Consider the following 72,089-nt stretch of genomic DNA (forward strand, 5'->3'; position numbering starts at 1 on the left):
CTACAGTCTGTTCAGGCTATACGGGGAATCTTATTCTTTGTATCCCGCGTGGGGAGCGGTAGCGGAGCGGAGCGGTTTGCGCGCCGCGCTATGAACCTGGCGAGCCAAATTCGATTCCCGCTCACGGCAAACACCAGTGACGATTATCTGAGCAGTTCCTGGGGCTCCCCTAGGTCGACTCAGTCTCAAATGAGTACCTGGTGCGGTGTGCAAACATCAAGTGGGAAGATCGCACCACCGATGCGAGTTGTCCTCCTCCAAGCTGACACCACCAGCATTGAAGCAATACTTCTAATCATTCGAGATTTGAAGTTTTCGTGACTGCAAGGATCCATAGTCTTTGGTTCTTTCGGTAAAGTCACGTAGGTGAAAATGAAAACAAAAATAACTCAATTAAATCACGACGTTTCGGAGGCAACTACAAGCTTCCGTCATCAGGTGGAACAACCACAGCAAAAGAAATAGAATTACAGTAATTGACTTTACCGAAATAACCAAAGAGTACACCTCTAAATTTTTATTTCAAGCTTTCGTGACTACAGGGATTCATATTCTTGGTTCTTTCGGTAAAGTCACAAAGAAGGGAAATAATAAAATAACAAAAAATATAAAACAAAAAATCTCAATCATCATCAGGTGTGAATTCTTTTTGTTTTATATTTATATTATTTTATTATTTCCCTTCTACGTAACTTTACCGAAAGAACCAAGAATATAGTACACTTCTAATCAACCAACTCCGATGGACCGGGCACTTGCATCCGCATGCCTGAGAACCGCCTTCCCCGCCAGATCCTTCTCTCCCAGCTCTCCGATAGTCAGCGGACAAGGAGGGGGGGGGCACAAAGGAAGCGGTTCAAGAACACCCTCAAGTCCCCCATGATGCGCCGATAAAACCAGCCTTCAAGACTGGGAGGAGGAGGAGCAGCAGTAGGCAGGCTGCCCGCCGACTCGGGCGGCGGCCGCTGCATCCTCCAGGCCACGGCCCCCCTTGTAGACTCGCAACGTGTCGATGCCCCCAACAGAGAGAAAGGAAACGAACCCTGCACTGCGGAGCCCGCTGCCATCTGGGATCAGCGCGTGGCGCCCTCAATAATAATAATAGTTCCATTTGTAACGCGCGCAAATTTGCAGACGTAGTGGCCGCAACTCAGAGGCGCGGAGCCAAGCTCAGAGTCGCTCGAAAGCATGATTGTAGAGGTGCGCTTTTAAGTCTCTCTTGAAGGAGGCGATTGAGGTGATGCTGCGAATGTGCAGAGGGATATCGTTCCAGACTGTTGGGGCTGCCACCGAGAAGCGGCGCATAGACACGATGACCATCCTGGATCTTGGTATCAAGAGGAGGTCGTGAGTCGCGCTGCGCAGGCATCTACCGTGTGCTGAGCTGCAAGTTGTCAATAATGAAGAGAGGTACGGCGGGCAGGCAGATGTGAAGGCATTGTGGCCAATGCCCAATGATCTGCGGATCCAGCATCGGACTCCTCAGCCAGCTCAAGAGCCACCACGAAGCCTGAGGGACCGTTCATCGTCTAACCCCGAGGGACTGCCGACGACGACGTGAACATCGCCGCCAAGGGAGACAAAGGCGGCCGGGCGTGGCGCTGGCCACCCACCCCGTCATGCGCCGTATTCGCCTTGCTAACGGCACTTGCCCCAACAGTCTATTAAGGCAATACGGGGCGGGGGGATCTTTGTCTTTGTGTTTCGCGTGACGTCGAGGGAGCGCTCTTCGTTTCAATTGGCGTGCTCGCGCAATGATCGGGCACGACTGGCGTGTCCACTTGCTATTTGAACGGAAGAGCTGATTGGAAAACGGGTGACGGGTCTCGTGTTTGTCTGGAGTGTTGCCAATCCTTGCCACACGGAGAGTTACGGCGTTAAGGGGGTTTGTAAGGAGGAGGAAGAACAAACGGAGGAGGTGGAAGAGGTTGAGGTGGGGGTAGAGTAGCAGGACGCTCGCGACGAGAACGTCGAGGAGGAAGGAGTGATATTTAAGGACTCGAGGAAGAGGAATCAAGATACGGGATGTTTGGAGGAGGAGTGAAGGTTGAGATGTAGGAGGAGCTCGGCCGAGGTGAAGGAGGAGGTGGAGCAGGTGGAGGAGGTGAAAGTGTAGCAGGTGAAGGAGGATGTGAAGGAGGAGGTGAAGGAGGAGGAGGATGTGAAGGAGGATGTGAAGGATGTGAAGGAGGAGGAGGTGGAGGTGAAGGAGGAGGATGTGAAGGAGGAGGTGAAGGATGTGAAGGATGTGAAGGATGTGAAGGAGGGGGTGAAGGATGTGAAGCAGGATGTGAAGGATGTGAAGGATGTGAAGGAGGAGGATGTGAAGGATGTGAAGGATGTGAAGGAGGATGTGAAGGATGTGAAGCAGGATGTGAAGGAGGAGGACGTGAAGGATGTGAAGCAGGATGTGAAGGAGGAGGAGGAGGTGGAGGTGTGTGCTTGAGTCGTGGTTGGGGCACGGCAAGAACGCGGCCGCTCCCTGGCTCCGCCCGCCCGCCCGGCCGGTCGAGCCGCGTGCCTCCTCCCTCGCCTCGTGCCACGGTCGCTAACGCCAGGTGCGCTCAAGCGACCCAACAGTCCGGGTCAACACGAACTTTCAAGCTCCATTTCCCATGTACCACACGCGCAATGTGCCGTGCGTGTTAAGCCTGAGTTGTCGTCTTTGGGCGATAGCACGACTTGTTGCCGAACTTGAGAGCATCTATTTGTTGATCGGTTTATTTTTTATTTTTAAAGGAGTAAAATACATGAATAAATGTAATTCTTTACACAAACAGGCGGCGAATGTTGAGTGATTTGTGATGAATGCGTGGCCAATGTGGGCGTGGTTGTCTGCGTGTGTGTATGTGAGAGTGAGTGGGAACGTGTGTGTGTGTGTGTGGGTACGTGTGTGTGTGGGTACGTGTGTGTGTACGTGTGTGTGTACGCGTGTGTGTGTGGGTACGTGTGTGTGTGTGTGGGTACGTGTGTGTGGGTACGTGTGTGTATGTGAGAGTGAGTGGGAACGTGTGTGTGTGGGTACGTGTGTGTGTGTGTACGTGTGTGTGTGTGGGTACGTGTGTGTGTGTACGCGTGTGTGTGTGGGTACGTGTGTGTGTGGGGAGCGGTAGTGTAGCAGTTAGCGCGCTGCGCTATGAACCTGGCGACCCGGGTTCGATTCCCGCTCACGGCCAACACCAGTGACGATTATCTGAACCGGTCCTGGGCCTCCCCTAGGTCGACTCAGCCTTAAATGAGTACCTGGTGCGGTGTGTAAACATCGCCACTGGGGAGACAAAGGCGGTCGGGCGTAGTGCTGGCCACCCACCCCCTCGTGTACCGTTCAGCCTTCATAGGTGCTCGCTAACAGCACTTGCCCCTACAGTCTATTAAGCTATACGGGGGATATTTGTGTGTGTGTACGCGTGTGTCTGTGGGTACGCGTGTGTGTGTGGGTACGTGTGTGTGGGTACGTGTTTGTGTGAGTACGTGTGTGTGTGTGTGGGTACGTGTGAGGGGCGGTGGCGCTGCGGTTAGCGCGCTGCACGACCAACCCGGCCACCCGAGTTCGATTCCCGCTCACGGACAACACCAGTGACGATTATCTGAACCGGCCCTGGGCCTCCCCTACGTCGACTCAGCCTCAAATGAGTACCTTGGCCGGTGTGTAAACCTCGCCGCTAGGGAGGCAAAGGCGGCCGGCCGTGGTGCTGGTCACCCACCCCTTCGTGTGTCGTTACCGGCCTTCGCAATGCGTCAGCCACGACACCACAGTTCAAGCCCCAGACATCGTCCCCTCTCACTCCACCGTCACCCGTCCTGCTCCCACCCCTCCTCTCTCCCCGTCTGGTGGGGGGGGGGGGTGTCCTGAGCTCCCCTCCCTCCCCTCTCTCTCTCTCTCTAGAGGGTGGAGTTGGAATGAGGAGTCGCACCCCGTTGCCTTCCTTGGCAGTGCCTCCACGCCCTCCACCGTGCAGGTACAGCGCACGCGCACCGAGTGAGGCCCGTGAACTCGGCGTTCCCAGGCCGGTGGACCGATAGATCCCAGGCCGGTGAATTTGGCGTTCCCAGGCCGGTGGACCGGTAGATCCCAGGCCGGTGAATTCGGCGTTCCCAGGCCGGTGGACCGATAGATCCCAGGCCCGTGAATTCGGCGTTCCCAGGCCCGTGGACCGGTAGATCCCAGGCCGGTGAATTCGGCGTTCCCAGGCCGGTGGACCGATAGATCCCAGGCCCGGTGCTTGCCCCAACCCCCCCCCCCCCTCCTTCTAAATCAAACGCCGCCGTTGGCGGGGGCCCCTCTCTCGATGGCTGACCGCGAGGAGCTCGGTCGACAGTACGCGGAGGGACGGCGCCACCGCCTCTCGTCCGTGTGCCCCAGCCCGATTGGCTCGGGGCAATTCCCGGGCATCGGTTTCCCCCCCGGGGTAGCTGCCCCCCGTAAGGGCCGCTCGCTTCGCCGCCTGTGCTGCTGCTGCCTGCCCGCGCGGCGTGCCCCGGGAGGCGAGGGCGACTACACGGCACCGCTCAGCTCCGGGAAGAATCAGCACGCCGCCGCCGCGGAGGAGGAGGCCGAGGAGGAGACCGAGCTGCGTGAGTGTCGAGGGATGCTCGTCGAGACGAGTCGTTCACACGCACGCTCGCTCATGCGTTCGCTCGTGCGCTCGCTAGCTCACGCGTTCTGTGCAGTGCACGGCTTCGTCATAATTCACCCAATGTCTTCATTCGCGAAGTCAAGACAGTCGCTTAGCGTCAGACAATCAAGTGCTTCGTCGTTCGTTCAGTAAATCTTATAGTTAGCAAATAAGTCGGTCGATCGCGTAGTTACTGATTCATTCACTCAGCGGCGTAGTCCTTCATTCCATCACATGGTTACTCAGTCATTCAGGCTTTCACTTTGTCACTCATTCAGTCAGTACGTCGCGTAATTAATCGGTTAGTTACTTAATCAATCGTGCAGTCATCCCGTCACTTGGTCATTCCGTCACTTGGTCATTCATTCAGACAGTCTATCACATTCAGCGAATGACTCATTTTGTCATTGCATCGCCCACTCTATTGCATACTGCTCTCGCTCGAACAGGGACTTACTCATTCACGCACTCCATCATTAGGTCAATAAATACATCACCCCATTCAAGTCTCACACACCCACTCACTCTGATTTCATCACTTCTTCATTCATTTATTCACTCACTCAATAGATCTATGCATCTCTCACTCCCCCTCATTAATTTATTGCATCGCTCACCCACCCATTCCATAATTTAATTACTCATTTATTCCATCATTTCATCGCTCACCGATGTAATCACTCACCAACTCACATTTTCGTTGCAAAACTGACTCACTCAATACATTATTTATTTACCCCATCGCTAATTCAGTCACTGGATTACTGTATAACGCACTCATTGCGTCATTCACTCGCTGACATGCTCCATAATTTCTATCACTCAAACACTCACTCGCCCATTCATCACCCTCGTTGTCCTTCCCCCGCACTTCCGATCAAACACGGTTGGCTACGCACGGCGCGAAAGAAGTTCAACATACATACATCACTCACTCACTGCATCACTCCGTCCTTCACTAATTCGATCACTGCATCACCCGCTCACTCACTCGATCCGGCCATCCATCTACATAGACAATCCATCACTCACTGCGCCATCCACCTCAGCGCCACGACATCTCGTATCCCCATCCACGCCTCTCCCTATCCCTTCCTTCACCAGTGAATCCCCCACCCGTCCCAGCCCGCATCCCTTCACGAGCACCTGACAGCTTCACTGGCGCTGCGCCACCAACGGAGACGAAAGACCGGGTTCTACAAACACTTTGCCCAAGGGGCTTGTGCTGTTTTCTCTCTCTCTCTCGCTGTCAAGCATATCGTAAACGCGCTGTCAGTTACAAGCCACGACACGAAGCAGTTTGCAATACTGCAAATACATCAATAAAAACCCTCGCAGCTCAGCAGTGCACCAGCTTGTGTGCATGTGTATTCGGGGAGCGGTGTGGGTGAGCGGTGGTGCAGCGGTTAGCGCGCTGCGCTACGAACCCGGCTACCAGAGTTCGATTCCGAACACAAGTGACGATTATCTGAACCGCTCAGGGGCTTCTTGGAGGTCGACTCAGACTCGAATGAATACCTGGTGTGATGTGTAAACATCGCCACGAGGGAGACAAAATGCGGCCTGGTCGTGGTGCTGGCCACCCACCCCCTTGCGTGCCGTGCTGGCTGTCATAGGTGCTGGTGGACTAAACTTGTCCCAACAGTCTGTTAAAGGCGATACGGGGGGGGGGGGTCTTTGTATTTGTGTGTGTGTCAGAGAACAGGCAGTAGATGGTCACCTTTATAGCCGCGTGTCCCCCGAAACTCGAGGGGCAAACTGCTCCGTTGTTAGCCTCTGATCTCCTGCATACCTTGCCAGGTTTTGCGTGTGAGTCAAAGTTGTCATTCGTCGATGTAAGTACATTTTGAGGGCATACGGCTAGGGCAGGGGTCGGTGGCTCTTGAGGCGCGTTGCGGCTCTTTAAAGACTGCTTCGTGACGCGTCATTCACGTGCTGAGCGGCTCTTGAAATGGTTTGTTATCGAATTCAAAAGTAACGGCCCTTCTTGTTATTCTGGTTGTCGACTCCTGGGTTAGAGGATGTAATAAACACAATGTATCTCTGAGATGTCGTGAAACAGCAAACGACCACTCGTTTGCGATGTCGCATTCAGTGCTATAGAGGGATATGAAATGAACGTCAGTGGAATACACAATAAGTTCACTCTCCAATGAGAGTTTACCTTACTTGCAAAACAGTCGATCGATTTACATTATTTTTTAAACTGACTTCAGACCAGATTAAGAGATCATGGCTAGCCAATTACAATACAGTTAAGACACATTCAAATAATTTTGACATGCTGGAATTACCACTGTCCCATGAAGTGCTAAAATATACAACACAAATTAAAACAAACATGTAATTCACGTATGAACACTTAAATCTGGTTACCATCTTGCAGGCATATTCTAAAACCAACCCTTTTAAACATATCGATAGAAAAAGGTTCGTGTTTGACGTTACAATACTGGACGGTAAGTCATTCCTTCTCTCGTATTTAGAGAAAGACTTAACTCCCGCGTGTATTCTCATCGTGACCTCCCCCACGCATGTCCCCGTGTGACACCACATGCATCCCCTTGTGAACTCCCCACGTGTATCCTCACCGTGACCTCCCCCTACCTCCCCACGGGACCTCAGTGGGCGAGCGCCTGGTCGTGTTGCGCGTGGAGAGCGCGGGGAAGGAGGAGGCGGCGGTCGAGCACCGCACCGGCGGCTTCGCGCAGGCGCAGCTCGTGCTGCGGCGCGGGGCCCCGTTCCGCCTGCGCCTCAAGCTGAGCCGCGCCGTGCAGCGACACCGCGACTCCATCGTCCTCGAGTTCAGCACCGGTAGGTGGACAGCGACGGGGCGTGGCCAGCGGGGGTAAAGTTCAGCACCGGTTGCGTGGACAGCATCTGGGCGCGGTGCGTGGGGGTTTTAGAGTTCAGCACCGGTTGGTGGACAGCGACGGGGCGCTGTGGGTGGCGAGGAGGGGGTGGTGGAATTCAGAACTGGTGAGTGGACAGCGACGGAACGCGGCGGGTTGGAGTGGAGTGGGGGAGTGATGGTGGGAAGTTATGTTGGAATCATTATATGATAGAGGTAATGGGCGAAAGCTCTGATGAGGGTGGTAATGGTCTGTCGTATACCAAGGTGAAATTAGAAACGTTATCGATGTGTGGATATCGAGGTTATTAAGCCATTCAGTGGCCTCACTGGAGGCGAAACGGGCAGTGTGGGATCAGCTGATTCATGGTCTGGCTCCGGTGGCCGCAGCAGTCACATTTCGGACTCTTTATTCATTTTCCATTGATGAAGGATGTTTTGGATGGTGATAGAATAACGGTAATGATGCTGGGGAATGAGATGATAAGGCGTTCATGGGGGTGATAATGATGAAGTTGATAGGATGATGGGGGTGGTGATGCTGGTGGATCATGGAGGTGATTGTGGGAATGATCGAGGTGTTATGGGGTTAATTACCGCATGCAGTAAATTGAGTGAGGTTGGAATGATGATGGGGGTGAACATATTTTGAGGATGATAGGGATAATTGTGATAAAATGATTGGAATTATGTTAATGGTGATGATGTTGGTGACAAGGATGATGATTACGCTGTTGCTAATACTGATGAGTATTATGACGCTGCTGCTGACGACTAGTAAGTTGCTACTGATGCTGATGATGCGGAAGCTCCTACTGATGATAATCACGACGCTGCGGATTCAGACGACGCCGCTCACGAACAATAACGGCACTCACCACACGAATGCAGAAGATTCTACTGGCGGTGGTGGTGGTGGTGGGTAGCGACGATGCTGATTCTGCTGATGATGCTGCTGATGATGCTGATGATGATGATGCTGCTATGCTGATGATACTGATGATGCTGATGATACTGATGATGCTGATGCTGCTGATGATGCTCATGATGCTGATGATGCCGATGCTGCTGATGCTGATGATTATAACCCCCCTCTCTGTGGCCGTACCCCCCCTCCACTCACTCCTCATCCTACCACGCAGGTCTGTCCCCGCAGCTACGCAAGGGGACACTGATCCAGGTCCCCTTGCGCTGGGAGCTGCCGCCCGAGCAGCAGGACGACGCGGGAGCCCAGCGGGACGGAGGCGCGGGAGGCCAGGGCCAGGAGGGTGGGGGCCAGGGGGGTGGGGGGGAGGAGGGGGGCGGGTGGAGCGCCGTGGTGGAGCGCGAGGAGGAGCGCGCGCTGTACGTGCTCGTGCGCTCGTGCCCGCGCTCCGTGGTGGCGCGGTACGAGGTGGCAGCGTGCGCACACAGCGACACCACGGCGGCGGAGGAGAAGGTGCGCTCCAAGCGAGAGCCACTCAGCGTCTACATCCTCTTCAACCCGTGGTGCCGCGGTGAGGCAGTGGGGCGGTGACGTGGGGTGGGGAGGTGGGGCCGAGGAGGAGGGGGAATGTGTGTGGGGGTGTGTGTGTGGGGTGTGTGTGGGGGGGGTGTGTGGGGGGGGTGTGGGGGGGGGTGTGTGTGTGGGGGGGGTGTGTGGGGGGGGTGTGTGGGGGGTGTGTGTGTGGGGGGGTGTGTGGGGGGGTGTGTGTGTGGGGGGGTGTGTGTGGGGGTGTGTGTGTGGGGGGGGGTGTGTGTGGGGGTGGTGTGTGGGGGGGGTGTGTGTGGGGGGGGGTGTGTGGGGGTGTGTGTGTGGGGGGGTGTGTGGGGGGTGTGTGTGTGGGGGTGTGTGTGGGGGGGGTGTGTGTGGGGGTGTGTGTGGGGGTGTGTGTGGGGGTGTGTGTGTGGGGGGGTGTGTGTGTGGGGGGGTGTGTGGGGGGTGTGTGTGTGGGGGGGGGTGTGGGGGGGTGGGTGGGGGTCAACAACTATGAAAGAGCTATTGAGGAGGCACGGGGATGACGAGGGCGGGTGGAGGAGTGGGGACAGGTGAGGGGAGGGAGGGGGAATGTGCAGGAGTGAGGACGGGGAGGAGGAGGAGGAGGAGCAGGGTGAGGGGGAGTGAGGGCGGGAGGAGAAAGGAGGAATGTAGAGAATTGGGGAAGAGTGAAGGAAGATGAAATTGATGATGATGCTGATGACAGTTAAAGAGAAGGGGCAAGAAAGAGTGGGGCGTAGGAGGAGGGTTAAGGCAGAGCATGGAGGGTGGAACGATGGTGGAGATCCAATGCGGATGGCGGTGATGTCCGAGCGGATGACGATGCTGATGCTGCCACCGCCGCTGCGTAGAGGACACGGTGTACATGGAGAGCGAGGAGGAGAGGCAGGAGTACGTGCTGCGGGAGACGGGGCTCATCTACTACGGCAACAAGGAGCAGATCAGCGCGAGGCCCTGGGTCTTCGGACAGGTCTTTCTCGCCATCATCATCATCAGCCACCACCGCCACCATTGTCACCACAACACACCGTTATCATCATCAGTGTTATCCATCGAGCGCCACGGTGGTGAGATGTTAACTACTTCGCCTGATATACAGGAAACCGTGGGTTCGATCCCGATGCTGACGCCTGTATATTTGGAGTTTGTGTGTCCTCCCCGTGGTCGCGTCGATTGTTCTCCTTCGGGGTTTACCTCTACATTTAGAAACTTGCGATTCGAGTACGTGGCTGCTATATATATCAACAAAATAAGCCACTTCTTTTGGGCTATCATTTGTGGCGAGGTCGCTTCTGAAAAAATACCTCAGTGGGTCTAACCTCGTGAAATAAAAAATAGTTTTTGTTTTGTTTTATACTTCACTATCATCACCAACTTTTTCATCGTCCACCTCCCCCTCCTCCTCCCAACCGCCCCTCCCCCCACCTCGCCCCCTCTCCTCCTCTCCCTCCTTCATCCTCCTCCTCAGTTCGGCAAGGACATGCTTGACACGTGCCTGCACCTGCTGGACCGCGCCAACATGCCGCTGTACGGACGCAACGACCCCGTGAATGTGGCGCGCGTCGTGTGTGGCATCGTGAGTAGAGACACGAGACTCACGCCCCCCCTCCTCGCTTTCCCCCCAACGTCTGAACACCTCAATAAGCCCCCCCCCCCCCCCCCACAGTCTACGGGGACCCCCAACAGCCATTGTTGTCCTGAAACTACGCCCGCCGCCTTCGTAACAGGCGCTGACCGGCGCCGTCAAGTACACCCCCAGGGAGTCCAGCATCCAGCAGTGGATTGACAAAGCGGACCGGCACATGTGCGCGTCGATTGCACATCCTCCATCACGCCGCATATGCAGGATGCGCGCCGCGAGACCATACTTCACCGCGCTGGTCACAATTGGTGAAGGGGCGGAGCCGAGGACTGGGTCAAATAAATCCCACGGCGCTGATGTTTGTGAGCCCTGCCTGGGAATCGAACTCGAGAATGTTTTGGTTCGTAGTTCAGTGCTCGAGACCCTTCTCGGGTGCCAATACTGAGTCGGAGCTCCCTAATGCACACGCGTGGAGAAAGTAGCTGTCAGCAAGCACCTATTAAGTCCCGACGTGGCACGCGGTGCGGTTGTGTGGCCAGGAATGACGCCCCAGCCGCCTTTGTCTCCCCAACCATCGATGTATGTGCTGCCCTCTACACACTAGGTGCCCACTTCAGACCGAGTCGACCCAGAGGAGACTCGGATCGCGGCGCTCGTAGCGCGGTGCGCCACCATCTCTCACTTGGCTCACAAAGCGCGCGCTCGCTGCAGGTCAACTCGCAGGATGACAGCGGGGTGCTGGAGGGGAACTGGTCCGGGGACTACACGGAGGGCACCTCGCCGGCCGCGTGGACCGGCAGCGTCGAGATCCTGCAGGGCTACCACAAGGGAGCGCGCCCCGCGCCCGTGCGCTTCGGCCAGTGCTGGGTCTTCTCCGGGGTCACCACCACCGGTGTGGAAGCAGCCGTGCCTCGCCGCACCACGCCGCACCACCACGCCACACCACGCCACACCGCACCACACCGCACCTCGCCCCACCTGGCCTCGCCAAGCTCAACCACAACCGCGCCGCACTGCATCGCACCACGATCCACCGCGCCGTTAGGACATTAAACTCCACCCCGCGTCACGCGGCACCTAAACGACATCGCAACCTCCAGCGCCGTGACCCGCGCTGCACCGCTCCGCCCATGTCCACCACCGCCGCCCTGCCCGCCCTAAACCACTGTCCACCCCGCCTTGCCCCTGCCCACCCGTGTCCTGTCCACCCGTGCCCCGCCCGCCCGCCCGCCCGCGCCGTGCCCACAGTGATGCGCTGCCTGGGCATCCCGTGTCGCAGCGTCACCAACTTCTGCTCGGCGCACGACACGGACGTGAGCCTCACGACCGACGTCTACGTGGACGAGAAGATGAAGCCGATAGACGACCTCAACACGGACTCCATCTGGTACACGCATACCGACTGCCTGTCAGCAGATGTCTTTGCCTGTTGGATTGTATGTCTCGTCCCCGTGTCTGTCTTTCGAGTTGGTTGTCTGTCTGTGCGCTCGTTGTGTTGTCTGCGTATCGAATTGTCTCTTTATGTCTCCAACTGATCCTTGTAGATTTAGAATTAATAATAGTAATGCAATTTATAACGCGCGCAAACTTGCTGACGTAATGGCCACAACTCAGAGGCGCGGAGCCAAGCTCAGAGTCGCTCGAAAGCGTGGTTATAGAGGTGAGTTTTTAAGTGTCTCTTGAAAGAGGCGATTGAGGTGATGCTGCGAATGTGCAGAGGGGTAGCGTTCCAGACTGTTGGGGCTGCCACCGACGTGACCATCCTGGATCTTGGTATCAAGAGGAGGTCGTGAGTCGCGCTGCGCAGGCTTCTGCCGTGTGCTGAGCTGCAAGTTGTCAATAATGAAGAAAGGTAGGGCGGGCAGGCAGATGTGAAGGCATGGCGGCAGAGGCTGGCGATCTTGTAATTGACCCGACTGGCGATGAAGCAACTGTTACTGCTCCTGTAACAGCTGCTGAAAGTGTTGGTGCTGCTTTTACATTTGATGCTACTGCTGCTGATGGTGATGCTAATACTGTTGCTACTGCTGATACTGCAGCTGATGATGATGATGTTGGTGCTGCTACTGATGATGCTGATGATGCTGATGCGTCCTCGTTTTACAGGAACTTCCACGTGTGGAACGAGTGCTGGATGGCCCGGCCTGACCTCCCGATGGGATACGGGGGGTGGCAGGTGATCGACACGACCCCCCAGGAGACCAGTCTAGGTGAGCCCCCCACAACAACCAACAAAGCCCCCCTCAACCCCACCCCGTCCCACCCCCATCTCTCACCCCCTCCCACGTGGCCCTAAATCCTCCCGTGACCCCCACAGTTGCCCCCACGTGGGCAATCATAAGGGGGGCGTTTTGCCAGTTCTGAACATCCACGTGCACTGGACTGATACCTGCACCGGCCCTGGATACTTGCCACGTTGGCTGGCGTGGTGAAGTATGTACACCATACACGCACTGATTAACCAATCATTGCCACGAGTACGTTGGCACATTTTTAGTCTAACAGCTGCGAAGAGTGAACCACTCGCTCCATATACAGTACAGATTCATCCTGAACTACTCCCCTCACTCCCCGCACCCCCCTCCTTGCTCCCCTCGCTCCCCCCCCTCCTCTCCCTCCCCACACCCCCCTCCTCTCCCTCCCCTCCCCGCACCCCCCCTTCTTCCCCCTCCCCACACACCCCTCCCCTCCCTCCCCTCCCTGCACCCCCCTCCTCTCCCTCCCCCTCCTTCCCCTCCACTCACCCCCCCTCCTCTCCCTCCCCTCACCCCCTCCTCTCCCTCCCCGCACCCCCTCCTCCCTCCCCGCTCACCCCCGTCCTCTCCCTCCCCGCACCCCCCTCCTCCCCCTCCCCTCCCCGCACCCCCCTCCTCCCCCTCCCCTCCCCTCCCCGCACCCCCCTCCTCCCCCTCCCCTCCCCGCACCCCCCTCCTCCCCCTCCCCTCCCCTCCCCGCACCCCCCTCCTCCCCCTCCCCTCCCCGCACCCCCCTCCTCCCCCTCCCCTCCCCGCACCCCCCTCCCCGCATCCCCCCTCCTTCCCTCCCCTCACCCCCCTCCTCCCCCTCCCCGCGTGGTTCCCAGGGTTCTACCGGTGTGGCCCCGCGTCCGTGAACGCGGTGCGGGATGGGCAGGTGCAGCACAAGTATGACGCTCCCTTCGTGTTCGCAGAGGTAACGGGGCTCGTGCCCTTTAGTTTTATTTATATTCGCATTTCAAACACATTCCCGTGTTTTATTTCCCCAATGTGGTCCACGCTGCGGGTATCGGCAGAAAGCGGGGGGAGGGGTCGGGGAAGGGGAGATCAGTTCGGAAATCAGGCAGAGCAGTTCGACCAGGGCGTCATGTCGAACTCAACATGTTTTCCTGGTCGCTGGTAGGTAGACTGAAGCCACAGGGATACTAGATGTGGTATGCCGGGTGCGGAACATATTTAAGCGTTGACCAGTTGGCGAGACGTTCAATACCTCGTCGGATATGCAGTTGGTACTGGGTTCGATCCTGACCCTGACGCTTGTATATTTGCAGTGTGCATGTCCTCCCGGTGGTCGTGTGTATTTTTCTCCGGGCTCTCCAGGTTTTCCCCTCCACGTTTAGAATCAACATTCATGCGTTCAGAGTATTTGTTTGCTATACATTTCCACGTGATAAGTCACTTCCTTGAGCGATGATTTATGGCCAGGTCACTTCTGAAAAAATATATATATCGCTCGGTGGACCTTACCTGGTCAAATAAATAAAAACAATAGCTTCTTTTAATTTAGGTGGCACGTGACTAGCAGCCGTGGCGAGGCGTGTAACAGAAGGCTGCACGTGAGGTGCAAATGAATCCCCCAGCGGTTAGAGAACGATCCGCGGAAGCGGTTATCACAGATCTACATCCGAGAACCCTTCATCTGACCCCTGGTCCACGTAGTTTGTTCGGTGGCGGTGGAGGGGGGCGGTGAAGGGGGGGAGTGGGTATAGCACTTTCCTAACTACCCGCTCTTCCGCGTAGAGTAATCCTCGTCGAATGGCAGTAGTCGCGTTCTGGTGTGGTGTCGATTGACAGGTGAACAGCGACCGCGTGTACTGGATGAGGCAGCCTGGAGGGGAGTTTTCCGTGCTCAGCGTGGACAAGCAGGCGGTGGGGCACTGCATCAGCACCAAGGCCGTGGGCTCGGACCAGCGAGAAGACATCACCGGCCTCTACAAACACCCCGAGGGTGCGCCCCTCCCCCCCCCCCAAACTCATCACGGAACAACCTCGTCATCGTCAATCAATCGTCATCAATCACCATTGTCATTCAGGAATTCGTCATCATCATTATCATCATCCGGTCGTCATCATTATCATCTATTCATCACTCGATTATCACCACCGACGTGGAACCATCGCTCATAATTGTAATGTAAACGTCACTCAATCATCATTACCACCTTTAGCATTATTAAAGCAATCGTCATTATCAGTCATCACTCATCACACTCAATCGTCTTCATCCAATCATCACCATTAACCTCGTTGAGTCTATCATAACCATCATCAATATCGATCATCAATCATCAGTAAATAATTATCCAAACCTTCCTTTGCTCAATCACCGTCATTATCATTGCCCAGGCCCTATACGATGATCTTCAATCAAGATACGTATTTTTTACATCATTGGTCATGGTTAATCTACTGCTAGATGAAGACCTCCTGCACCTTCCACCATCTTCCGATACAACAACCCGCCCAGCATCTGCACGCGAGCCGATTTAAATCCTTTGGCAGCCTATAAAGTTTTGCTGGTTTTGATGCCCTTGGTTTTATCAGGTATTGCTCTTCCTTGGGAATAGGTAGGTAGCTACCTTACATTTAAACGAGATCCTACCAATACCTTGGAACATAGGACTACTGCCATCATTGCCAAGTCATCAAATCTCAAGGATTGAGCAATGCCTGCTCAAACAAAGGGTGTCATAACCATCAAGACGCCTCGCGCTGCCAAAGATTCACAATCCTGAATGTCCCATTAAGACCCATAGTTAGTACAATGGGCTCTGCCACGTACAAATTAGCACAATACGTAACAAAACAAATACAGCCCTACATCGGCAGGACATCTTCTTCATTAAAAACTCAGGACATCTTGTAAATATAATTAAAGATATTAAGCTTAACCCTATTGATATTCAGGTAAGTGTTGATGTGACTTCTCTGTTCACGAGGGTTCCGGTGAATGAGTCGATTAAATTACTCGCTACTCTGGTAACTAACACAGCTATTGCCAAATATATCCTACGACAAGCTGAGCACTATCGAAATAACACCTGTTGCTTGTGGAAATGTTATTTCTATAAACAAAAGAAAGGAGCAGCAAAGGGCTCTCATTTGTCTCCTGCGATGGCGAATTTGTACATGGAAGACTTTGAATCAAACGAAATAGCTTTAGGCGCACGAGAACCATCTGATTGGTTAAGATATGTGGGTGACACGTTGGTGGTTTGGCCACACGGCAAAGATACACTTAATACATTTCTAAATCATCTCAACTCGCTAAACCCGTCCATCCAGTTCACCATGCAAGTGGAGGTTGATATAAATCTGCCATTTCTGGATATTCTGCTCGGGCACGGCCGAAACGGTAAAATAACAACACGGCGTTTACCAAAAAAGAAAACTCACACTGACGCCGATCTCAATGCAGAGTAACACCATCACATCGCACCGAAATCCTCTCTCATCAAGACGCTCATACATCGGTCTAATAAAGTGTCAGACGGTGAGGAGTGAAATGAAACATTCTAGATTTTAAGCTTTCGTGACTGCAAGGATTCATACTCTTAGGTTTTTTCGGTAAAGTCACGTAGGTAAAAAGTTAAATTAAAATTAATAAAAGAAATAATAGAAATAAAATTAAATAATAAATCACGACGTTTCGGAGGCAACACAAGTCTCCGTCATCAGGTGGGACTGTCACAGCTAGATTTACTGTATCAAGTGAGGCAAAAAAATTCAAGATACAAGTTCATAAATACAAGTTAAGAGGGGAGGAGGGGGGAGGAGCTTATCTGAGTGTGGTAGCCAAGGGATGGAACGTATTGGGGGGGGGGCAGGGCTAAAAGAGAACAACAGGTCACATGCTAAAGGTGCACATGATGCTAGAAGAGAACGACAATGCACATGTTGTTTTACCCAGTGTTGGTGGCCATCCAAATACAAAAAAGGAGAGTACTGTTAAACGCTGGGGATGTTAACACTCGGTAAAGTAGAATAGTACCTGTCAAATAAGATGGTCCAAAAATGTGTAGTTACATCTTTTTTGCATGGTTAATAACATCTTTACAATGATTACTCAGTTTGTACCCATCATCACGGTTGAAATTATGTCTGTGTTTGTATATCTGGATGGCTTCATGTACAAACCTTTGATGGTAGCCAGAGGGTTTGCAGAGCACCTTGGTGAGAGCCCACAGCGTTGTAACAATGATCAGCAAAGAACGCTGTGGGCTCTCATGACCAAGGTGCTCTGCAAACCCTCTGGCTACCTCTTCTTGGTTCTTTCGGTAAAGTCACGTAGAAGGGAAGTAATAAAATAATAAAAATAAAACATAATAAAATAATTCTCACGACGTTTCGGCCACAACGCAAGCAGCCATCCTCAGGTGAAGAATGAAACGCCACCAAGCTTGGAGCGTATATTTAAGCTGGGTTGGAGGGGGGTGGAAGAAGAGCGCCTTGACAAAATAATTTGTTTGTGTTACCTTAGAGTCGCGGAATCTCTTCAGAAAGGTGAGAGACTCAATTAGCTGAGCCTTCTTATCCCGGAGCTTGTTGAAGGATCTCAAAGTTACGTGGAAACCCTCCCCGTAGAGGCGGTTAAATTTCGATTTAAAGCTTTCGTGACTGCAGGGATTCATCTTCTTGGTTCTTTCGGTAAAGTCACGTAGAAGGGAAGTAATGAAATAATAAAAATAAAACATAATAAAATAATTCTCACGACGTTTCGGCCACAACGCAAGCAGCCGTCCTCACACCACCAAGCTTGGAGCGTATATTTAAGCTGGGTTGGAGGGGGGGGAGGTGGGAAGAAGAGCGCCTTGACAAAATAATTTGTTGGTATTACCTTAGAGTCACGGCTACCATCAAAGGTCTGTACACGAAGCCATCCAGATATACAAACACAGACATAATTTCAACTGTGATGATGGGTACAAACTGAGAAATCATTGGAAAGATGTTATTAACTATGCAAAAAAGATTTAACTACACATTTTTGGACCATCTTATTTGACAGGTACTATTCTACTTTAACGAGTGTTAACATCCCCAGCGTTTAACAGCACTCTCCTTTTTTGTATTTGGATGGCCACCAACACTGGGTAAAACAACATGTGCATTGTCGTTCTCCTCTAGCATCATGTGCACCTTTAGCATGTGACCTGTTGTTCTCTTTTAGCCCCGCCCCCCCCCAATACGTTCCATTCATTGCCTACCACACTCAGATAAGCTCCTCCCCCCCTCCTCCCCCCCCCCTTAACTTGTATTTATGAGGAACAAGTATCTTGAAATTTTTTGCCTCACTTGATACAGTAAATCTAGCTGTGACGGTCCCACCTGATGACGGAGACTTGTGTTGCCTCCGAAACGTCGTGATTTATTATTTTATTTATATTATTACTTTTATTACTTTTATTTTAATTTTTTACCTATGTGACTTTACAGAAAAAACCTAAGAGATGAAACATGTTAAAGAAGCGCTGCAATTGAACGGTTACAATTGTAATAACGCTCTGGAGACGGCTTGTGGAATCAGTCCTTTTATTTACTTTCCTCAGTTCACAAGCACTCCCCGTTGCTGGCAGGCAACGGGAACTGGGCAGACAGATCGCAAGAGACGCACCGCCACGTGGCACTCGGAGCCCCGCTCGCGCGTGACCCCTCTCTCTCTTCGTTCCTTGTCTGACCACGTGTCCCTCGGCTCTTCCCTTATTTAATGCCTGGGTCACGTGGTACGCTCCAGCCAATCCTTAATAGCCTGCGCTGAATGTTCCAGATTCCTCCATCAACTCCTGGGACCACGCCCCTGACTTGTCTTCCCATTGGCTGAAGCCAAGAGCAGCAGAACCAATCATCCTAGCTGACATCTCTCGATCACGCCAGGGCCATGCTCCCAGGCTCTCCCCCCATTGGCTGTAGAGCAGGACCGGCAGAGCCAATCACCACGTGAGCCGGACATAGGCTCTCATTACACAATGATCGGCAGGGCACTGAATGTCAACACCACATCAAACAGCATAAGCGTTGCAACAGGTCGGCAATTAAAACTATTAAACTACCGTACATTGCGAGGGGGTAACTGATAAACGAGCCAGATTTCTGGAAAAAACAAACTTCCGAGTGAGATTTGGCATGGTACACAAAGTCACGTAGGTAAAAATAAATAATAAATAAAAATAATAGAAATAATTATAGAAATAAAATAATAAATCACGACGTTTCGGGCGCAACACACGTCGTGATTTATTATATTATTTCTATTATTATTTCTTTATTATTATTTATTTTCATTATTTATTTTTACCTACGTGACTTTACTGAAAAAACCTAAGAGTATGAATCCTTGCAGTCACGAAAGCTTCAAATCTAGAATGGTACGCAAAATACAAAAATCTATATTTGGTACTAAAGATGGGTTAGCGAAGCAATCAACCGAAGGTGTGTACTGTATTCATTGCGCCTTTGACAAATGCCGTGTTGGTCAGACGGACGAATGATCAGTAGGAGACTAAAAGAACACCAAATAAATATTAAATACTCCCAAATACAACTGTCGGCAGTGGCAGAACACACGTGCCAACAAGGACATTCAATCGATTTAGACAATGTTGAAGTTCTGTGCAAAACTAGTTACGACTGGCCAAGACTAATTAGATAATCTATCGAAACTGAATACACATTTACTTTAACCGTTCCGACAGCTCCAGGCTTAGTGCTGCTTGTAAGCTAATTACCAAGTAATGCTACACTGTTTAACTGCATGCCTATATAGGTCAACATATGTCGATGATTATTAACTGTGAGCAGACGATGAGAGCTACTGCGATTGTTTGCAACCCAAAACAGCAGCATGTACATGTGTAGTGCTCGAACCGACACGACAGCTTCTTGCCTTTCCTCGTTACTTTATTCCACGTATTTCGATCAAGACTCCTCCATCCAACATCGCTCAACGTTCCTCCCGCTAACACCTATCCACCATTCTCCTCCGCGCTCTCGGCTCGCTCGCTGCGTTCCTCCGGCCTCACTCGCTCCCCTTCACTCCTCCGTCGACTCTCCTCTCCACTCTCTCCGCCACAGTTCGACTGCTCTTTATCAGATCCACCGTCCCACTCCGTCGTAGCTACATCAGCTTCTCTTCCCACACTCCAGCCGCTTCCTACTCGCTTCGTCGTCTCACTGCTACTCTACGCTTCTCCACTGCTACCCTACGCTTCCCTACTGCTACCCTACGCTTCTCCACTGCTACCCTACGCTTCTCCACTGCTACCCTACGCTTCTCCACTGCTACCCTACGCTTCTCCACTGCTACCCTACGCTTCTCCACTGCTACCCTACGCTTCTCCACTGCTACCCTACGCTTCTCCATTGCTACCCTACGCTTCTCCACTGCTACCCTACGCTTCTCCACTGCTACCCTACACTTCTCCACTGCTACCCTACACTTCTCCACTGCTACCCTACACTTCTCCACTGCTACCCTACACTTCTCCACTGCTACCCTACACTTCTCCACTGCTACCCTACACTTCTCCACTGCTACTCTACACTTCTCCACTGCTACCCTACACTTCTCCATTGCTACCCTACACTGCTATTAGCTCTGCTGCTTCGACTCCTCCATCCTCTGTCTCCTCCCAGGCGCGAACTCCCATCTCCTCCAAAAACCCCTGTCTTTATCCCCGAGCCAATTAATCTCCAATTAATCAGGGGCATCCCCTGCGACGCCACTCGCCCCCCTGCCACTTGGCATGTTTTTCCAGACAATGCGGTGCCACTCCGCGACAATAACACCCTCTCGGCCAATCAGCGCCCTGCGTCCTTAATTACTCTCTGCCACCTGCTACCATCTTCAGACAGCGCGGGCCCCACATCCCGACAACAACAACGACCAACCAATCAGCGCCCCGTGTCCTTATTTGCTCCCACTGTACGCCGCTTGCGTTCACACCGACCTCCGCGCGTGACGCGTACTTTCAGGCACTACACATGCATAATGTGCATGCACAATGTGTTGATTACCATATGAATAACCCAACCGGTAATGGGTATCCATGGTGATGTATAAGCATGCATTAACCCCCTCCCCCTCTCTGGCCTTCGTGCCTGATTGTCTCACAAGTGACGACGGCACATTTATCTGTTCAAGTCGGGCTGCCGCCTGATGATGCTGGTTGTAATTACTGGCGAAACGTCGTACTTGAATTGCTATTGTTGTGGTGGATTTACTGTCCCAACACAACCGGTGTGCTGAATTAGTAACGAATTGGCGTCGTTTGCTTATGTGGCAAACCTTACTAATTGGCTGTGTCGGGTGGTGGTGGGTTTAACGACACATTTATGAATTTTGACTTAAAGCTTTCGTGACTGCAAGAATTCATGTTCTTGGGTCTTTCGGTAATGTCACGTAGATAGGTTGAAAGAAAATAGCCAAAAAAACTACGACGTTTCGATCACAACACAAGCGATCGTCGATTGCTTGAGTTGTGATCGTCTGACGATTGCTGTGACTTTGTAGTCCGAACAGGGCACGGGGTGACCACTAAGGTCTGAATTGGTCTGTAACAAAGCAGGGCACTGATCAGGGGTTGACAGCACCACTGCCAACAACAACAACAGCAGCGGCACTCATCAACCCATCCCCCCCCTACTCCGGCATGGCTCGTCCCGCCAGGCTCCAAGGAGGAGCGCGTTGCGGTGGAGACCGCGTGCTCGCAGGGCTCCAAGCCGAACGTCTACAAGGCCCCGGGCACCGCGCAGGACGTCCGCCTCCTGGTGAAGCCGCCCGCCGACGAGGTGGCGCTGGGCCGCGACTTCGTGGTGACGCTCCATCTGGCCAACCTCGACGCCGGCGAGGGGCGCACCGTGGCGCTGTTCTGCGCCGCGCACACCATGCACTACACGGGCGTGCTGCGTGGCCGCGTCAAGCAGCACTCCTGGGAGCTGCAGCTCGCGCCCGGGGAGGGTGAGCGAGCATGCGCACGCACGGGCCATCGATCGGGCACGCGCACGCACGGGCCATCGATCAGGCACGCGCACGCACGGGCCATCGATCGGGCACGCACACGCACGGGCCATCGATCGGGCACGCGCACGCACGGGCCATCGATCGGGCACCTCCGTGGGATGGCCCCTGTGATTTTCGAGTCAAGGGGAAGGCCGCACGGAGAGGGAACTGCGATCGTAACTCCCCGGCGCTCTCTGTGTTGCGCAGAGTGCACCCTGAGCCTGCCCGTGAGCGCGAGCGAGTACCTGGAGTCGCTGGTGGACCAGTGCGCGATGCTCTTCACGGTGACGGGGCGCGTGGGAGAGACCGGGCAGACGCTCGCCACGCAGAGGAGCTTCCGCGTCAACTTCCCCGCGCTCGACGTCACGGTCCGATCCACGCACACTCAGTGTCACACTCACTCAGTGGCACACTCAGTGTCACACTCACTCAGTGGCACTCTCACTCAGTGGCACACTCACTCACTGCCACACTCACTCACTACCACACTCACTCACTGCCACACTCACTCAGTGGCACACTCACTCAGTGGCACACTCACTCACTGCCACACTCACTCAGTGGCACACTCACTCAGTGGCACACTCACTCACTGCCACACTCACTCACTACCACACTCACTCACTGCCACACTCACTCAGTGGCACACTCAGTGCCACATTCACTCAGTGCCACACTCACTCACTGCCACGCTCACTCAGTGGCACACTCTGCCACACTCAGTGGCACGCTCACTCAGTGGCACACTCACTCAGTGACACACTTACACTGCCACACTCACTCAGTGCCACACTCACTCACTGCCACACTCACTCAATGTCACACTCACTCAGTGGCACACTTACTCTGCCACACTCACTCAGTGGCACACTCACTCAGTGTCACACTCTGCCACACTCGCTCAGTGGCCACACTCAGTGTCACACTCACTCAGTGGCACACTCACTCAGTGGCACACTCAGTGGCACACTCACTCACTGCCACACTCACTCACTGCCACACTCACTCAATGTCACACTCACTCAGTGTCACACTCACTCAGTGGCACACTTACTCTGCCACACTCACTCAGTGGCACACTCTCTCAGTGGCCACACTCAGTGGCACACTCAGTGGCCACACTCACTGCCACGCTCACGCAGTGGCACACACTGCCACATTCAGGGGCACACCTACACTGCTACACTCAGTGGTACACTCACTCAGTGAGACACTCAGTGGCACACTCAGTGGTACAAAACAAAGACAAATATCCCCCGTATAGCCTGAACTTGGTTCTTAAAATACCTGAATTGACCTTGGGGATGCCCAGGACCAGACCAGAAATTCAACTAAAGTTGGTCATGAGCAGGAATCGGACTTGGGTTGCTGGTTTCCTAGCACAGTGCACTAACACTCCACGTCATCAGCTAATCATTACGCACACTGGCACACTGACACACACTCAATGACACACACTCACTGACACACACACACTAACACACACTCAGTGTCACACACACTGACACACTAACACACACTCAGTGTCGCACGCACACTGGCACACTGACACACACTCAATGACACACTCGCTGGCGCACTCACACTGACACGCCAACGCACACTCAGGAGGGGGGCGGTAGTGTAACGGTTAGCGCTACGCTGCGCTACGAAGTCGGCAACCCGAGCTCAATTCCCGCTCGCGGCCAACACCAGTGGCGACTATCTGAAACGGTTCTGGGCTTCCCCTAGGTCAACTGAGTCTCAAACGAGTACCTGGTGCGGTGTGTAAACATCACCACTGGGGAGACAAAGGCGGCCGGGCGTGGTGTTGACCACCCACCCCCTCGTGTGCCGCATTGGCCTTCATAGGTGCTCGCTAAGAGCACTTGTCCCGACAGTCTGTTAAGGCTATACGGTGGGAACTTTGTCTTTGTCAGCGGCACACTCTCTTACACTCACTTACACTCATAACTGGTACACTCATACCGATGATGACCGCGATGATTGCGACGATGATGATGATGATGCTGACGGAGCGATCAATGTGCCGACGTCACCAGGTGGACGACCGGGACGCGGTGCGCGTTGGGAGCAAAGCGCTGGTGAAGGTCTCCTTCACGAACCCCCTGCCGCAGCCGCTGCGCGCCGTCACGCTGCGCCTCGAGGCCGCGGGGCTGCTGGAGCCCACGCTCATCCAGCACGGGTACCCACCATCACGACCGCCATCACCACCACCATCACCACCACCATCATCATTATCATCACCACTATCACTGCCACCATCACCACCACCATCATCACCGCCACCACGATCAGCATCACCACCATCATCATCACCACCATCATCATCATCACCACCACCATCATCATCATCACCACCGCCACCACCATCATCACCGCCACCACCATCATCATCACCACCACCATCACTACCGCCATCACCACCACCATCACCATCATCACCGCCACCACCATCATCACCATCACCACCATCACCTCAACCACCATCATCACCGCCACCACCATCATCACCACCATCACTACCGCCACCATCACCTCCATCACCGCCACCATCACCGCTATCATCACCACTATCACAACCACCATCATCATCATTACCATCACCACCATCATCACCACCACCATCACCAATATCACCTTCACCACTATCACCACCACCAACGTGTCATCGTCGTTAGAGACCTCCATCACTGTCACCATTATCATCACCACCTTCACCCAGCACTGACTTCCCAAAGGGTCTTCCGATACACCTTGTCAACGGTGTTGATCTTGATGAGATCTCCTCTCTGCCCCCCCCCCCGTTCCCCCCCCCCCCCGCTCGCCCCCCCAGAGATGTGCCCGGGGGGGGCTCCGTGTACCGCACCGTGGCGGTGTTGCCGCGGGTGGCGGGGGTCGTCACCATCCTCGCCACCCTCGACTCTCACCAACTCATCACGGTGCACGGGGAACTCGAGCTGCTGGTCAAGGCGTGACGCTCGTGCACACGCCCGCCTGCTCGAACAGACGCACGAGGAATGACGGACACGTGCTCGTGTTCCTGGCACGTCCGTGATAGTACGAGTATGCGTGCCCGCGTATGTGCACGCACACTCCTGTACACACACATGCCCGCATAAGTACACACATACACACGAGACTGAGTTCAACGTTTGCCTCGACAGCTTGTTGAGGCTATCTATGGGCGGGGGAGGGATCCTTTGATTGAATGCAAAACACGAATGGCACGCTCACTCGTTGTGCGCGCGCTCGCTCGTTGTGCGCGCGCTCACTCGTGCGCGCGCGCTCACTCGTTGTGCGCGCGCTCACTCGTTGTGCGCGCGCTCACTCGTGCGCGCGCTCTTACGCGTATGCGAGCTCGTGGAGGACACGTGCCCGTAAGCGCGCCCGTCGTGTGAGTAGGACACGCGCTTGCACGTGCACAGCACTCGAATACACACTGAGGCTAATATGTACACCACGTGCTTGACAACACGCACGTGGTCGGAGAAGCAAGCCTACTCGTGTGTGCCTACACTGTGTGGCTTAAAAAGAAAACAACCGGCGACGTTTCGGGCATTCGACCTTCTTCTAAGCACACTATATATGTGTGCGTACTCGTACACACACACACACTGCACACACACACAACTGCACACACACACGTCGACAGACGCACGCACACCTATCGTATACGCACACGTCCTCGGATTCACACGGATACACAATCAGGCATGTAGACACGCCCGCTCATAAGTGGAAGTATAGGTGTAGGGTAAACGAGGCATTGAACCGAGTTCTCGATACGAGGGGGAAAATAATTCGGTGCCAACGCGCGATGAAGGAAGCGGAGACGGGGAGGCGATTGGGAAACGTTAACACCGAGAGACGGAGAGAGGAGCAATGTGCATTAGAGATCGACTTATTCAGTGGGCTTGGGGAGGAGGCATCGTGTCGAGATGGGACGATGGCAAGTGGAGGAGACTGGTCACGGAATGGCAGCCAAAGTAGGACGACCACCTCAGAGATGGAGCCACGAGATCGGTTCGCGTGAATGAGCGGCGAGACGGATTGTGGGTGACGTCGCGGGACTTTAGGGGCTTGCGTCGGTGTTGGTGAGGCGTTCATCCAGCAGTGGATAGAGCAGGGGTCGGCAACCGAAATAACAAGAAGAGATGTTTTTTTCTTCTTCGAATTCGCTAAAAACAACTCGATATTTCAAAAGCCGCAATGCACTGCGTGGTGAATACGTGATGTTGGTGGTGTCTCCTGAATCGACAACTGTCACGAATGATCGTCCTTAAAGAGCCGCAAAGCTGCCGGCCCCTGGGATAGACCGTGGATGATGATGCGCTCTCGTATCCAAAGACAAAGATCCCCGTATAGCCTCAACAGACTGTTGGGGCAAGTGCTGTTAGTGAGCACCTATGAAAGCCGGGACGGCACACGAGGGGGTGGGATGGTCAGCACCACGCCCAGCCGCCTTCGTCTCCCAAATGACGATGTTTACACACCGCACCAAGTACTCATTTGAGGCTGAGTCGACCTAGGGGAGGCCCAGGACCTATTCAGATCATCGTCACTGATGTTGGCCGTGAGCGGTAATCGAACTCGGGTCTCGAGTTCATAACGCAGCGCACTAACCACTACAACACCGCTCTCCGCCAATGACATACACCCACCGTACACATGCAAATATATGCACACACGTTCCTATCCAAACACACACACGTGTATATTCGATTCGTACGGTTGGCTACTTACGGGTGCGAAAGAAGTTCATGATAGATACACGTGCGTCCCGATACACGTTGAGTGGTAGCCGCACGCTGATACCCTCTGCCCGTCCCGCGTCCACAGGTTTATATGGGTTTCATATATTTCGTCATGTATTTTCATACCTTAGAATGTTTGCAATAATATTCTCTTATTAAAACTGCCACGGCATAACCGAACGTGTGTTTGTATTTACTTTTGTGTGTGTGTGGCGATTGGTTCTGTAGCGGTTAGTGCCCTGCGCTACGAAGCCGGCGACCCGAGTTCGATAAACTCTCACGGCCAACACCGGTGACGATTATCTGAATCGGTCCTGGGCCTACCCTAGGTCGACTCAGCCTCAAATGAGTATTCGGTGTGGTGTTTAAAACATCGCCACTCGGGAGACAAATGTGGCCGTGCGTGGTTTTGGCCACGTGTACCGTGCCGGCCTTCATAGATGCTCAATTACAGCACTTGCCCCAACAATCTGTCATAGGCTACAGAGGGGATCTTTATCTTTGTAGTGGAGAGCGGTGGCGCAGTGGTTAGCGCACTCAACTCTAAATCAGTACCTGATTGCGGTGTGTAAACACCATCACTGGGGAGACAAAGGCGGCCGGCCTTGGTGTTGGCCATATCACGCGCTGCACGTGGGGGGCGCGTGAGACCGCGCCTAACGCACTAATCTGTATCGCGGTCTTCACTATTGTTCAAGCTGTCGTCACGCCAGGGTGAGTCAGAGTCACATCGCGCAACGAAAACCGTGCGACCGCCGGCCCAATCCACTCACGCCGCCCGCGCGGGCACACGGGCCAGCAGCGAGATCCCAGCGCTGTCAGGGATAATCGTTCACATTTATCCCAATTAGCCCCGACGTCTCATCACGGCCAAACGGAACACCGATTACAGAAGCATTCCAACACAAACGCGAGCTGGCTCTTATCTTGTGGCTACACGCCTCGGCTGGGATAGAATTCACTGTCGACGAATTTCCCCGAAGTCTCCTCAATCAGCCGCCACAACAGTCGGGGTCATCGGAAAGGGGGGAGGTGGTCCCGGCCATCTTATCAATAGATAGAAATTGGGTGCAATGAGTCTCTCTCTTCCTTCCCTCTGCCTTCTGGGAGTACCGCCCATCCCCCGCGCAATGGGCAGTAACCCCACCTCGAACCCTTACCCGCCCCGCAGTCAAAGGCTAAGTGTTAATTAGAGGTCCTCGTTGCAATTACCTGGGTGCGCCTCCCCCCCACCCCCATCCCAACGCCACTCACCCAATCCCCGCTAAGCGCTGCTGTAATCAGCAGTGATTGCCGCCCTCGCCGCGGGCGGGGGTCGTGGCCTTTTAAAGGGAAACGCGGGAGGGAAGCTGCAGCGGTATCTCTCTCTCTGCGGCCCAGCGCAGCGATGCCTCGCGATACAGGTGAGGGTCTGAGGGTCAAGGTGAGGGTCTGAGGGTCAAGGTGAAGGTATGAGGGTCAAGGTGAGAGTCTGAGGGTCAAGGTGAGGGTCTGAGGGTCAAGGTGAGAGTCTGAGAGTCAAGGTGAGAGTCTGAGGGTCAAGGTGAGAGTCTGAGGATCAAGGTGAGGGTCTGAGGGACAAGGTGAGAGTCTGTGGGTTAAGTTGGGTATGTGAGATCAAGTGAGGGTCTGGGGTCAAGGTGAGAGTCTGAGGGTCAAGGTGAGGGTCTGAGGGTCAAGGTGAGAGTCTGTGGGTCAAGGTGAGGGTCTGAGGGTCAAGGTGATAGTCTGTGGGTCAAGGTGAGGGTCTGAGGGTCAAGGTGAGAGTCTGTAGGTCAAGGTGAGGGTCTGAGGGTCAAGGTGAGAGTCTGTGGGTCCAGGTGAGGTTCTGGGGTAAAGGTCGAGTGTTGTAGCTTGTGACCACCCTGCGTGTATCCTCACCGTGACCTCCCCCCACCTCCCCACGGGACCTCAGTGGGCGAGCGCCTGGTCGTGTTGCGCGTGGAGAGCGCGGGGAATGAGGAGGCGGCGCGCGAGCACCGCACCGGCGGCTTCGCGCAGGCGCAGCTCGTGCTGCGGCGCGGGGCCCCGTTCCGCCTGCGCCTCAAGCTGAGCCGCGCCGTGCAGCGACACCGCGACTCCATCGTCCTCGAGTTCAGCACCGGTAGGTGGACAGCGACGGGGCGTGGCCAGTGGAGGTATGGTCGTTTTTACTAATTTTCAGAGGGGGGCCACTTTCGCCCATAAGAAATCAGTATGATGGCTGCCACACATTTGGAACCAATGGGTTTGAGAGCACGATGGGGTGTTTTCACATGAGTGTATTGCCCGTGGCCGCACGACGTCAGGGGTCGCACTAAAGGTCACCAGGGGCCACCAGTGGCCTGCGGGCCTTGCAATGAAGAACGCTGAGATAGGAGGTGGAGTTCAGCACCAGTCAATGGACAACAACAGGGCGCGGCGGGCGGGGAGAAGGGCAGAGCCCTGGGTGGGGAGTGGAGTGACGGTGCGAGGTTACGATGGCGTCGTGATGCAGGGGGGATTCTAGAGGCGAGGAGAGGATGTGGGGGTGTTAATGATGGAGACATGACGCGTATGATAGGATAATGATGTTGTCGGTTGCGTGGGTGATTATGGGGAAGATGATGCTGATGATGTTGGAGGTGACGGGAGGATGTGATGATGGTTTTGGGTATGATGGATGAATAATGCTCATCTGTGAGGCTGAGTCGACCTAGGAGAGGCCCAGGACCCGGTTACATATTCTGATGTCGACAGTGAGCGGAAGTAGTAGTGTAGTGCGCGAACCACTATGCCACCGCTACCCCCCCCCCCCCCCCCCCCCATTTACACACCCACACGCACGCACGCAGAGAGTGCAGGACCTCCCGTCTCCGTGCCCGTGGGACCGCGGCTTAGCGAGGAGACGTGGAGCGCGACCCTGGGCGAGGAGACCTCGGGAGGGGGCCAAGGGGTCGAGATCGAGGTCACGGTGCAGTCTCCTCCGCACTGCCCCGTCGGCCAGTACCGGCTCGCGGTGGCGGTGAGCCCCGCCGGGGGCTTGCCGGTACGCACGGCGCCCGGGGTCTGTCCCGACCTCATCATCCTCTTCAACCCGTGGTGCAGAGGTGGGAGCTCCTGCGTCTTGACCAAGAATAGATTAGAATCGATACTCATAAGTACAATATTTAACAGCGTGAGACATCAGTGGTCAATAGTCAATGGATGGGGGAGGGCCAATTGCCGAGACAGGTACCTGGGTGGTCTTCACGAGTCCGGAGAGCAAAGGGAAGAGACGATTTCAGTGCAGGTGGTGGAAGCCTGCAAGGGGAGATCTGTGTGTCTCTGTATGGGACTGTCTGTGTGTGTCTATTATTCTCTGTGTGCGTCTTTGGATCTCTGCGTCAGTCTATGAGTGTATGTGTCTATGGGTCTGTGTGTTAGTCCGCGTGTTCCCGTGTGGGTCCGTGAGTGTCTGTGTGAGCGTGGTGTAGGAGCGGTGGTGTAGCAGTTAGCGCGCTGCGCTATGAACCTGGCGAACCGAGTTAGATTCCCGCTCACGGCCAACACCAGTGACGATTATTTGAACCGGTCCTGGGCCTCCCCTAGGTCGACTCAGCCTCAAATGAGTACCGGGTGTGGTGTGTAGCAAACATCGCCACTAGGGAGACAAAGGCGGTCGGGCGTGGTGCTGGCCACCCAACCCCCTCGTGTACCGTTCTGGCCTTCATAGGTGCTCGCTAACAGCACTTGCCCCTACAGTCTGTTAAGGCTACATGGGGGATCTTTGTCCTTGTTTGTATCTGTATGGGACTGCAAATCTGTCTGTGTGTGTCTGTGTGGGTCTGTGTGTGTCTGTGTGGGTCTATGCGTGAGTCTATGGGTCTTTGTATGAGCAGATGGTAGGAGACTGTCATTGAATATCGTGGAGGTCGCTGCGTGGCTCTGCTGTGCAGTGGCTGCGGGAACCGGTGGAGGGTGGAACACGTTGGCATTGAACTTTCTGTGGTGGCATCAACGGACGTTGTCCGTGATGACATCTTGACAATCAATCAAATCAATATTCTTCTTTCGCACGGCTGACGGAGATGCAGAGCAACAACGACAAATCCACACTCAGGCAGTTCAAGCCCGGATAGCTGCGTCAGGGGGAGTGGACCATCGTCCCAGGGGCCTGCCTGGCGCGTCTAATTGGCCCTGAAGCAGGCCCGCTGGCCTGGCTCGTGTTGTCATTGTCCTGTCACGTGATTCCTCACGTGACAAGAGTGGACCGCGTGACGGCTGCCATCAATCAAATCATTCGGCATGCTCGATCATCAACAGCCGATCAATAACGTTGCAGCTCTTGTCGATATTACAAAGCGGACCGAGTGACCGGACGTTTGGCGTGCTCGGGACCCCCCCCCCCCCCCCCCCCCCAGGAGACGCCGTCTTCATGGAGCCCGAGGAACACAGAACGGAGTTTGTTCTGAACGAGACGGGTCGACTGTTCTACGGAACCGCGCAGCAGATCGGGACCCGCGCGTGGAACTATGGGCAGGTACGTGTAACCAGCGTGGCACGCGTGTGTGCAGTCTGTATATACTGTCCCATGTTACCTGTGTGGACAGTCATGGGCACACCTTGACGCGTGCACTCAATGGCAGCCGTGACATTTCCAAAGTGAGCCCTGACACACACTCCGACTCGAACGCTAACTTCAGCCATAACTGATTAAGTGGTACCCCTACTACTTACTCTAACACTTGCTCTAACACTTGCTCTAATACACACCCTAACCCGATCATTAACACAGTTTACAGCCTTAACTCTTCTAGCCCCGATCACACCCCTACTACAAACACACCCCATGTCTAACACACAACTTACTACTTACACTAACACACAACTTACTACTTACACTAACACACAACTTACTACTTACTCTAACACACCCCTACCCCTAACCCAACCCGCGGCCCGCAGTTTGCGAGCGGGGTGCTGGACGCGAGCCTGCACCTGCTGACCTCCATGGCCTGGGGGCAGCGTGGAGACGCCGTGGACGTGGTGCGAACCGTGTCCGCGCTGGTAAGAAGATCGACTCAACACAAAGAAACAGACCCCCCCCCCCCCCCCCACTCTTTGTTTCCTCACTGCTGATGTTCACACACTGCTGCGTCAGATACTCGATTCAGGCTGAGTCGACCGGTTCAGATACTCGCCACTGTTACTGGTCGTGAGTGGGAATCGAACTCAGGTCTCCGGGTTTGTAGCGCGGTGCGCTAACCAGTACAATACCGCTCCCCATTAGAGACAAAGACAAAGATCCCCCGTATAGCCTTAACAGACTATAGCGGCAAGTGCTGTTAGCGAGCACCTATGAAGGCCGGAACGGTACACGAGAGGGTGGGTGGCCAGCACCACGCCCGACCGCCTTTGTCTCTCCAGTGACGATGTTTACACACCGCACCAGGTACTCATTTGAGGCTGAGTCGATCTAAGTAAGGCCCAGGACCGGTTCAGACAATCGTCACTGGTGTTGGCCGTGAGCGGAAATCGAACCCGGGTCGCCGGGTTCACAGCGCAGTGTAGCGCTAACCGCTGCACCACCGCTCCCCACACATTAGAGACGCACACAGAGACCCACGCATACGCAGAGAGAAAGAGAGGCCAAGGCGCTTGCTGTGATGGCCGAATATCGTTTTGGGGATTGTTTCGAAGTGAGCAGTGGAGAGAACGCACAGGAGGCAAGAGACTGCCTCACCAACCGAGCGGCCATAGGCAGTAAATAGACAGAGACACGGGCGGCCCACGTGGACACCGCGGATCGTAAGTCGCGGGTCGTCCCCGACCTACGGCAAGTTGGCTCCGAACTCACCCTTGAAGTGTTTCAGCTGTGCCTCCGCCCCCTCCCCCACCACTTCCACCCCCCCCCCCCCGCGAAGGTGAACGCGAATGACGAGAGCGGGGTCCTGGAGGGGAACTGGTCCGAGCGTAACGACTACTCCGGGGGGACCGCCCCCGCTGCCTGGACGGGTAGCCCTGACATCCTGAGAGAGCATCACCGGTCGGGTCGACCGGTCAAGTACGGCCAATGCTGGGTGTTCGCCGCCGTCACTACCACGGGTGCGGGGAGGGGCGAAGTCGTCTTGCGGATTTGACTTGTGGATTGACAAATGCAGAGACGAAAAGAAAGCGCGTGGATGAATGGGCGTACGTTTGTATAGCAAATGAATGGACCACTGAAAATTTGTTTTTATCATACTCTTTGGTTCTTTCGGTTAAGTCACAGAGGTATAAAATAAACTACGTGACTTTACCGAAATAACCAAAGAGTTTGGATTCCTGCAGTCACGAAAGCTTTAAATCAACATTTGTAATCAATCACCTTACACATGACCTGTGTGTGTTTCTTACGCGTGATCTATATGCATTTTACGCACGATCTCTGCCCTGTATATCCCCCCCCCCCCCTCATAATCTCTGTATGTTTATGTATGATCTGTACGTGCGCATGTAATATCAAGCAATATCTCTGTCGGTTTTCCGGATGTACGTATTTCACGCATGTCCCGTGTGTGTCTTCTTCCGCGAAGTGTTGCGCGCCCTGGGAATCCCGTGTCGCACCGTCACCAACTTCTCCTCGGCGCACGACACGGACGGGAACCTCGTCACGGACATCTTCCTCGACGAGAAGATGCGGCCAGACCGGAGCCAGACCAAGGACTCCATCTGGTGAGGGGCAGCCCCCTGCCCCACGTGCTGGAGCTCCATGCACTCTCTGCACCGTGACCTCCTGCACTGTGACCTTCTGCACCACGACTCCCTGCACCGTGACTCCCTCTCCCATGCAGACCGGCTCCCTGCTGAACACACTCTATGACCCCATATATGGCCACACAAACATAGCGATACACCGTATGGCCTTTAACAGACCGCTGGGGCAAGTGCTATTAGCGAGCACCTATGAAGGCATACAAGGCACATGAGAGAGGATGGGTGGTCGGCACCACCCTCGACCACCTTTGTCTCCCTAGTTGCGATGTTTACACATCGCACCAGATACGCATTTAAGGCTGAGTCGACCTCGGGAGATTCAGGACTGGCTTAGTTAATCGTCACTGGTGTTGGTGGCCGTAAGGGAGAATCGAGCTCGGGTCGTCGAATTCGTCATCGTACAGTGCACTAAACCCCCTCGCTCACAGACAGGACTCCAACTCATCCGCCTCGCGCACCTGTGCCAGGAACTTCCACTCGTGGAGCGACGCGTGGATGAAGCGACCCGACCTCCCGTCGGGATACGATGGCTGGCAGGTGGTGGACGGCACCCCGCAGGAAGCGAGCGCAGGTAACGCTCACCTGAGCGTCGCGAGGCGTGCCTCGCAGGTGGTATCACGTGGGACGATGGGTGGGGTGAAGGGACGATGATTGATGATTTTCGTGCTCATGTTACTTTTAAACGCAACGTGCGCGTGCGTCTGCGCCATGGCTCCTTGCACGGATCCGCTCCTCTATAGGGACCTCCCCACTGCCACGCTCGAGCTGATCGCGGCGGTGTATTTGACCATACTTCACCACGCTGGTCGGAGCGGGGTTGGTTGCAGGCGTGGCGGCGCAGGATTCAGCGCAAGGGTTCGTGTTGCAGCACTGCCCCTTTGCTGACCACGTGGCCCTTGCCAGATTGGCTCAGCGAGTGCGCAATCGGCGCGCCGTGTGGCAGCGTCCCCGGTTTGCCACGTGCAGCTCTCGTAGACGATGACAACAAACACGCACCCTGCTCTACGGAGCCTGACAGCGGTCATGATGATGGCGGTGGTGGTTCGCGTGGTACTTCCTATCAACCTAAAAACTTTTCATTTTTTTATATTACCAGGTAAGGCCCACTGAGATATATAGCTATAATTCAGATGCGACCTAGCCATCACAAACTATATCTCAACAAAGTGGCCTATCATATGTTAATGTGTTACAGGCAAATATTTTAAACGCATGTTGATTATAAATGTGGAGGGCAAAACCTGAGGACCTGGAGAAAAATCTACGCGACCATGAAGATAGACACGCAAACTCCAAATATGCAGGCGTCAGGGTCAGGATCGAGCCCACGACCTCCTGTATACCAGGCAAGGTAATTAACATCTCGCCACCATGGCACCCCCCCCCCCACTCCTTGTCTCTATGTGCCCCCCTCCCCGCCCCACCACCCCTACACTCCCACCACCACCCAGGTGTTTTCCGCTGCGGCCCGGCTCCCGTGGTGGCCGTGAAGAAAGGAGACATCAACTTGAAATACGACACCGCCTTTGTGTTCGCGGAGGTCAGCAAAGCTGCTGGACACTGTGATCTCCCATCACCGCGTGATCGCACCTTTCAAGCAGTCCCAACCATGAACCGAAACCCAGCCCGCAACCTAACTCTAACCCTGAACCCAACTATAATACCAACCCTAGCCCTAATAAAAACCGAATCCCAATCTTGACCCCTAACTCTATACATTAATCGATACAATCCTTCCCTAACCATCTGAATCCCAAGCCTGACACAAACAGTCTGACAGCTCACCTGTTCACCTGACCGACTACCCACGTGGTCACCTGCTCACGTGCTCACCTGTTCGCCCAATCGCCTCACCTACTCAACTATTCAGCCGTTAGCCCATTCACCTGCTAAAACGCTCACCTGCTCACCTACTCATCGTGTAACCTGATCACCTGCTCACCTACTCATCGTGTAACCTGCTCACCTGCTCACCTACTTATATGCTCATCTGCATATCCAATCGTCTGCTCATACACTCACCCGCTCACCTGCGCACAGGTGAACAGCGACCGCGTGTTCTGGAAGAGGCGTGCGGGCGGGGAACGGGAGCGGATCTCCGTGGAGACCGACAGCATCGGCCAGAAGATCAGCACCAAGGCTCCGGGCAGCGACGCGCGCCTCGACATCACAGCCGAATACAAACCCCCTGAGGGTAACCGCGAGCTCGGGCAGCAGGGGGGCAGCGGCTATGGGGCCCGGGGTCAGACGGCGTAGTGACAGAGGCAATCGTAGTAACAATGTCAACTTATAGTAGTAGGTTTTTACCCTTTAAACTGGTACAAAAACTGACACCTTTATACAAGGCATCATGTTTGCAATAACCACAACACAAGCAGTCAAAATGCAAACAAAAGCAACACAACTCTGATAATGATAATGATATGCACTGTCCTTGAAGTTGATTGGTCCACACCCGAGACAGCTTTTCTTAGAGCCTAGTCTCCATTGGCGTTGGACCAGATGACGCCAAAAGGCGTACAACTCAAAAACAGCGGTCTGTCAATTAGTAACGCGCCACGCGCCTCCGCACTGCATTCGCTCGCTCTCGTAAAGAGAGAGGACGACTCAGAGGCACCAGCAGGAGGAACGACAGACGAGCGAGAAGGTAGCCAAATGATGAATTCGCGCTACCAACAATTTCTCAAGCTCTGCGGTCCTCTATACATTAGAATGTTATCGGGCAATTAATGAGTATTTACACGTTGGAGAAAGCCGGAGCGCCCGGACAAAATCCACGACGTGCGAGGGGGAACACTGTATCCCACGAAGACGAAACAGATGGAGCCCACGTGTTTGCTGTTGTGCCGCTTTCTCCTGGCGAGCTAGGATACGACACCACGGCGTCCACGGGAAGGGAGTTTCACAAGATCTGTGTGTGATCCACCAACCCTTCGTTGCCTCTACAGTGGCTGCAGTACACACCACGTGCACAGACGCCACCGGCCGGTAGGGTCAGTGGGCAGATGGTCAGGGGCCAATGAGCAAGGGGGAGGATAGAGAAGGGCAGCGGCGAGTGGGTTAGTGGCGCGGAATGTTCGAGGGATGAAAATGTTGACTGATTTTTATTGAATACAACTAGAACAATTTACAAGTATGCGTTGATCGATATGATGTTGATTATAATGTTTAACGATAATTATATTGAAATTAGGATATGCAGGAGATAGTGATGATAATGCTAATGTCTTTACGAATGGTGATGGTAGGGAACTATCAATCTGGTGATGGCTGGGGAAGTTGATTACGATGCTGCGACTATTGCTGTAGCTGCTGAAATAATAATGATGCTGCATCTGCTGCTAACGATGACGATGCCCCTCGTCCACCCACCTTCGTCCACCCCCGCAGGCTCCGAGGAGGAGCGCCGCGTGGTGGCGCACGCACTCAGCCTGCTGAAGCGCGCGGGTGCGGAGAGGGGACCCCGCGAGGTGGAGACAGGAGGGGCAGGGTCCCCCCAGGGGGACAACGTGAGCGGCGCAGGTGGTCCTGGCGGGGTCGAGAGGGGAAGAGACGCAGCTGATATCGGCGGGGCTCTGGATGAACGCTCCTTTTTAAACCCCGATGGACACTTCATTGCATCCCTTGGCGGGGACCCTATTGGGCCCCCGGTGGGCGGGGAGCCACGACCCCCCGAGGTGACGCTGGCGGTGCGGGTTCTGGAGGAGACCGCGCTGGGCCGGGAGTTAACGGCCGAGGTGCGCGTGGCGAGTGCGAGCGCGCGACCCCGCGTGCACGTGTGCGTGCGCGTGCGGGGCCACGGGGCCACGTACACGGGCGCCAACCTGGGCGGGTTCGAAGAGGAGGAGACTCTGCTGGAGCTGGGACCCCACGAGGGTGAGACGGAGGGAGGGAGAGAAGAAGGATGATTATACGAGTATTGTATTTGTGTGCATGCGTGTATATGAACGGCAGTCTAGCGATTAGCGCTCTGTGCTACGAAACCCGGGGACCCAAGTTCTATTCCCGATCAGGACCCACATCAGTGATGATTTTCTGAACCGGTCCTGTGCCTCGTCCCCTAGGTCGACGCAGCCTCAAATGAGTAGCTGGTGCGGTGTGTATACATCGCCACTGGAGGGACAAAGGCAGTCGGGCGTGGTGCTGGCTACCCACCACCTAGTGTACTGTCCCGGCCTTCATAGATGCTCGCTAACAGCACTTGCCCCAACAGTCTTATTTGAAGGCTCTACGGGGGGACCTTTGTCTTTGTTGTCTGGCACAGAGCGGCGCGTGCTGGTGCGCGTGCCCGCGAGCGAGTACCTGCACCTGGCCGTGGACCATTTCGCGCTCGTGCTGGTGGCGTGCGCGCGCGTGCTCGACACGGGCGTCGAGGTCGCGCGCGTGCACGTGGCCCGCGTGCGCTCCCCGCGCCTACGCGTGCACGTGAGTGGCACACTACAGCAACATTAACAACAACAACAATAACAACAACAGCAGCAACAACTATATTTCTCAAAATAGATTTTGGGAATCATAAATCCTCCTCCACCAGACACGGTGGTGCTATGGTACAATGGTAGATGGTGGTGTGTTTATAATGGCATGATAATGGTGTGATGTGAGATGATGCTGTGATGTTAGATGTATGTTGAACTTATTTCGCACCGTACGTAGACAAGGGCTAATCGGAGGTGTGTTTGCAATGGCATGATGGGATAATGACGGTGTGATTATGATCATGGTGTGATAATGGTGCGGTGGTAGATGATGGTGTAACAATGATGCTGTGATATCCCCCCACAGGTGCCCGAGGGGGCCCACGTGGGTCGCGATCTCATCTCCGAGCTCTGCTTCACGAACCCCGTGGCGCGCGTCCTGCACCGCGTGCGCGTGCGTGTCGAGGGAGCCGGCGTGCACGCGCCGGGCACCATCCTCGTCGGGTATGGCGCAATCGTCACAAGTTCACGATCATAAGAAGATCAAATATATCATAGAAGGTGTTTCGGGCAACGGCCCTTCTTCATAGCACACGTGTTATCGATTGAACCAAACACATGTGCTATGAAGAGGGATCATCGCCCGAAACGTCCGTTATTATATTATTTTCCTTTTAAGACCAGGATGTTATTACGTGCGTATGCAACATTGTAAACGCAATCTCACAGTACTGTCCATGTGTTTAGTGACGATTATACCTGATGCTCACGCTGCTGCTGCTGCTGATGATGACACGTGCCCGTATGTCTTTCTTGACGATAGTGTAGCGGTGAGCGTGATTCGTTATGCACCCGCGACCCAGTTCTGGGCCTCCCCTAGGTCGATTCAGCCTCAAATGATTATCTGGTGCGGTGTGTGCAAGCTTCAGCACTGGGGGTACTATAGGCGGTCAGACGTGCTGCTGCCCACAGCACCCGCTCATGTGCCTGTCCCGCCCTTAATAGGTGCTCGCAGTACTTGCCCCAACAGTTTGCTGTAGGCTATACAGGGGACATTTATCTTTGTGTGTCTGTCTCGGCGCAGGGACGTGGAGGGGCACGGCCGCGTGCGCATGCGCGTGCCCGTGGTTCCCAAGCGCCCCGGGGAGCTCACGCTGATCGCGAGCCTCGACTGCACGGAGCTTCCGCAGGTGCACGGGGGAGCCACCTTCCAGTGCGAGCCCTGAGACTTCAGCATCACCACCATCATCAACATCATGAGTCAACCACCATCATCAGCATCAAGAGTGGTACCACCATGATCGTGATCGAGTGAACTATCATGAACGTGTTCATCATCATCAAGGTCGCACTCATTACACACAAAGTGTTTGCCACAAATATATCACAAATTCCTTGCTGATCTCGTCAAGGAGCGTAAACCATCACGAGAACTCCACTCATCCTCGCAGTGGCTTTTGGATAGCCATCAAACAAAGACGGTCACTGCATCGCGCACTTTCAGATGCGCTTGTGTGGCCGTCTGGAGCACTCTTTCTTCCGATATCAGGAAGCCGCTGAAGCTATGCACTGTTAAATGTAGATTGAACACTCATTTATTTAGAAATGTGTTTTGTGTTTAGTTTGTTGTCCTTCCCCGCACCTCCGACTAGCGCGGTTGGCTACGCACGGTGCGAAAGAAGTTCAACGTACATGTCAATCACCACGATCGTGTTCATCGTCATAAGATGATCATTATCAGAATCATCAAATCGAATGGGGACCAGAAATCGTGACGGGGTGTGGGGGGTGGAAGAATAACCATTACAGAGCTGAGTCCCGTCAGCTCAACGTGACAGACTTCAGGAGCGATAGACGAGAACGCTACCGCGTGACGTCACTGGACTGCGGGTACTAATGAAGAAGGGGAATGACGTCGTTGATGTCACCTGTAGAAGTTGGACTCATTCAGAGACAGTATTCGTGATTAACAATCCCAGATCTTCGTGGCCAGTGACGTTTACGTAGCCACGCGCATCGCCATCGCTTCCTTCCTTCTTCCAATTCCCGCAGTTGTTGCAGACGACACTGCACCTTCGAGGTCTTTCGATGGTAACAGTCTGGCTCAAGGTCTTCCCAATTGAACTTATTTTATATAGATTTATATAGCGGCTTATTCCAAAGTGCTTTACAACAATTATAACATAAGATGATGGGCTATTAAAGGGGGTGGTGTAGTTATGGTGATAGGACAGGTGTGAGTGGTGAAGGAGGGGTAGCTATAGGGGTGAATATAGGGGTTGGGGTCGTGATAGTGCGAGTGATAGGGGTAGTAATATGGGTTGGAGTAATGTTAGGGGTAGTGATATGGGTTGGGGTAGTGATAGGAGTTGGGGTAGTGATAGGGGTAGTGATAGGGGTAGTGATAGGGGTGGTGATAGGGGTTGGAGTAATGATAGGGGTAGTGATAGGGGCAGTTATAGGGGTAGTGATAGGGGTTGGGGTAATGATAGGGGTAGTGATAGGGTTTGGGGTAATGATAGTGGTAGTGATAGGGGCTGGGGTAGTGATAGGGGGGTGGGGGCTGGAAGTAGCAGCAGGATGGACTCGGGCAGAGGTCGTCATCCAACATAACAAGAAGATTTATTTTTTATTCGGAAAACAACCCCCTCCCTTCTCAATATTTTAAGAGCTGCAATGCACGTCAATACGAGAGGGTGGGTCCTAAATAAATAAACAACGTTATAAAGCTGTCCATAAATAGGCACATGCGGCTCCAGAGCCGCAGGTTGCCAAGCCCTGGTGTCGGGAGAAGAGATGGGTTGTAGGGGAGGAGCAGAAGCAGGTCAGTGAGGATGATTGCTTCATGATCGCCCAACTTCTGGGTGCCACTCCAATGCCCGGCTCGGTAAATTGCCCTCATCTTCCACCTGTGTCCCGCCCGTCTCAACCTCCTCCTACTCCTGATCCTTCCCACAACATTTTGCTGCCACGTGCTATTCCATTCCTTCAAGTTGCTTACCCTATTCTCCTCCACTCTACGCACGTGTCCCATCCGCCACAGCATCAACGCCCCTTCACAGTTACCACTTGTAATAGAGATGACGGCACATTTTAAATCGCTAAGCATTAAAGCGACAGTAATTGAAGCTGTAAACAATTAATGTAATTATTTTCTCTGACGCTGGCCCCACCCATCACGGTAAGTCACGAACAACTCCAAGCAGCAGAAAAAACATTATGTTCCATGCAATTATGTTCCATGCAATTATAATCGATTATCTTCATGATAGGCGAGCGGTGGCAGAGCAGTTCGCGTGCTGCGCTACTAAACGTGCCGAGCTAAGCAGGCGGTCGCGGCGACAAAAAACCCCCGTGTAGCCTTTAACAGATTGTTGGTGCAAGTCCGGTTAGTGAGCACCTTTGAACGCCCACACAGTGCACGAGGGGTGGTGTGGCCAACAGCCACGCTCGGCCGCCTTTGTCTCCCCAGTGCTGGTGTTTCCACATCACACCGGGTACTCCTTTAAGGCTGAGACAACCTGAGCGCAGTGCCATTGCTGTTGCAGTAATTTACCTCCGTTCAGTTTGTCGCACCTTCTCCATGCGCTAATGCCCCCTCGCCGCTCAATTGCTGTGCACGAAGAGTCCGCACTAGAGAGGGGCGAGAGACCAAGTGCGGGCACCTTGGGAGATTTTTTTTTGTACCCAATCAGTGCGAGGGGCTGGGCTGATGTCAAATCCATTCAACTGAGGCCTTCTACTTTTCATTATAAAGGTTCGACTGAAATGAACCTGGCAGGATGCGCGCAACTTATTCGGAATGCGATGGATTTACTAAATATATCAACAGGAGTCTAACTTCGTTAGAAGACTCATGTGGGTTTTTGAACCCGTCAGTGCAGACTATTGCATGCTATCCCCTCTTAAATCCTTGGGGGTTTCCTCTGAGCACGTCAGAAATATGCGTTTGGAGTATTTAGCTGCAATACATTTGCACATCAACTTCGTTGGGTTATCATTTGTGGCCAGGTCGCGTCGCTGAAAGCTACATAGCTCAGTGGGCCTTGCCTGGTCTAACTTAGTTTAATCGGATGTGCAGACACATTCCTGAACCGGCAAAGCAGACCAGAGCAGAAAGAGTCTTGATGGTCGATGGAATATTACTGAACATATATTAGTTATAAAAGTATTAATTATTTTTCGTCCTTTGACACAAGACCTCATGTCATTCACATGAGTTTAGTGACATAGCGCTGACTGTTGGACAGCAGCAGCAACTGCAGGTGGGCCCTTAGCACACACGCCGCTGAACATATACGCGGGTGTGCCAGCACGGCGGAGGAACTGGGGCAAGGGTCATGGTAGACCTCGTGTGGAAGCTCCTGGAACCCTATAGAGGGTTCGAGAAGGGAGGCGCGGCTAGGGCGGAGCCAAGCCGCGCCGAGGGGAATAAAAGCAGCGGAGAGCTGGAGCTCCGGACTGCCGCTTCTGGGAGTGGACTCGTCTCGTCGTCGCTGTCGTCGTCACCGCCCTGGTCGCTGCCCCCTTCGCCCGATCATTGCGCGGCCGGACAGTAGTTGACTCTCCCTGTCCACGCTGTCGGTACAACGTGGACAGGCTCGTGTCTGGGACGGGGCGTGCGGCAGCGGAGTCGTGTGTGGGAGAGAGAGGGGGGCCCGAGTGGTGGCGTGAGGTCGGCAACAATAAAAGGGCAGAGCGGTGCCTCATGTGACCACCTCGTCTCCAGCTGACTGTGTGTGCGACGCACGCCACCTGCATACACAGACGACACTACATGAGTATACTTCACCACGTATGTTGAACTTCTTTTGCACCGTACGTAATCAACCGCGCTAATCAAAGACCGTTTAATGCATCACTCATCATTGTCACCATCACCGCCACCACTCACCAGCAGCAAAGATGGCAACATCACTATCATCAGCAGCAACGTACTTTTTTTAAGATTAAGCAGTGAAATATATCCGTATAAACACATTGATCGTGTCACTTAATTATTTATTTCCCCTGTAAAAAAATGTATGTACACAGTACTTGAAAAATTCAATACTTTTCTTTGAACCTCATGGCAGGACCCCGGGGTCCCATACGCCCCCAGCTCTCGCATAAACTGCGTTGTGACGTCATTTCATGTCTGTTGAAGGCCAACAATACGGCAACCTGTTCCTCTCGGTGAGCGCGACACAATGCGCTAATTAAAGTTTCAAAGTTTTGTTTCTTCTGCGCATTCGTCCTCGCTGCTGCACTTGGACGACATTACAACAGAATGATCTGCGCCAGGTGGGTCGCGGCGTTTATGTGCGGGGTGGGACAGAGTCGCAATATTCTTTTTTATTAATTATGATTTCTACTTCCGTTTATTCGGGACCCCGGGGTCCTGCCATAAGGTTCATGTGGCCGCATTAACAAGTCGCTTGCATTAAAATTGCACTTGTGAGCAGCACATCACGATGAGTCCCACACTGCTGGTGTGGCAGAGACCCCATGCTCGCGGAGACGGTAGGGCAGGGACAAGGGGCAGGGTATAGTGCTTGCCCCCCCAGATAGTAGTCTTCATGGCCACCAATGACGACCTGGCATGGACCACCCTATCGGTTGCTCACCCCCACGGAACTTCAAGATAGTTGCCACGTGCTCGTCGAGAACGGTGAAATCTCGTCTCACTGAGACGCCGCGTGGCGATTCAGCCACACCGGTGCGGGTCGACCGGGCGTGGTAACAAAAGTCTAACCGTGCCGCCACTCCTCGCCAACTCCCGGCCGCCACTTGGACCACACTCAGCGCATTTAACAACCTCCAAGTGGCACTTTCTAAAAAAACACTGGTGGCTGTGAATAACACTGCTGCAGCCAATCACAGTTGCGATCCCTCCTACGTGAATATTCGGAGGTGTTCAGTAAGGGTACGTTTGATATTGGGCGCACTTCCCTTTTGCAACACCATATTAACACGGGAACGGCTGCCCCCATTCGACAGAATCCATATGTATGGATCCCTGCAGTCACAAAAACTTCAAATCTAGATAGAATCCGAATAGGTTAAGCCCGAGAGAAAAGGGAAGCATGCAACTGGCGGTGGAGGAAATGCTGGCGGCAGATATTATTTCCCCCTCGACCAGCCCTTGGGGCGCTCCCGTGGTGTTGGTAAAAAAAGGTTGATGGCACGCTGCGGTTCTGCGTAGACTAAAGTGTTAGTCGCAGATGCGTACCCACTCCCCCGTATGGACGACTCGTTGGATGTGCTATCGGGGGCCCGATTTTTTTCCACCTTAGACCTTTTGTCGGGATTTTGGCAACTTCCCCTGGATGAGTCATCCAAACCAAAAACGGCATTTAGAACGCCTCAATGATTGTACCATTTCAACTGCCTTCCCACGGGCTTACACTCAGCCCCGGCCACCTTCCAGAGGTTGATAGAACTAGTCCTAGCGGGGTTGCAATGGGACTCACGTCTCATTTACCTTGACGATATTATTGTGTTTGGCCGCACTTTCGAGGAACATTTGCAACGGTTGCATTCCGTGTTGTTGATACGGTCAGCATACCTTAAGTTGAAACCTGCGAAATGCCACCTGTTGCAAACCTCTGTGCGATATCTGGGTCACATCGTGAGCAATTCCGGAATAGCGACAGATCCCGACAAGACGGCGTGTGTGCGCGATTGGCCGACTCCTCAGTCGGTGGGGGAGGTGCACAGTTTTGTCGGTTTCGCGCCCTATTACCGAAGTTTCATTCCGCAGTTCGCGGTGATCGCCACGCCTTTACATGCTTTAACGGCTAAAGGCCAGAAGTTTAGGTGGGGAGAGGAGGAGGTCGCTTTTGTTACACTGCGCAAAAGCCATGCCGACGCGCCTCCCCTGGAGTAGCCGGACTTTCCCCTACCGTTTACCTTAGATACAGATACCAGTGACACGGGTCTTGGGGCTGTCCTGTCCCAAGTTAAGAACGGCGTTGCAAGGGTGGTAGCGTACAGGAGCCGCGTCCTGTCATCCGCAGAACGACGTTACTGCGTGACCAGGAGGGAACTCTTGGCCATGGTGCACTTTGTGCAACAGTACAGGCCTTACCTGTACGGTAGGGAATTCGTGGTCTGCACGGACCACGCGGTCCTTTAATACTCCTTGCGTGTGGATCAATCTTCGGGAAAACTGTCACGTTGGTGGGAGATCTTACAGGAATTTTAATTTTGGGTGATTTAACGAAAAGGGTTGCGGCATAGTAATGCGGACGCATTAGCCCGAATGCCGACACGGGAGGGCTGTGCTTGTTCAACGGGCACAGGACGATGTAAGCCACGGGGTGCGAAGCCATCCGGGGTAGTGGCGTCAGTGGAGAGCGCAGCACCCATTGGTAACGTTGCGCCGGTAGACGGAACGCTGGACCTCACGCCTGCCGAATGGGGTCGGTTGCAAATGGATCACGCGTCCTTGTTGCGACTCCGGGGGCGTGCGGAGCGGGAATGAACGAACCCTAGCTTGGCGAAGTCCTCAACGAGTGTGCTGAGGAACGGGTTGCTTATGAGATGGGATGAGGGGTTTCAACGCTACGGCCTGGTGGTTCTGTAATAAAGGACTCTTTCACTGGGTCTGTCTCCGTTGTCCTTTATTGTGGTTCGTACAACTTTGCCCGCATGGCGTCTCGCTCAGAGTCTCCTCCGTCTCCCGCTCGGCAGCCCCACTGCTGCCGTTGCTCTTGCAGACTTGCTGCTGGCTCACTATGCAGCCCCGCTGCTGGCTCTTCCCTCAGCCTCTCTATCCCCGACCTGCAGCCCCACGGCTGCTCTCTATGCAGCCCCGCTGCTGGCTCTCCGCCTCCTCTGTGCCCGGACACTGCTGGCCAACGGTGCCGAGTCCCGACCTGTGGCGATCACGCCACTTTCCACCTCTTGCCCTGCGTGGCCTCCTCCTGTCTTTATTCCCACACTCTCCCCCAGCCCTTCCGGTTCCTGCCCTTAAAAGCTCTCCTCTCCCCCCACGTAACCCAACTCCTCCCCCCTGTTACGTCATATCCGCGAGGCCGTTTACGCTCGCATTACAGTTCTTACAGTTTTACGGGGTGCGTTGACTCGAGAGGTACACGAAACCAAATTATTACATCTCGGCGTTCGGAAAACGTTACTGACGTTGCAAAGGGGGGGTGTTGTAATGACAGTGCGGAGCGATAGCGGACGGTGGGGCTCCTCGGGACCATGGTTACTAATGGAAAGATTACCGGGACCATGGTTGCTAATGAGTTAATGAGCATTCATGCGACAGGAGCCAATGGTAGGGAAGGACGAGTTAATAAGCATTCCTTAGATGGGAACCAATTTGATTTAGGCATTGGGTGTGGTCGGGCCCGGCGAGGATAAGTAGCAGTGTGAGTGAAGGTTCAGGGCACTGCATGGTGTGGGGGAATGGCGTCGTCGTGATCTGAGTCCGGGCCGTCTTCATCGTCCGCGAGTTGTCTTACAAGAAGAAGTTATGTCATCCCAGAATCGTGTCGTGTGAAACACCCGTGTATATATAGTCACTCGTAGTTGCACATTGAGTTATTGGTTGATATTTATTTGATAATAAACAAACAGAAGAGACGACGTTGTCTCTGCGAGCTATATTACATATGTCAGTCGATATGTGTGTACGTCGATGTGTATGTGTGTGTGATGAGACCATATGTGTGTGAGTCGATGTGTGTGTGTACGTTTATGTGTGTGTGAGTGTGTGTGGGGAGCGGTAGTGTAGCGGTTAGCGCGCTGCGCTGTGAACCCGGCAACCCGGGTTCGATTCCCGCTCACGGCAAAAACCGGTGACGGTTATCAGAACCGGTCCTGTGCCTCCCCTAGGTCGACTCAGCCTAAAATGAGTACCTGGTGCGGTGTGTAAACATCGCCACTAGGGAGACAAAGGCGGCCGGGCGTGGTGTTAGCCACCCACCCCTCGTGTGCCGTGCTCGCTGACAGCACTTGCCCCTACAGTCTGTTAAGGCTACACGGGGGATATTTGTGTGGGGAGCGGTAGTGTAGCAGTTAGCGCGCTGCGCTATGAACCTGGCGACCCGCGTTTGATTCCCGCTCACGGCCAACACCAGTGACGATTATCTGAACCTTTCCTGGGCCTCCCCTAAGTCGACTCAGCCTGAAATGAGTACTTGGTGCGGTGCATAAACATCGCCACTGGGGAGACAAAGCCGGTCGGGCGTGGTGCTGGCCACCCACCCCCTTGTGTGCCGTTCCGGCCTTTATAGGTGCTCGCTAACAGCACTTGCCCCTACAGTCTGTTGCTATACGGGGGATCTTTGTCTTTCTGTGTGTATCTAAAGTCGATGTCTGTGTGTGTAAGTCCGTATGTGTGTGTAGGGCAGTGTGTGTGTGTGTGTTAGTCCACGTGTGTGTGTCTTAGTCGATATGTGTGTGTATAAGTCTGTATGTATTTGTGTGTGTGTGAGTCCGTGTGTGTGTGTGTGTAAGTCCATATGTGTGTGTAAGTCCATATGTGTGTGTAGGTCCATGCGTGTGTGTGAGTCGATGTGTATTTGTAAGTCGATATGTGTGTGTGTTAGTCAATGTGAGAGGCGCAGAGGGTGTTGGAGGCCTTGGGGGGCAGGGAGGCTTCTTGAACGCCGGGCTCCAGTGAGCAGCCAGAGATGTCCTCTTCCTCAACCGGAGGAAGCTGTGGACAAACCGACCCATTAGACACTACACACAACTAAGTACATATACCAGCTCAACTGTGATTACACACAACAATCAGCACCCCCTACTGGCAGACAAATGCCGATTTCACGCCAGGTGCTGAGTCACCTTGTGCCCACAGGGACATCTGTCATTGAGGGTGCCCTTTCAAACGTGTTGAGATGAGATGTGATGTAAAGCACTCTGAGATGCCCCGGTGAACAGAAAGGTGCTAAATCATTCTTATCGTTATCATTGTTTACAGCAATAATGGAATTGTCTATAGATAGATAATCTGTATTTGTAAATGAGGACCATGACGGCTTAACGAGATGGTTAGACCAGCTCATCATTATCATCATACACTGAATCGTGTGTGTATGAATATATTATTTACGTTAAACGCAAATTATGTACTTGTGTGTGTGCGACGCACGAGTGCTGTGCGCTCACCTCCACCTCGCTCTGCAGATGCTGCTGCTCTGAGTGTGCGCTCTGCCTGTTGTCGCGGTAGGGCGCCAACTTGGCGTGCAGCTCCACCACCACACGTTCGTACCACTGAATCTCTGCCTGCAGAGATTCCAGCTGCCAATTCCTGTCAATGAGCTGTGGGCCACGGGAAAACGGCGGCAAAGAAACACAGAAAAGCATTTTAACGATTGCGTGCGGTTATTGTATAACATACAGATGCAACAACAGACACATAGAATCGCAATCTTTATTTATAATTGAGCAATGTAATGAGCTATTAAGCTCTTTTACACAGATGTCCATACACCACCTATGACCAAATGACCAGAATGCACCCAATCATCTCAGATCTTGGAAGAAAAGCATGGCTGAACTTCCATAGTGCTTGGATGGACGACCACCATCCATACAACCCACATATATGAATTAACCCAAAAGCTGCATTAAAATATCAGATTAAGATCGCTTTCCAACCAAACACGGGGAGTGAGATGCACGTAGCAGAGGGGAGCAGATGGTCTAGTAGTAGTAGGTACTTCTATTAGAGGTGGGATGGTGGATCGTAACGTGGTACAGTCCCTAAATAGAGGATGCTCCGTAACCCAGTACGCATCCATACTGTACAACCATTAGTATGAAAAAGAAGTGGATACAGGCAGTCATCAACTTATGAACACCTGACTTCGGAATACCCGACCGACGAACCTGTTTCCATGAAATTTTCGGTTACCATTGACTTAAAACGCAAACTCGCACTTGCAAACTGAACTGTGGAACTATTTTGTTCAGTGCAGCGATCCTCCACGAGATGCCATGAGTCAGCCTCGTGCTGGGAGTGAATGTAGGTGTGCACACGCACATGTGTGTGTATGTGAATGTGAGTGTGTGGGGAGCGGCACTGTAACAGTTTGCGCGCTGCACTACAAACCCAGTTCAATTCTCACTCATGGCCAACACCAGTGACAATTTTCTGAATCGTTCCTGGGCCTCCCCTAGGTCGATTCAGCCTGAAATGAGTACCTGGTGCAGTGCATAAACATCGCCACTGGGGAGACAAAGCCGGCCAGGCGTGGTGCTGGCCACCCACCCCCTCGTGTGCTATTCCGGCCTTTATAGGTGCTCGCTAACAGCACTTGCCCCTACAGTCTGTTGCTATACGGGGGATCTTTGTCTTTGTGTGTAACTCCATGTGTGTGTATTTTAAGTCGATGTCTGTGTGTGTGAGTCCATATGTGTATGTGTGTGTGTAGGGCAGTGTGTGTGAGTCGATGTGTGTGTGTAAGTCGATGTGTGTGCATGGGTCCATGTGTGTGTGTAAGTCCACGTGTGTGTGTGTCTTAGTCGATATGTGTGTATAAGTCCGCATGTAATTGTGTGTGTAAGTCCATGTGTGTGTGTGTGTGAGTCGATGTGTGTGTGTGTGTGTCAGTCGATATGTGCGTGTGTTAGTCAATGTGAGAGGCGCAGAGGGTGTTGGAGGCCTTGGGGGGCAGGTCTTAGGAGGCTTCTTGAACGCTGGGCTCCAGTGAGCAGCCAGAGATGTCCTCTTCCTCAACCGTAGGAAGCTGTGGACAAACCGACCCATTAGATACTACACACAACTAAGTACATATACCAGCTCAACTGTGAATACACACAACAATCAGCACCTCCTACTGGCAGACAAATGTCGATTTCACGCCAGGTGCTGAGTCACCTTGTGCCCACAGGGACATCTGTCATTGAGGGTGCCCTTTCAAACGTGTTGAGATGAGATGTGATGTAAAGCACTCTGAGATGCCCCGGTGAACATAAAGGTGCTAAATCATTCTTATCGTTATCATTGTTTACAGCAATAATGGAATTGTCTATAGATAGATAATCTGTATTTGTAAATGAGGACCATGACGGCTTAACGAGATGGTTAGACCAGCTCATCATTATCATCATACACTGAATCGTGTGTGTATGAATATATTATTTACGTTAAACGCAAATTATGTACTTGTGTGTGTGCGACGCACGAGTGCTGTGCGCTCACCTCCACCTCGCTCTGCAGATGCTGCTGCTCTGAGTGTGCGCTCTGCCTGTTGTCGCGGTAGGGCGCCAACTCGGCGTGCAGCTCCACCACCACACGTTCGTACCACTGAATCTCTGCCTGCAGAGATTCCAGCTGCCAATTCCTGTCAATGAGCTGTGTGGGCCACGGGAAAACGGTGGCAAAGAAACACAGAAAAGCATTTTAACGATTGCGTGCGGTTATTGTATAACATACAGATGCAACAACAGACACATCGAATCGGAATCTTTATTAATAATTGAGCAATGTAATGAGCTATGAAGCCCTTTTACACAGATGTCCATACACCACCTATGACCAACTGACCAGAATGCACCCAATCATCTCAGATCTTGGAAGAAAAGCATGGCTGAACTTCCATAGTGCTTGGATGGACGACCACCATCCATACAACCCAAGATAACACCTCTAAAAGCCCACATATATGAATTAACCCAAAAGCTGCATTAAAATATAAGATTAAGATCGCTTTCCAACCAAACACGGGGAGTGAGATGCACGTAGCAGAGGGGAGCAGATGGTCTAGTAGTAGTAGGTACTTCTACTAGAGGTGGGATGGTGGATCGTAACGTGGTACAGTCCCTAAACAGAGGATGCTCCGTAACCCAGTACGCATCCATACTGTACAACCATTAGTATGAAAAAGAAGTGGATACAGGCAGTCATCAACTTACGAACACCTGACTTCGGAATACCCGACCGACGAACCTGTTTCCATGAAATTTTCGGTTACCATTGACTTAAAACGCAAACTCGCACTTGCAAACTGAACTGTGGAACTATTTTGTTCAGTGCAGCGATCCTCCACGAGATGCCATGAGTCAGCCTCGTGCTGGGAGTGAATGTGGGTGTGCACACGCACATGTGTGTGTATGTGAATGTGAGTGTGTGGGGAGCGGCACTGTAGCAGTTTGCGCGCTACACTACGAACCCAGTTCAATTCTCACTCATGGCCAACACCAGTGACAATTTTCTGAATCGTTCCTGGGCCTCCCCTAGGTCGATTCAGCCTCAAATGAGCACCTAGCGCGGTGTGTAAACATCACCACTTGGGATACACAGGCAAATGGGTGTGGTGCTGGTCACACATCCCCTCGCATGCCATGCCGGCCTTCATGGTGCTCGCTAACAGCACTTGTCCCAACAGTCTATTAAGGCTATACGGGGGATCTTTGTGACGCCGAATGCTGTGCGCTCACCTTCGCCTCGCTCTGCTGGTACAGCACTTGCAGATCCTGCAGCTGTGCGTGCAAGCTCTGCAGGTTTTCGTGGGATGGTCCCAGCGCAGCATGCAGCTCTGCCACCATGCGCTGGTAGCCCAGAATCCCCGCCTGCAGGGATCCCAGCTGCTTGTTGTTCTCGATGAGCTGTGTGGGCCACGGGCATAAAGCAGCAGAGGAATATGGCAAAGCGTTTTAATGACTGCGTGCAGTTACGATAGAACATTCAGATATAACAAAGACATACAGAACCAGTATCTTTATTTTAAATATATGAATCTGAACAGCTATGAAACTCTTTCACATATGTCGATACACCATACCACCCATGACCAAATGACCCAGAATACACCCAATATTATATCTTAGAAAAAAAGCACGGTTGAACTTTGATAGTGCTTCGATGGGCGACCACCATCCATACAACCCAAAATAACACCTATAAAAGCCCATATATATGAATCAATTAACCCAATAGGTGCATTAAAAGGTAAAATTAAGGGATGGGATCGAGATGCACGTAGCCACAGGGAGATGGTCTAGTAGTAGTAGGTACTTCTACTAGAGGTGGGATGATGGATCGTAATGTGGTACAGTCCCTAAACAGAGGATGTTCAGTAACCTAGCGCGCATCTATACATCAGTGTGAAAAATAAGTGGATGTAGGCAGTCCTCAGCTTACGAACACCGGACTTACGAACATCCACATTTAAGAACCTGCTTCCATGAAATATATATATCTTTTTTAACATTGACTTTAAACGCGAGCTCACACTTGAAAATTTAACCGCGGAGCTATTTTGTTCAGTGTAGCGATCCCCCGCGAAATGTAATGACTCAAGCTCGTGCTGGGAGTGAGGCTTTGTGTGTGTGTGTGTGCGCGGGCGCACGTGTGTGTGTATGAAAGTGAATGTGTGGAGAGCGCCTTGAGCTCCTCCCTCAGCTGCATAAATACTGCCTCGTCTTTCTGAGCCTTATTACAGACAACGATCATTTTACCATCGTCATCATTAGCATCGTCATCATGAGCAGCCATGATCCGTCCACCTCTGAATGATTGTACTTTTTGTGATACTGCTGGATGAAGGTTTCCCTGAGCCATACCGGTCATAGGAATTGATTGATCATACTTCATCACACTGGTCAGCAAGAGGTGGTACACTCAAGACTGGTTCAGATATCACTGGCCATCGATGCTACCCATGGCTGGAAATCAAACTCCAACGGCTTGGTTCAAAGTGCAGAAGACGAATCACACTAAATTACTTTTTTGTATATAATCACAAATATTTAGTTTTCTTTCTACCTGTTTGTATATAACTTCCATTGGTTTCAAATGCCGTATGTTCTCCCTGTTGTAATCTGTTACATCGTGTGGTCTGTTTTAGTTACTTAACTCCCTGTATTGCATTGTTTGTGCATTACTTTGTTCATGATAAAACTTAATTTCTGCATTGTGTACTATTATTTCGACTGCACAATGACCATTCTGGTCTCGGTTACTCCTTTCATGTTCCATGATCACATTGTTTTTGATCAAGGCACCGATTTAATAATCGCGGGGGGGGGGGCGACAAATGTATCCCCGGCCAAATTGTCATTGGCACATTTTATATTTGGCGATTCAAGCACGACAACCGCACAAGGGCCTTGCCCTCTTGTGAACGCTACCACAGATGTCTTCAAACTAAAACTGTCATTATCCTTATTTTACCACAGAGCTATATAACTCTATTTCAGAAGCGACCTGTCACAAATGAAAGTTCAAAGAAGTGGCTAATCATGTGGAAATCTTTTGCAGCCAAATAATCTAAACACGTTTCTGAATGTGGAGGGAAAAACCGGAGGACCCAAAGAAAATCCACACGACCACGGGGAGAACATGCAAACTCCAAATATACAGGTGTCAGGCGAGGTAGTTAACATCTAACATCTCATCTTCTTGGTTCTTTCGGTAAAGTCACGTAGAAGGGAAGTAATAAAATAATAAAAATAAAACATAATAAAACAATTCTCACGACGTTTCGGCCACAACGCAAGCAGCCGTCCTCAGGTGAAAACCAGGTCCGTCGAGGCGACAGAGTCTGAATGAAACAGCACACGAGCTTGGAGCATATATATAAGCTGGGCGCATTGACAAATGAATTTGCATATCAAAAGAAATTTAGCATATTTATGGGAAATGCAGGAATGTGATTAGTACTGCATATGCATGTGCATTATGCAGGATTAACAGCATCAAAGGGAGCTGCAGTTACTGCTGCTGCTGCAGTTGCTGCTGCTGCAGTTTCTGCTGCTGCTGCAGTTGCTGCTGCTGCTGCAGTTGCTGCTGCTGCTGTTACTGCTGCTGCTGCACTTGCTGCTGCTGCTGCAGTTGCTGCCTTATCCATTTTAATATAACACTATGTATTATTCTACCCACCCTAATGTGTATCACACTGCTATATGTTTACTATACAATTACGACACCATACATTACTCTGCACACTGCACCATGCCAGTGAGTGGAACGCGGTCTGAAAGTCACCGTAAACGTGAACACAATCAGTTAAGATCCGAAATGGTTTATTACGTCCTTCCAATGATTGCTAAGGACGTAATAAACCATTTCGGATCTTAACTGATTGTGTTCACGTTTACGGTGACTTTCAGACCGCGTTCCACTCACTGGCATGGTGCAGTGTGCAGAGTAATGTATGGTGTCGTAATTGTATAGTAAACATATAGCAGTGTGATACACATTAGGGTGGGTAGAATAATACATAGTGTTATATTAAAATGGATAAGGCAGCAACTGCAGCAGCAGCAGCAAGTGCAGCAGCAGCAGTAACAGCAGCAGCAACTGCAGCAGCAGCAACAACTGCAGCAGCAGCAGAAACTGCAGCAGCAGCAACTGCAGCAGCAGCAGTAACTGCAGCTCCTTTTGATGCTGTTAATCCTGCATAATGCACATGCATATGCAGTACTAATCACATTCCTGCATTTCCCATAAATATGCTAAATTCCTTTTGATATGCAAATTCCTTTGTCAATGCGCCCAGCTTATATATATGTTCCAAGCTCGTGTGCTGTTTCATTCAGACTCTGTCGCCTCGACGGACCTGGTTTTCACCTGAGGACGGCTGCTTGCGTTGTGGCCGAAACGTCGTGAGAATTGTTTTATTATGTTTTATTTTTATTATTTTATTACTTCCCTTCTACGTGACTTTACCGAAAGAACCAAGAAGATGAATCCCTGCAGTCACGAAAGCTTTAAATCGAAATCTAACATCTCGCCACCATGGCGCCCCTCTTCAGTGCCAATCATGGCTTCGTCACGCGTGCCCTTGCGAGAGGGGGTAAATTAGTTACAGGCCTAGTCAGGGCTTGTCTTGTTTAGTCAAATGTAATTACCTCATCCAACATTCACCTATCTGCAGGCAAAATTAAAAGGCATGATGGGGGAACCGATCCTGTGGTCACAATTATACATTTTGCCATATAGAAATGCATTATCATACTACATTAAAAAAAATAATAATGGCTGATTGCCTTCCTGGCTGCATCTACGTTACTTCATAACCCCTTCAGGTTTCAGCCACCTGTGATTAAGCCAGGTACATATGTGCAATAAGTTAATCAACTTAGCCTGGTCATCAATGACTGCACAGAAAAGCTCAGGAAAACAATGTTGGCTTTGCACTAAATCGAGCTAAATTCCAACTCTGAAAACCAAAGATCTGACTGTTTTGTGATGAACATTACTCATTACCCTCCATAGCATAGCATGTATCAAAGTACTTCCTCCTATTGTGTGGACCAGAGGGCACTTAAAGATTTCTCAGAAGTAGTTCTGTGATATATGCTTCTGTGGACCATTCTCTAACCTGCGATGGTGCACTGCTCAGCGGATGAGGACAGACCCCACGTGCACCCAAATAGAGGTGTGGGGCTGCAGCTTAAGCCTCTAGTTACCTGGTGCTGCAGCCCGTCAATCTGGCCGCGCATGAAATTCATCTCCGCATCCGTGTGATGAACTGTGTACTGCAGCCGCACCACTTCCTGTGCCGTCGCAGCCTCCTCTGCCCTGGAGACTCCTAGCTCAGCCTTGATGAACTCCATCTTGCCCCTGTACAACACCACAAGGAGGCAGCACGGCGTCAAGCACGGGCACGCCCACGCTCGCTAACTCGCTCGCTCACTCGCACTGAGAATCCAACACAGAACCGTGGAAGATCTCACACTGCACTGTCCTATATATCTGATCTAATTGTATATTTATGAAGCGAATTCACTCAAAGCGTTTGACATAGTAAAAAAAGTGACAGAATTTAATAATTTAGATGGCAGGGGCATACAAGGGTTAAAGAATGAGAGACCGTGACATAGGGTACTTCAGGATCACGAATGGGTAGGGGAGGTAAAGGAAACAGCGGGGCAAGGGGAGTGAAGAGGAACAGAATGGGCATTCGAGAAGCGGTAAGCTGAAGGCCGCGGTGCGTATGTGCAGATCACGAAATGTCAGTAAAATCAATTCCATGGGCATGGTGCGACTCGCGCGACAAGCAGAGCAGCCTGGGAACGTTTTTCAAACGTGGATTGTATTACAAATTGTTCCTTGATTTTCTACTTTCCCGTGTATCCATCACTCAACCTCAGTCACCCTGTGTTCTGCTTTTCGGAAGAACACGCTCGCACATGCGTGATCTGAACACCTTGGACGTTGCACGTATTTGTCCTCGTGCCATGAGTCCTTGACGTGACTCTACCGCCATCCCACCACCGCTCACCTCTGCCACCTCGCTACGGACTGCCATCCCATCACTCCCACACCCGCTGAGCACCCTCCTAATCACGCCCCCCATACCCCCAATCTCACCGTCGCTCCCACCGGTGCCTGCGCTACGCACCTGGTGTTGTCGAGCTCTTCCTGGGCACGGCACTTCTCATTCTGCAGCATCCGCTCGCACTCCACCTTGTGCTCGCCTAGCCGCGCCTGCAACGCCACCAGTTCTGCCTGAGACAGCTCTGCAAGCTGATGCTGTTGCTCCAGAGAATTGGCTGTCGAAAGGGACACAAAACCACGGCGATGAAGACAGCGGCAGCAGGTGGAGAAAGAGCAGCAAGCATCAGGAGGAAGAGTAACAGCAGCGGGAGTAGTAGCAGAGACTCAGGGCTAAGAGGAATTAGGTACCTCAGACCTATTCACCAGCTTTCATTCAAACAGGGTCCAAAATAACAATACATGCACAGGAAAGACTTAGCGAGAGAGCATTTAGTAAACCCAGTGCAGTCCTACCATGTTAGACAGTGGAAGTGGTCCACATGTGAAATGTTTCTAGTACTTAGACTCATTTAAACTCGTAAAAATAAGTTATTGGTGCATAGTGGTCTACAAAAATGAGTGTTCAATGGGTCCGTGGATTTAGAAAGATTGGGAGCACAGGCCCCTACCCACCAGTCTCCTCGAAGCAAGTGTTGGTCTCCTGCAGCCGTTGCTGCAACTCCAGCGCTTCATGCCGCAGGGTGTCCACCTCAGTTTGCTGCGCCTCTTGGTTGGCATAGAGGTCACGCACGGTCGCACTCAGCTCCGCGGCCTCAGCGCCCAGCCGCTCGGCTTCAGTGCCACGCTCTTGTGCCACTTCCTGTGCCACCACCAGGTCGGCCTCAGAGCGCTGCAGCAGCTCGTCACGCTCCTTCAGCTCCTGCGGGAGGAGAATGGGCAGTATCTAAATTACAGGTACTAGGTGGATTGTTATCATTGTGTAGTGTTGTAAAGGACGGACTTGTAAACTTCTTTATGGCACACACTGTTTATTATCTTAATACACAGTCCCTATCACACAAAGGGGGTATATGGTCCCCTCACCCATTACCCTGAGTAGACACAGCCTCCGGACCTTGCAGGCTATCTAATCTCCCTGCTATCCTAGCGTCCTCTGGCTGGACCTAGGGGATCTCTCCCCAACCACTGGTTACACTGAGCCCTAGCCCTGATAAGGGCTGGAGGGCTTGGTCCAGGGTCCTAGATGTCTTCGGCCAAGAGCTCTCAGCGCTCTGGCTTTTCTACCTGTTCGTGGCCTGGTTGTCCAATCCCCGGCCACCTTGTAGGACCCTTCGATTGGTCCTTCCCAATCTGGCGTTTGGATCCTACCTCACCCCCTTTGACCCTGACCGTTTGATTGAGCGGGATAACCTTGTTTACGATCCGCTCTCTCACAGTTTGCGAACAGCGAGTAGTTAACACCACTACAATTGCAAGATCGTGAGAGGTTGTGGTGGTGGCTTAAGGGAGGCTTACATCCAGCAATGGATGAACCTTGGCCAATTATGAAAAGAGCTCCAAGGGATTATGTGGCTTATGAAGTATTTTCCAGGACACCAATCAATGGCCCCGAATGACAAGGGAGCTAGAGTGTGGGTAGGGGGGGGGCTGCTGCGAGAGTGGAGGCCTCACCTTCTGCAGGACCGCGATGTGCACGACGTGAGAGTCGTACTCTGAGTCGGCGTGCGTGTGCGATGCACGATATTCGGCCAGCTCCATGCGTGCCAGATTCAGAGTCTCCTCGTGGTCCTGTCTCAGCTGCTCCTGAAACCGCTCAGTCCTAATCGTGAACTCTGCCAGCTCCGATGACGCGGCGTTGGCGTCGTGCACGGAACGCTCCTCGGCCTCCCGCTCACCCCGCCGTGCTGCCTCCAACTCCGCCTGCAGGCTGTCGATGGCCTGCGAGTGCACCCGTAGCTGCTCACGGACAGATGGGCACAGTGGCACAGGCACGTGTATGCATAGGTGGGCAGCCCCTCATCACAGACACGTGCAGCGTGCAGATGAGGACAGGTAGAGACATACTGACACACGCAGTATGTAGTTGTACAGAGAAATAGAGACAGAGACATGGGCAGGAGGCACACGAAAAGAAATATAGAAATGACAAACATGCAGAGACATATACACACAAAGACACAAGCAAGGCACATGTAGAAATTTGGACACATGTACGGAAAGTCACAGTGCATATGGAGAGACATGTACATAGCCACAGGCACAACATGTACAGGGAGACAACGTAAGCATGCAGAGACACGGGGATCGAGTACAGAGACGCACATGTGCCCATAAAGGTGGCACACACCCATGGTCGTCATCAACATACCACAATCACGTTTAAAGAGAATATAAAATATTTCAAATAATAAAAGAAATTCCAAAAATATAACCATGATATATCAACCATTTGTAAGCATGCATATAACATGGATACACTCTTCATCGTAAGATTATGAAGAAATTCCAAGCACCCAAATTATCGTCTTCAAATGGAGTCAATATTCAGGACAACTCACAATGCCATGTCGGTCATGGGGATGTGTTTTACTATACTTCCCCATGCTGGTCAGCCCCATACAGGTGTATTAATCAGTAAAACATACTTCATGCTCATTCTGTGGGGAGATGCTATGATACAAAAATTGTGTTTGATCTGCTTTTTTTCTTTTTCATTTTCAACAGTATTAGGAGTCAAATTTAGCCAAATTAAGTACAGAACCAAAATATTATTCGTTGGGTTTTTTTGTGCACTCATTGGCGACCAGGCTGAGACCACCAACTCATTACGCTTGGGAACCCGGTTAAATCACTGGTTGGGCGGCTGTAATCTGGATTTGATCCTGGCATCTCAGCAGTGCTGGCACAGCCACCTCCCAGAATGCACTTATTTAATGGTCCATTTCCTTGACATTCAGATCGCACTCTGAATAAAAACTCAACACATTCATCAAAAACGATGTACTCAATAGGGCAGAACATCTAAAAGGCGACGTTTCAGGCAATGGTCCTTCTTTACAGCAATATCCATTGCAGTCTTATTGACGAATATGTTGAGGTTTTGTTATCCATGCTTGTGCGCCACGGAGCTTCACAACGAGAACACGTTTAATTTTAGCCGCGCTCCGTGCAACAAGGGGACGGGGAGGGGGGTTTGGCGGCAGCCAGGATACCTCCTCAGATCGCTGGATCTCTAGTTGGTGCAGCATCTCGTGGAGGCTCTTATCCTTCTGGCTCAGGGCGCCACGCAGGGTGTTAAAGTGCGCTCGTGCCCTGCCCAGGTTGGCCCGCAGGTTCGACACCTCCTGAGACAGCTGGTGCATATCGTTCTCCGGCATTGGCAACTGCGACGGGAGCAAGGGCACATGGCATGGGCACGTTAGCTCCTCCCAGTGTAAATCCTGCCTTAATTCGCATCGTGACGGACGCCATTTGACACGGATGGTGGAGACAACACCATTGCACATGGCAAGTGAAGTGCCTCATACGCAGGTAGACACACATCGGACAGATACGCTGACACCCACACACCCACGCAAGACAACACGATTCCTCACAGCCTAAACACCGTGGTAGAACACGCAGCAGCGTTGGTCTCAGAAACTCACCCACCGCCATCTCTGTTTACATTCGCTCAGCCAATGAGAGTGACGAACGCTCTGGGGCAACCAGCAACCAACCCCCGCGATTCAATTATGACGATGTATGGTCACAGGTACATAAAAAAAAAGTTTTGATAATTTTGTCAGTGTTGTTACAATATTTTTTATTCAGTTTTATCACATTACGCTCTGAGCCACCGCAGCGCTCGCCAGTTTTTAAAAGACACCCTGGTCCGCCGACGTGTTTGCTATTCCTTGGTCTCTCTTTGCCTTGTTTTCATATTTTTAGTGAGCATCTTAGCCCCAAAATGTCTGGAAAGAGGCCTGCAAATGTGTTAGTGCTGGAAATGAGACCAACAGGTCAAGGAAAAGTATCACTTAGAATGGTAACATGCAAGTGATAAGGCCGGTCGAGGTGGGTGAGCATCAGGCGAGTACATTACATAATACTTATTGATAATAAATATGTATTTGTTTTGATACAATGTTTACCATGTTTTATTACTGTAATTAAATTGCCCTGATACTGACACCCCAATGAAGCCCTCATTTATTGTTCATAAGAGACAACACTGTCGGGAAGGCATCCCCATATGTACAATGGTATAATAACCCTTCAAGCGCTGATTCGATGAATGCCTTTATTATGATGAATGCTCACTTCTCCACCTACGCATCTTGAGCGCTAAGTGAGGACTGCCTGTATTAATTCCATACAGGTTTCCAGCGGTGGCCTCCACTCCAGCCTAGCTTTGTCTCCCCTCTCTTGCCAAGTACAACTCTACCATCAAAACATTCTGTGAAATGAATACGTGATTGTTATAATTGTACTCTCCATTTTGCTTCGTTCTACTGCACAGTTTAAAGTATTTTTGTTTTAATTACTTTTAAAATTTTATAATCATAAGAGAATTTCAATATAATATTCTGAACATCTGCAGTTTTAGTTGGACGTTAAATATTTTAAAGTGAATTTTATGCTAAATTTCAGCTTTCCAACCCCTCCTTTTTAATACGTATTTTCTCCTACAACATCAGAGTGTAGCGCCACATTAAATGCGCACTACAATGACAATAGTTTAAAGTGATTTGAAGCATGTTTTATTTTCAAAATGGAAATATGGTTTGGGGGGGGGGGCAGAGCTGTGACGTCATATTTGAGGGGGTCTGACTTTTGGTGACGCCGTGTGACGAGGGGGGGGGGGGTTAAAAATCGCCCAAATTTGCGTGACGTCATTTATGGACGGCCCCTAAGTCAAGATTAGTAATGTAATTACCAGCGAAACGTCGTACTCAAATTCTAAATGTTGTGGATTCACTTCAAACACACCCGTGGGCTGAAGAAGTAACTAATTGGCGTTTTGTTAACGTGACACATTTTTTACTGATTGGCCGTGTCGGGTGGTGGAGGGTTGCGACGCATTTATAATAACGCGATCTCACCCAAAACCCGATATGAATGACGTAACAGACATTACAGTGGTGACGTCATTGGCTCCACCCTATGTGGGCGGAGCCAACCCTATATGGGCGGAGCCTACGGCTCGTCCTTATCGCGTCACCAAATGCCACGTGACCCCCAGGCACAGCTGCTGGACAACGGCAGTTGGTCCGAGATGCTGTCACCATGGCAACGCAAACAAGGACCACCTTGCCCAGAGAAAGCTCCTTCCGACTAAAATCCTTGATGAAACTCTCAATCTGTGATATTCAACTATGAACCTCCCTACCTACATATCAAGCGTTCAATTTTAAAGTTAAACTTAAATAACGGAAAAAAAATCGATATTTTTTTCTCTCGATATGATCACGGTATTTATTTCGTATAACTCCGATCGATACCGCTGAAAGGCAAGAGGTGGCGCCACTCACCTCCACTGTTGACGAATTCGGAGTCTCCAGCGTCGCTTGCAACTGCTGCGCTCTCTTGAAGAACCTCATAGTTCCTGTTGGGGGCGCAAGAGATAGAAGCAGCCGCTCAGCTCGCTCGCCCTGTCGGAGTGACGTCAAAGCCGGAGGTGACGTCATTGGCCCCGCCTACTGTGGGCGGAGCCAGAGCCCGTGAACCCCGCCCCCTCAGACACCCAATGGGGGCAGAGGAAGCTCCCTGCGACTTGAGACTCGGAGCCTCCTCGCCACGTGTCGAGAGGTCAATGTCGCAGTGAAATTCACTCACGAGGCGACTGTCTCTGGTCTTGGTGTGCTCCTTTGACTGTCGGTGTTTTGCCGTCTTGCCCAAGCTTGGATATGATGTTGACAAATCTACAGGAAGGTTTGTGCTGCACAGTTTGTTTTTGCACTACATATTTATTTGTGACTTGATGACATTTTCGCAATCCTTACTCAAGTATCCTTTCATCTTCTTGGTTCTTTCGGTAAAGTCACGTGGAAGGGAGATAATAAAATAATAAAACATAATAAAATAATACAATTCTCACAGTGAGAATGTGTGATAAATAAAACATAATAAAATAATACAATTCTCACAGTGAGAATTGTATTATTTTATTATCTCCCTTCTACGTGACTTTACCGAAAGAACCAAGAAGATGAATCCCTGCAGTCACGAAAGCTTTAAATCGAAATTCAAGTATCCTTTGTTACATTTTGTTGTTGATGCAACCGGCTGACCCGTCCCTTCTGGGCGTGTGTGAAAGAGGACGTCAAGCTCATGAGATCCCTCCGGGATAAACACGCGCACGCGTGTAGGTAGATGTAGCAGACACGAATAATTTACTAAAATTCCGAATGTATTAAGTACTTTGTTCAATGTTTCGTCACAAATCAAACATCGAGAATAAGCAACAAATATGCAACACTCCTGAGACGGGCACCTCCCTTACTGACCTCACCTCGTCCTCACCCCTCTGCTCGTTATCTTCACTCCTCACCTCATCCTCCTATCCTGTAAGTAGCAGACACGTACAATCTGTTTTTTACCTATATAAATGTAATTTTGTGTCTCTGCCTGTCTGTGAGTGTTCACGCGCTTGCGAGGGATTTGGCTCTCAAACGGTGGGGTTCGCGTAAACAAAAATTAGCCAGGTACCACGCCGGAAGCCCCGTGCTTGGCATAGGCGATTCCCTTTTCACGCCCGTCACCTTAAAATTAGTTCAGTTAGCGTCTTTTGCCGATTTTTCTTTATTTAAAGATAAAGTTTCGCGATTGTTTATTTATTTCCCTTCGCCGCGCGCGGGCTGACAACGCAGCCAGCTGCACTTGCGCACAACGCGCACGAGGTGACCCCCCAGCAGCAATCCGCACGCGCCGTCGCCAAAGGTCAGGCGCACACTTTTGTATTATGTGCATTTACTAGCAGAAGTACCCGGCGTTGCCCGGGTGAAAAATATATTTCTTAATAACCTTACATATACACACAGATACTAAGGTATTGTCAAAGCCCGGTGGGCTTTGACAATACCTTTCACCACTCACAACTCACCCTCACCATTCACCCTCACAACTCACCAATCTCCCTCACCACTCACCCTCACCACTCACCGTCACTACTCACCAATCACCAATCACCCTCACCACTCACCGTCACAACTCACCGTAACTACTCACCAATCACCAATCACCCTCACCACTCACCCTCACCACTCACCGTAACTACTCACCAATCACCAAACACCCTCACCACTATCCCTCACCACTCACCACTCACTATCACCATTCACCCTGACCATTCAGCCTCATCACTCACCCTCACCACTCACCGTCACCACTCACCACTCACCCTCACCACTCACGCTCACCACTCACCCCTCACCATCAGCACTCACCCTCACCACTCTCCCTCACCACTCACTCTCACCATTCACCCTCACCACTCACCCTCACCACTCACCCTCACCACTCACCGTCACAACCACGACTCACCCTCACCACTCACCCTCACCACTCAACCTCACCCTCACTACTCACCATTCATCCTGACCAATCACCACTGACCAATCACCACCCACCACTCTCCACTAACCCTCACCACTCAACCTCACCACTCACCCTCACCACTCGCCCTCAAAACTAACCACTCTCTCACCACTCACCCTCACCACTCAGCACTCACCCTCACCACTCACTCTCACCACTCACCCTCACCACTCACCCTCACCACTCACGCTCACCACTCACCCCTCACCGCTCACCACTCACCCATCACCACTCACAACTGCCACTCACCCTCACCACTCACCCTCACCACTCACGCTCACCACTCACCGCTCACCACTCACCCATCACCACTCACAACTGCCACTCACCCTCACCACTCACCCTCACCACTCACCCTCACAACAACCACTCACCCTCACTGCTCACCACTCACCTTCAGCACTCACCCTCACCACTCACCCTGACCACTCACCCTCACCACTAACCCTCACCACTCACCCTTACCACTCAACCTCACCACTAACCCTCACCATCACCACTCACCCTTACTACTCACCACTCAACCTCACCACTCTTTGTCACCACTCAGCCTCACCACTCACCCCTCACCCCTCACCATCACCACTCACCCTCACCACTCTCCCTCACCACTCACTCTCACCATTCACCCTCACCATTCAGCCTCACCACTCACCCTCACCACTTACCCTCACCACTCAACCTCACCCTCACTACTCACCATTCATCCTGACCAATCACCACCCACACTCTCCACTAACCCTCACCACTCAACCTCACCACTCACCCTCACCCTCAAAACTAACCACTCTCACACCACTCACCCTCACCACTCAGCAGTCACCCTCACCACTCACCCTCACCACTCACGCTCACCACTCACCCCTCACCGCTCGCCACTCACCCATCACCACTCACAACTGCCACTCACCCTCACCACTCACCCTCACCACTCACGCTCACCACTCACCTCACCCCTCACCGCTCACCACTCACCCATCACCGCTCACAACTGCCCCTCACCCTCACAACAACCACTCACCCTCGCCGCTCACCACTCACCCTCAGCACTCACCCTGACCACTCAACCTCACCACTAACCCTCACCATCACCACTCACCCTTACTACTCACCACTCAACCTCACCACTCTTCGTCACCACTCACCCTCACCACTCACCCCTCACCATCACCACTCACCCTCACCACTCTCCCTCACCACTCACTCTCACCATTCACCACTCACCGTCACAACCACGACTCACCCTCACCACTCACCCTTACTACTCACCACTCAACCTCACCACTCTTCGTCACCACTCACCCTCACCACTCACCCCTCACCATCACCACTCACCCTCACCATTCAACCTCACCCTCACTACTCACCATTCATCCTGACCAATCACCACTGACCAATCACCACCCACCACTCTCCACTAACCCTCACCACTCAACCTCACCACTCACCCTCACCACTCACCCTCAAAACTAACCACTCTCTCACCACTCACCCTCACCACTCAGCACTCACCCTCACCACTCACGCTCACCACTCAGCCATCACCACTCACAACTGCCACTCACCCTCACCACTCACCCTCACCACTCACGCTCACCACTCACCACTCACCCCTCACCGCTCACCACTCACCCATCACTGCTCGCAACTGCCACTCACCGTCACCACTCACCCTCACAACAACCACTCACCCTCACCGCTCACCACTCACCCTCAGCACTCACCCTCACCAGTCACCCTGTCCACTCACCCTCACCACTAACCCTCACCACTCACCCTTACCACTCAACCTCACCACTAACCCTCACCATCACCACTCACCCTTACTACTCACCACTCAACCTCACCACTCTTCGTCACCACTCTCCCCTCACCTTCACCACTCACCCTCACCACTCTCCCTCACCACTCACCACTCACTCTGACCATTCACCCTCACCATTCAGCCTCACCACTCACCGTCACCACTCACCGTCACAACCACGACTCACCCTCACCACTCACCACTCAACCTCACCCTCACTCCTCACCATTCATCCTGACCAATCACCACTGACCAATCACCACCCACCACTCTCCACTAACCCTCACCACTCAACCTCACCACTCACCCTCACCACTCATCCTCAAAACTAACCACTCTCTCACCACTCACCCTCAGCACTCACCCTCACCACTCGCGCTCACCACTCACCACTCACCGCTCACCACTCACCCATCACCACTCACAACTGCCACTCACCCTCACCACTCACCCTCACCGCTCACCACTCACCCTCAGCACTCACCCTCACCACTCACCCTGACCACTCACCCTCACCACTAACCCTCACCACTCACCCTTACCACTCAACCTCACCACTAACCCTCACCATCACCACTTACCCTTACTACTCACCACTCAACCTCACCACTCTTCGTCACCACTCACCCTCACCACTCACCCCTCACCATCACCACTCACCCTCACAACAACCACTCACCCTCACTGCTCACCACTCACCTTCAGCACTCACCCTCACCACTCACCCTGACCACTCACCCTCACCACTAACCCTCACCACTCACCCTTACCACTCAACCTCACCACTAACCCTCACCATCACCACTCACCCTTACTACTCACCACTCAACCTCACCACTCTTTGTCACCACTCAGCCTCACCACTCACCCCTCACCCCTCACCATCACCACTCACCCTCACCACTCTCCCTCACCACTCACTCTCACCATTCACCCTCACCATTCAGCCTCACCACTCACCCTCACCACTTACCCTCACCACTCAACCTCACCCTCACTACTCACCATTCATCCTGACCAATCACCACCCACACTCTCCACTAACCCTCACCACTCAACCTCACCACTCACCCTCACCCTCAAAACTAACCACTCTCACACCACTCACCCTCACCACTCAGCAGTCACCCTCACCACTCACCCTCACCACTCACGCTCACCACTCACCCCTCACCGCTCGCCACTCACCCATCACCACTCACAACTGCCACTCACCCTCACCACTCACCCTCACCACTCACGCTCACCACTCACCTCACCCCTCACCGCTCACCACTCACCCATCACCGCTCACAACTGCCCCTCACCCTCACAACAACCACTCACCCTCGCCGCTCACCACTCACCCTCAGCACTCACCCTGACCACTCAACCTCACCACTAACCCTCACCATCACCACTCACCCTTACTACTCACCACTCAACCTCACCACTCTTCGTCACCACTCACCCTCACCACTCACCCCTCACCATCACCACTCACCCTCACCACTCTCCCTCACCACTCACTCTCACCATTCACCACTCACCGTCACAACCACGACTCACCCTCACCACTCACCCTTACTACTCACCACTCAACCTCACCACTCTTCGTCACCACTCACCCTCACCACTCACCCCTCACCATCACCACTCACCCTCACCATTCAACCTCACCCTCACTACTCACCATTCATCCTGACCAATCACCACTGACCAATCACCACCCACCACTCTCCACTAACCCTCACCACTCAACCTCACCACTCACCCTCACCACTCACCCTCAAAACTAACCACTCTCTCACCACTCACCCTCACCACTCAGCACTCACCCTCACCACTCACGCTCACCACTCAGCCATCACCACTCACAACTGCCACTCACCCTCACCACTCACCCTCACCACTCACGCTCACCACTCACCACTCACCCCTCACCGCTCACCACTCACCCATCACTGCTCGCAACTGCCACTCACCGTCACCACTCACCCTCACAACAACCACTCACCCTCACCGCTCACCACTCACCCTCAGCACTCACCCTCACCAGTCACCCTGTCCACTCACCCTCACCACTAACCCTCACCACTCACCCTTACCACTCAACCTCACCACTAACCCTCACCATCACCACTCACCCTTACTACTCACCACTCAACCTCACCACTCTTCGTCACCACTCTCCCCTCACCTTCACCACTCACCCTCACCACTCTCCCTCACCACTCACCACTCACTCTGACCATTCACCCTCACCATTCAGCCTCACCACTCACCGTCACCACTCACCGTCACAACCACGACTCACCCTCACCACTCACCACTCAACCTCACCCTCACTCCTCACCATTCATCCTGACCAATCACCACTGACCAATCACCACCCACCACTCTCCACTAACCCTCACCACTCAACCTCACCACTCACCCTCACCACTCATCCTCAAAACTAACCACTCTCTCACCACTCACCCTCAGCACTCACCCTCACCACTCGCGCTCACCACTCACCACTCACCGCTCACCACTCACCCATCACCACTCACAACTGCCACTCACCCTCACCACTCACCCTCACCGCTCACCACTCACCCTCAGCACTCACCCTCACCACTCACCCTGACCACTCACCCTCACCACTAACCCTCACCACTCACCCTTACCACTCAACCTCACCACTAACCCTCACCATCACCACTTACCCTTACTACTCACCACTCAACCTCACCACTCTTCGTCACCACTCACCCTCACCACTCACCCCTCACCATCACCACTCACCCTCACCACTCTCCCTCACCACTCACTCTCACCATTCACCCTCACCATTCAGCCTCACCACTCACCCTCACCACTCACCCTCACCACTCACCGTCACAATCACGACTCACCCTCACCACTCACTCTCACCACTCAACCTCACCCTCACTACTCACCATACATCCTGACCAATCACCACTGACCAATCACCACCCACCACTCTCCACTAACCCCCACCACTCAACCTCCCCACTCACCCTCACCACTCACCCTCAAAACTAACCACTCTCTCACCACTCACCCTCACCACTCAGCACTCACCCTCACCACTCACCCTCACCACTCACGCTCACCACTCACCGCTCACCCTCACCGCTCACCAATCACCCTCACCACTCACCCTGACCACTCACCACTCATCCTCACCAATCACACCCTCACCACTCACTCTCACCATTCACCCTCACCATTCAGCCTCACCACTCACCCTCAACACTCACCCTCACCACTCACCGTCACAACCACGACTCACCACTCAACCTCACCCTCACTACTCACCATTCATCCTGACCAATCAGCACTGACCAATCACCACCCACCACTCTCCACTAACCCTCACCACTCAACCTCACCACTCAACCTCACCACTCACCTTCACCACTCACCCTCAAAACTAACCACTCTCTCACCACTCACCGTCACCACTCACCCTCACCACGCACCCTCACCACTCACCCTCACCACTCACCCTGACCACTCACCCTCACCACTAACCCTCACCACTCACCCTTACCACTCAACCTCACCACTAACCCTCACCATCACCACTCACCCTTACTACTCACCACTCAACCTCACCACTCTTTGTCACCACTCAGCCTCACCACTCACCTCTCACCATCACCACTCACCCTCACCACTCTCCCTCACCACTCACCACTCTCACCATTCACCCTCACCATTCAGCCTCACCACTCACCCTCACCACTCACCCTGACCACTCAACCTCACTCTCACTACTCACCATTCATCCTGACCAATCACCACCCGCCACTCTCCACTAACCCTCACCACTCAACCTCACCACTCACCCTCACCCTCAAAACTAACCACTCTCACACCACTGACCCTCACCACTCAGCAGTCACCCTAACCACTCACGCTCACCCCTCACCGCTCGCCACTCACCCATCACCACTCACAACTGCCACTCACCCTCACCACTCACCCTCACCACTCACGCTCACCACTCACCTCACCCCTCACCGCTCACCACTCACCCATCACCGCTCACAACTGCCCCTCACCCTCACAACAACCACTCACCCTCGCCGCTCACCACTCACCCTCAGCACTCACCCTGACCACTCAACCTCACCACTAACCCACACCATCACCACTCACCCTTACTACTCACCACTCAACCTCACCACTCTTCGTCACCACTCACCCTCACCACTCACCCCTCACCATCACCACTCACCCTCACCACTCAACCTCACCCTCACTACTCACCATTCATCCTGACCAATCACCACTGACCAATCACCACCCACCACTCTCCACTAACCCTCACCACTCAACCTCACCACTCACCCTCACCACTCACCCTCAAAACTAACCACTCTCTCACCACTCACCCTCACCACTCAGCACTCACCCTCACCACTCACGCTCACCACTCACCCATCACCACTCACAACTGCCACTCACCCTCACCACTCACCCTCACCACTCACGCTCACCACTCACCACTCACCCCTCACCGCTCACCACTCACCCATCACTGCTCGCAACTGCCACTCACCGTCACCACTCACCCTCACAACAACCACTCACCCTCACCGCTCACCACTCACCCTCAGCACTCACCCTCACCAGTCACCCTGACCACTCACCCTCACCACTAACCCTCACCACTCACCCTTACCACTCAACCTCACCACTAACCCTCACCATCACCACTCACCCTTACTACTCACCACTCAACCTCACCACTCTTCGTCACCACTCACCCCTCACCTTCACCACTCACCCTCACCACTCTCCCTCACCACTCACCACTCACTCTGACCATTCACCCTCACCATTCAGCCTCACCACTCACCGTCACCACTCACCCTCACCACTCACCGTCACCACTCACCGTCACAACCACGACTCACCCTCACCACTCACCACTCAACCTCACCCTCACTCCTCACCATTCATCCTGACCAATCACCACTGACCAATCACCACCCACCACTCTCCACTAACCCTCACCACTCAACCTCACCACTCACCCTCACCACTCATCCTCAAAACTAACCACTCTCTCACCACTCACCCTTACCACTCAGCACTCACCCTCACCACTCGCGCTCACCACTCACCACTCACCGCTCACCACTCACCCATCACCACTCACAACTGCCACTCACCCTCACCACTCACCCTCACCGCTCACCACTCACCCTCAGCACTCACCCTCACCACTCACCCTGACCACTCACCCTCACCACTAACCCTCACCACTCACCCTTACCACTCAACCTCACCACTAACCCTCACCATCACCACTTACCCTTACTACTCACCACTCAACCTCACCACTCTTCGTCACCACTCACCCTCACCACTCACCCCTCACCATCACCACTCACCCTCACCACTCTCCCTCACCACTCACTCTCACCATTCACCCTCACCACTCACCCTCACCACTCACCGTCACAATCACGACTCACCCTCACCACTCACTCTCACCACTCAACCTCACCCTCACTACTCACCATTCATCCTGACCAATCACCACTGACCAATCACCACCCACCACTCTCCACTAACCCCCACCACTCAACCTCACCACTCACCCTCACCACTCACCCTCAAAACTAACCACTCTCTCACCACTCACCCTCACCACTCAGCACTCACCCTCACCACTCACCCTCACCACTCACTCTCACCACTCACCGCTCACCCTCACCGCTCACCAATCACCCTCACCACTCACCCTGACCACTCACCACTCATCCTCACCAATCACACCCTCACCACTCACTCTCACCATTCACCCTCACCATTCAGCCTCACCACTCACCCTCAACACTCACCCTCACCACTCACCCTCACCACTCAACCTCACCCTCACTACTCACCATTCATCCTGACCAATCAGCACTGACCAATCACCACCCACCACTCTCCACTAACCCTCACCACTCAACCTCACCACTCACCCTCACCACTCACCCTCAAAACTAACCACTCTCTCACCACTCACCGTCACCACTCACCCTCACCACGCACCCTCACCACTCACCCTCACCACTCACCCTGACCACTCACCCTCACCACTAACCCTCACCACTCACCCTTACCACTCAACCTCACCACTAACCCTCACCATCACCACTCACCCTTACTACTCACCACTCAACCTCACCACTCTTTGTCACCACTCAGCCTCACCACTCACCTCTCACCATCACCACTCACCCTCACCACTCTCCCTCACCACTCACCACTCACTCTCACCATTCACCCTCACCATTCAGCCTCACCACTCACCCTCACCACTTACCCTCACCACTCAACCTCACTCTCACTACTCACCATTCATCCTGACCAATCACCACCCACCACTCTCCACTAATCCTCACCACTCAACCTCACCACTCACCCTCACCCTCAAAACTAACCACTCTCACACCACTCACCCTCACCACTCAGCAGTCACCCTCACCACTCACCGTCACCACTCACCCTCACCACTCACCGTCACCACTCACCGTCACAACCACGACTCACCCTCACCACTCACCACTCAACCTCACCCTCACTCCTCACCATTCATCCTGACCAATCACCACTGACCAATCACCACCCACCACTCTCCACTAACCCTCACCACTCAACCTCACCACTCACCCTCACCACTCATCCTCAAAACTAACCACTCTCTCACCACTCACCCTCACCACTCAGCACTCACCCTCACCACTCGCGCTCACCACTCACCACTCACCGCTCACCACTCACCACTCACCCATCACCACTCACAACTGCCACTCACCCTCACCACTCACCCTCACCGCTCACCACTCACCCTCAGCACTCACCCTCACCACGCACCCTGACCACTCACCCTCACCA

At 52.8% G+C, this 72,089-nt stretch overlaps 3 protein-coding genes across 5 annotated transcripts; 2 read left to right on the top strand and 1 right to left on the bottom strand.

Annotated features, from left to right (window-relative positions):
- Nucleotides 1-3,923: 3,923 nt before the first annotated feature.
- On the top strand, nt 3,924-26,711 carry LOC133340227 (protein-glutamine gamma-glutamyltransferase K-like). The gene is made up of 14 exons (XM_061548257.1): nt 3,924-4,575; nt 7,242-7,430; nt 8,610-8,963; nt 9,796-9,914; nt 10,413-10,520; nt 11,238-11,418; nt 11,775-11,913; nt 12,633-12,736; nt 13,609-13,697; nt 14,576-14,729; nt 21,447-21,737; nt 21,987-22,147; nt 23,822-23,964; nt 24,616-26,711. Exons 1-14 carry the CDS (start codon nt 4,290-4,292, stop codon nt 24,755-24,757), a joined length of 2,460 nt encoding a protein of 819 aa, XP_061404241.1. The 5' UTR covers nt 3,924-4,289; the 3' UTR covers nt 24,758-26,711.
- A 1,212-nt stretch (nt 26,712-27,923) lies between these two features.
- Nucleotides 27,924-39,017, top strand: LOC133340360 (protein-glutamine gamma-glutamyltransferase K-like). Its single transcript, XM_061548504.1, has 14 exons — nt 27,924-27,939; nt 28,452-28,644; nt 29,396-29,604; nt 30,898-31,016; nt 31,442-31,543; nt 32,401-32,581; nt 33,052-33,190; nt 33,700-33,803; nt 34,684-34,772; nt 35,273-35,426; nt 36,623-37,108; nt 37,497-37,657; nt 38,018-38,154; nt 38,735-39,017. The coding sequence occupies exons 1-14, from the start codon at nt 27,924-27,926 to the stop codon at nt 38,874-38,876; spliced, it is 2,232 nt and encodes a 743-aa protein (XP_061404488.1). The 3' UTR covers nt 38,877-39,017.
- Nucleotides 39,018-46,177: 7,160 nt separating this feature from the next.
- On the bottom strand, nt 46,178-61,486 carry LOC133340267 (coiled-coil domain-containing protein 68-like). 3 transcript variants are annotated; one of them, XM_061548357.1, is made up of 10 exons: nt 61,333-61,486; nt 59,032-59,202; nt 57,491-57,775; nt 56,492-56,738; nt 55,944-56,094; nt 55,090-55,162; nt 51,034-51,201; nt 49,796-49,948; nt 47,758-49,340; nt 46,178-47,302 (listed from the first exon to the last, which is right to left on the bottom strand). In XM_061548357.1, the coding sequence occupies exons 1-9, from the start codon at nt 61,399-61,401 to the stop codon at nt 49,272-49,274; spliced, it is 1,386 nt and encodes a 461-aa protein (XP_061404341.1). In that variant the 5' UTR covers nt 61,402-61,486; the 3' UTR covers nt 46,178-47,302; nt 47,758-49,271. The 3 variants fall into 3 exon arrangements, with proteins under 3 accessions (XP_061404341.1, XP_061404340.1, XP_061404339.1); XM_061548356.1 differs by having other exon boundaries at nt 47,764-49,340; nt 55,009-55,162; XM_061548355.1 differs by having other exon boundaries at nt 55,009-55,162.
- Nucleotides 61,487-72,089: the final 10,603 nt, after the last annotated feature.

This window comes from Lethenteron reissneri, chromosome 9 (assembly GCF_015708825.2).
Source record: "Lethenteron reissneri isolate LAM-NWPU_2019-01 chromosome 9, ASM1570882v1, whole genome shotgun sequence".
NCBI lineage: Eukaryota > Metazoa > Chordata > Hyperoartia > Petromyzontiformes > Petromyzontidae > Lethenteron > Lethenteron reissneri.

Excerpts from the sequence above, each read along its gene's own strand:
- LOC133340227 (XM_061548257.1), top strand. The coding sequence starts at position 4,290 with ATGGCTGACCGCGAGGAGCTCGGTCGACAGTACGCGGAGGGACGGCGC. Across the intron at positions 11,419-11,774 it reads CTCCGGGGTCACCACCACCG|TGATGCGCTGCCTGGGCATC; the intron begins GTGTGGAAGCAG and ends CCGTGCCCACAG. Across the intron at positions 22,148-23,821 it reads TCCCCGCGCTCGACGTCACG|GTGGACGACCGGGACGCGGT; the intron begins GTCCGATCCACG and ends CGACGTCACCAG.
- LOC133340360 (XM_061548504.1), top strand. Across the intron at positions 29,605-30,897 it reads CTTCAACCCGTGGTGCAGAG|GAGACGCCGTCTTCATGGAG; the intron begins GTGGGAGCTCCT and ends CCCCCCCCCCAG. Across the intron at positions 37,109-37,496 it reads GGAGCTGGGACCCCACGAGG|AGCGGCGCGTGCTGGTGCGC; the intron begins GTGAGACGGAGG and ends TGTCTGGCACAG.
- LOC133340267 (XM_061548356.1), bottom strand. The coding sequence starts at position 61,401 with ATGAGGTTCTTCAAGAGAGCGCAGCAGTTGCAAGCGACGCTGGAGACT. Across the intron at positions 59,203-61,332 it reads CGAATTCGTCAACAGTGGAG|TTGCCAATGCCGGAGAACGA; the intron begins GTGAGTGGCGCC and ends CTCCCGTCGCAG. Across the intron at positions 57,776-59,031 it reads AGATCCAGCGATCTGAGGAG|CTACGGGTGCACTCGCAGGC; the intron begins GTATCCTGGCTG and ends GTCCGTGAGCAG.